This window comes from Pristis pectinata, chromosome 3 (assembly GCF_009764475.1).
Source record: "Pristis pectinata isolate sPriPec2 chromosome 3, sPriPec2.1.pri, whole genome shotgun sequence".
Lineage (NCBI taxonomy): Eukaryota > Metazoa > Chordata > Chondrichthyes > Rhinopristiformes > Pristidae > Pristis > Pristis pectinata.
In genome coordinates, this window is record NC_067407.1 from 103,740,041 (window position 1) to 103,812,129 (window position 72,089).

The 72,089-nt window shown below is 41.8% G+C and overlaps 1 long non-coding RNA gene across 1 annotated transcript; it reads right to left on the reverse strand.

Annotated features, from left to right (window-relative positions):
• Positions 1–19,631: 19,631 nt before the first annotated feature.
• On the reverse strand, positions 19,632–51,042 carry LOC127568625 (uncharacterized). The gene is made up of 3 exons (XR_007956043.1): positions 50,962–51,042; positions 47,184–47,294; positions 19,632–19,733 (listed from the first exon to the last, which is right to left on the reverse strand). It is a non-coding gene; the product is annotated as an uncharacterized LOC127568625 (long non-coding RNA).
• Between the last annotated feature and the right edge of the window lie 21,047 nt (positions 51,043–72,089).

Below are 72,089 nucleotides of genomic sequence, written 5' to 3' on the forward strand. Positions count from 1 at the left end.
GACCATTTCTGACACTTCTCTCCCTTTTCTAGATCTCTCTGTTTCCATCTCAGAAGACAAACTATCCGTGATATTTACTATAAACCCACTGACTCCCACACCCACCTAGACTACACCCCTTCCTACCCTGTCTCTTGTAAGGATGCCATCCCTTTCCCCCAGTTTTCTGTCTCCACTGCATCTGCTCTCAAGGTGAGGCTGTCCATTCCAGGACATCTGAAATGTCCTTTTTCAGGAAATGTGGCTTCCCTTCTACTGTGGTTGATGGAGCCCTCTCTTGCAATTCCTCTGTTCCTTGGACTTCTGCTCTCACCCCACTGCCCTCAAGACAAAACGGAGATAGAGCTCCCGTAGTCCTCACCTTTCACCTTACTTGCCTCTGCAACCAGTACATCAGCCTGTGTCCTTTTCGCCAGTTGTAACGAGATCCCTCCACTAGCTACATCTTTTCCTCCCCACCCCTCCCTGCATTCCACAGGGACAACTCCCTCTATGACTTCCCGGACAGCATCAGAATCAGGTTTATTATCACTGACATATGTCATGAAATTTGTTGTTTTGCAGCAGGAGTACAGTGTAAGACAAAAAGACATAAAAATTACTATAAGTTATGAAAATTAATAAATAATGGAAAAGAGGAATAATGAGGAAGTATTCATAGGTTCATGGACCATTCAGAAATCTGATGGTGGAGGGGAAGAAGCTGTTCCTGAAACATTGAGTGTAGATCTTCAGGCTCCTCTATCTCCTCCCTGATGGTAGTAACATGAGAGCATGTCCCAGGTACTGAGGGTCCTTAATGATGGATGCCTCCTTCTTGAGGCACTGCCTCTTGAAGATGTCTTCGATGGCTGGGAGGGTTGTGCCCATGATGGAGCTGAGTCTACAACCCTCTGCAGTCTCTCTTGTTCCTGCACATTGGAGTCGCCATACAAGGTGGTGGTGCAAGCAGTCAGAATGCTCTCCACCATACATCTGTAGAAATTTGCAAGAGCTTTTGGTGACATACCAAATCTCTTCATAGTCCCAATGAAGTAGAGCCGCTGGTGTGCCTTCTTCATGATTTCATTGTGTTGGGCCCAAGATAGATCTTCTGAGATGTTGACACCCAGGAACTTGAAGCTGCTCACCCTTTCCACCGCTGACCCTTCAATGAAGACTGGCGTCTGTTCTCCTGACTTCCATTTCCTGAAATCCACAATCAATTACTTGGTCTTGCTGATGTTGAGTATGAGGTTGGTGTTGCAACACCACTCAACCAACCGATCTATCTCACGCCTGTACACCTCCTCATCACTATCTGAGATTCTGCCAACAACAGTGGTGTCATTGGCGAATTTATAGATGGCATTTGAGCTGTGCCCAGCCACACAGTCATGAGTGTAGAGAGAGTGTAGAGAGCGGTGGGCTAAGCACGCATCCTTGAGGTGCACCCGTGTTGATTGTCAGCAAGGAGGAGATATTACTACCAATACGCACTGACTGTGGTCTCCTGATAAGGAAGTCGAGAATCCAGTTGCAGAGGGAGGTACAGTGACCCAGGTTTTGAAGCTTGTTGATTAGTGCTGAGGGGATGATGGTGTTGAACGCTGAGCTGTAAGCGATAAACAACAGCCGGACGTATGTTTTGTTGTTGTCTAGGTGCTCCAAAACTGAGTAGAGAGCCAGTGAGATTGGATTCACTATAGACCTGTTGTGGCTGTAGGCAAATTGCAGCAGGTCCAAGTCCTTGCTCAAGCAGGAGTTAATTCTAGCCATGACCAACCTCTCAAAGCACTTCATCACAGTAGATGTGAGTGCTACTGGGTGATAGTCGTTGATGCAGCTCACCCTGCTCTTCTTGGGCACTGGTATGATTAATGCGCTTTTGAAGCAGGTGGGAACCTCCGACTATAGCAGTGAGAGGTTGAAGATGTCTTTGAACACTCCAGCCAGTTGGTTGGCACAGATTTTCAGAACCCTGCCAGGTACATGGTTGGGGCCTGACATCTTGCGAGGGTTCACCCTCTTGAAGAATGTTCTGACGTCGGCCTCTGAGACAGAGATCACAGGGTTGCCAGATGCTGTGGGGATTTGCACAGTTGTAGTGTTATTCTCACTTTCAAAGTGTGCATAAAAGGCGTTGAGCTCATCAGGGAGTGAAGCATCACTGCCATTTATGCTGTTAGGTTTCGCCTTATGGGAAGTAATGCCATGCAAACCCTGCCACAGCTGTCGTGCATCCGACTGTGTCTCTAGCTTCAACTGGAATTGCCTTTTCACTCTCATGATGGCCTTCCGTAGGTCTTACTTGGACTTCTTGTAGGGATCTGGATCGCTGGTCTTGAATGCCACAGATCTAGCCCTCAGCAGACGGCGAATCTCCTGGTTCATCCAGGGCTTCTGGTTTGGGAAAACTCAGTACGTTCTTGGCGGCACACACTCATACACACAGGTATTGATGAAGTTGGTGATGGCCATGGCATATTCATTCAGATCCAAAGATGAATCCCTGAAGCTGTTCCAGTCCACCGATTCAAAGCAGTCCTGTGAACGCTCCTCTGTCTCTCTTTACCATATCTTCACATCCCTCCCCATAACCATACGCTCATCCCTCCCCATTCACCCTCCCTCACCCCTGGCACTTTCCCCTGCAACCACAGGAGGTACAACACTTGTTCTTACACCTCCGCTCTCATCACCATCCAGGGACTTAAACAGCCCTTCTAGGTGAGGCAAAGATTCACATGCACCTCCTCTAAACTCGTCTTCTGCATTCAGTGCTCCCGATGTGGCTTCCTCTACATCAGTGAGACGAAGTGCGGACCAGGTGACTGATTTGCAGAGCACCTGTGCTCTGTCTGCAATGGTCATCCTGAGCTCCCAGTTGCACGCCATTTTAATTCCCCTTACCATTCTCACACTGACTTGTCCAGTGCCTTCTCCACTGCCAGGGTGAGGCCCAATGCAAACTAAAGGAACAGCACCTTATATTCTGCCTGGTTTACAACCCAATGGTATGAACATTGAATTTTCCATTTTCAGGTAACCCTCACCACCAGTGTGACCCCCCCAACCCTGCCCCCTCTTTCTCTCCTTCTGATTCTCCTCTGGTCCTCCCATTTTTGTCCCCTTTCCTATACCTCCCCTCCAACTCCCTATCACCCTCCTCCCCCTCCCCCATCTAGTTCGGGTTCTATCTGTCTTTCCCCTCTCCCCTAGTGGTTCCCATTATCATCTTCCTTACTTATCAGATTCCAGCACTGGTAGCCATTGTGTTCCTGCTGATTACCCTCCTTGCTGCCTCCAACTTCACCTCCCTCCCCCTCATCTGCCTCTCTTTCTTTTCTCTGCTTCCATCTATCATCCACCTACCTCCCCCTCATCTGCCTCTCTTTCTTTTGTCTGCTTCCATCTATCATCCACCTACCCTCCTTGCTGCCTCCTAACTCCAACCCTCCACCTCTGCTGCCTGGCTCCATCCTCCCATCATCCTTTACTCCTCCTCAGTCCACCAATCACTGCTGGGCCCTGTCTCTCAACTCCCCCTCTACTCTTTATATTGGTTATCTCCCCTCTATACTCTTTTCCCTGATGCCGTGTTTTGACCCAAAATGTCGACAATCCCTTTCCCCCCGCTGAGTTCCTCTAGTTTTCATTCACAAACTAGGTGATCCTGCCACATCCCCTCCAAACTTGTACCATATCCATGGTGTTTAACAGTCCATTTCAACTCCATGCAAAGAGTGCAACAGATTCCATGGGAAGCTGATTCCAAATTCTGGCACTGAACCACAGGACAAAGTGAGGGGCACTCACACTGTTCAATTAATTTAATCAAATGCTTTAAATAACTTGCCTCTAGTTAGGCTGGAGCCATCAAAGCATTTATGTCATTTAACCTACAGACACAACCAAACTTCCTTTCTGCAATATGGAAAGTGGTTCATCTTTCCACAACTCAACCCACGATTTGAATGAACTATTGGAAGAAACTAACGTTGCATTTGTGGCCGTCTTGACTTGTACAATGCTATAACATAACTGATGCAAGTACTAACTCGATCTCAGAAAACCATGCAGCTCCACGGCTCCAGTGGAAAACAAAATCCAAATCTGAGGTGAGGCAAGATCGATCTTTTACTGCAACTATTCTGAGTAATTGACGTTCATTTTTGTTGCCAGTTGTCATAATGTCACTATTCAGTGTATGGAAACATCAAGGTAATATAACACTCTTAGTTCAGTGGTTTTCACCAGGTGCATTTCCATGTTGGAAGTCATTTGACTTTAGGTCATCCAACCACTTGAGGAAGTTAATAATAATAGAACCGCAATATGTCCTCCCAACTAAGATTATCCATGTTATACCACATCCTCCATCACAAAGACTAGTTCCACTGCCAGACATTATATTTTTATCTTGTAATAGCTCAACCACTTAGACAACCTTCATCCAATTACCTGTTAAGTTCTTGTTTAATAATTTCATTATTATAGTGGAAGCCCCTCATTCTCTAACCACAGCTCAGTCCTGCTTTTGTTGGCCTGCACTGGATGTGATAATTAGACAAAATTGTATAATTTTTTTAAATAGATCTAAAAGTAGGAAGAAAATTTACATAAATCTCTATGTGAATTATTACCACCACCAACCAGTGGAGGTGAGGCCAGTTCAGCTTGATGGTTAAAACTGAGTGATACAAACTAGCCCTGAACGGGATATAAAGGTGGTGGATGTGATTAAAATAGAGAATAGTTTTTGGAATATGCTTGTGTCTGCTTTTTACATTAGGAAGCCTGGAGTCAAAGGAAATAAATAGTCCTTGATTTGGCTCTGGGAAATGATGCAGGACAATTAACAATTGTGCAATTTAGAACATTTGGTCAGAGTGATCAAAACATAATTGGATAAGGGGACAGAACTGGTCAAATGCAAAAGTAAAATACAATTTTCAGTAGGGTAAAAGGTGATGTGGTCATAAGCAACTGCTGAGTATCCAACAAGTTAATAGATCAGCAGTGAGGATAAAATATACATCTGACTTAAAGCTCATAAGATGAGCAGCATGGAGAAAGATGCTTGTTTTTGATCAGAAAAATCAATTAAGTTAAATGTGCTTGGGGCCAGTTGAAAATTCAATATGTCTAATGTCTATGGCGAGTTAGAATTGTATGAAACTGCAAATGTAAATGATACATTTTTCCACTTCTCATCAGCACTCTGTGTGGTCAGGCTCCTGCCTTTATATTTATAAACTGTACATACTTGTACTATTCAATCAATCATTTTTATTTAATAGACTGAGCTTCAATGCAAGTGTCTATTCTTCAAGAGAATTTGGAGTAAATATGAAAAAGCACCTTTTATGCATTAGTGGTTTGGATTGCTTGCTGTCTGGCATGGTGATGAATTAAGATCAATCAAATTGTTCCTGTGTAATACTTACAAACTTATAAATTCTATTTTCATTGAAAATTCTATTTTCTTTTTGAAAAATATTTGATCCCATGTTCAAAAAAAATTGTCTAACGTGGTTAATTTTTTTATACAGTCTTTGTAGTTTATTTCCAAACATTATGTTCTGTAGTGCAGTGCGCAATATCATTGCCTGAATTTTCCAGCTGGCAGTGAAGGAGGTACTTACTGCTAACCTTGAAAAATGCCCACAAAGATTAACTGGTGTCTATGCAGATCTCCCTGTCTCTGAAATGATTTGGAGTGAGACATCTGACATAGCAGGATCTGTAGGGTCTAACAATGGTGCTGGATTCAAACAGTCTGAACAGAAAATCAGAATGAAAAAATCGTGCAGAGGGAAATACAAAATTCATTCAGTCAGTCTTGCCTCTTTTCACCTGCCATGTCTTCCATATCACGAACCTTTTCACAACTGTTGAATCCCTTAGTGGTTGGGGTCAAAGTGGGTTTGGATTATTTCGCAAATTCTTTCTGGTTTCCCACTTGATCCAACCTATTTGCTTTTAGGGGTTAAGATATTCTCTACAAAATTAAAACCAGGATGTATAGAATTATAAAAAATAAACTGTTGAGAGGAATTGAAAGATGGGAATTATAAGAAACAGAAACAAAAAGCAAGTAAGAAATCTCCAGCAATAATTAGAGCCCTGAACAATGACATTTTGCAGCTATGTAAGCTAATTTTCAGGACAGGGAAGCTGTTTGGCTCTAATTAGGATCTATCTTGCCTTTAAAAATTCAATTACATGAATAGACCAGTATTAACATTTCTGTTATGTTTAGAGGGTGTCTTCTGCTTAAATATAAATTTCACTCTTTTCACATGTTTGGTATTTCATCTATCATCAAGTTACTAGTGCAGCAAAGATTATGGAAGACTGGAACAGCTTGGACAACAACTTTCTGATTTCAATGATTGACTCTGGATGTGTTGAATCTGTGAGATACTGTCTGGTATATGGCACAATAACAATGAATGCTACAGAGCAGCAAATAGCACAGTTAGTAGAGCTGAGGCCTCACATATTCAGCCACCAGTTTGATCCTGACCTTGGGTGCTGTCTGTGTGGGGTTTGCATGTTCTCCTTGTGACCATGTGTTCCATTTTCTCAAAGATGTGATGGTTGGTAGATTAATTGACCATTGTAAGTTGCCCTAGTGTAGGTAGATGGTGGAGTCTGAGGAGAGTTAATGGGAGAGTGGAGACAATAAAATGAGATAAGTATAGGATTGGTGTCAATGGGTGTTTGATGACTGGCATAGACTTGGTGGACCAAAGGGCCTGTTTCCATGTTGTATGACTCTATGACTAATCTGCTCACCATTTTACCTACCATAAAAGCTGGGTCATTGTTTGCTTTAGTGTCTAATTTCTTTTGTGAATAAAACTTGTCAATGGAAACAGTCATACTTACTTGAAAATTCCCATCTTTAGAAGTGATGGAGTATCCAGCAAAAATTTTAAAAGGAAAGAGAGGACTTCTGGTTATATAAGTGCAGCAAGGTGGCACAGAAGTTAGTGCTACTGTTTCACTACTCTAGCGATTTGGGTTCAATTCTGATCTTGGGTACTATTTGTGTGGCATTTGCATATTATCTCTGTGACTCTATGGGTTTCCTCACCATACTTTGTTTTTCTCCTACAATCAAAAGATATGCTTGTAGATTAATTGGCTACAGCAAGTTACACCTTTGTGTAAATTAATGGAAAAAAGAATAAAAAGGGAGTTGACAAGTATGTGTGAGAATAAGTTGTATGCATGTAGTGAAATGAGGTAATGGGGAATGAGATAATTGGGATTTCTCCCCTGAGAACCATCGTGGGCCTGATGTCTGAGTGGTTTCCTTCTGTATCATTATAAGGACAAGATATCATTTATATGTGCCTTGAATTATATGGAGTTTGCATTCGTCTCAAGTCTGAACCCTGTTGAGTGAATTGTTTCTTGGAGTAAACTTTATAAAATTACATATATACCCACCATTCAAAATTTAGGTCCAGAACTAGGTAGTGCCTGAATTTGTACATAATCTAGGCACAGTGTCTGATACTTCAGGAGGCTAATTTCTTTGGACTGTCTATACAAGAACATTAGAACATGAGAAATAAGGCAGGAGTGGGTCTCATAGCTCATACCATTCAACAGATCATGGCTGATCCTGCACTTCAAGTCCACTTTCCCATGTGTTCTATGTAATTCTTGAATCCTTTTGTGCCATAAAATCTCTCAAACTCCGATTTGAATCTACTCAACACCTAAGCATCTACAATCTTTTGGTGTAAAGATTTCCAAAGATTTACAACTACTTGAGTAAACAAATTTCCTATCGACACAGTATTCACAGATAATGCTTTACCCTGAAACTATGCTCTCTTTTTCTCGATTCTCTATCCTAAGGAAAGAAATTCTTGGCATCTGCCATACCAGTCCCTCAGAATCTTATATGTCTCCATGATCCCATCTTTCATTCTGCTAAACTCCTTTAAATATAGAGCAATCTTACTCAGCATTTCATCTTGGGCTGTAATCCCAGAAAACAATCTAGAAAATCCAGGCTGCATTACCAAAAAAGGTAAATATATCTTTCTCTAACAATGAAGCCAAAAATGTTCAAGCATAGTCTGCAGAATATCCTATCGAATTGTAGCAGGATTTACTTATTTTTCATTAAAAGTCAAAAATACAGTTTGCCTTTCCAATTCAACACACACAAAGTGCTGGAGGAATTCAGCAGGTCAGGCAGCATCTATGGAGGGAAATAAACAGTCAATGTTTCACGTCAAGACCCTTCATCAGGACTGGAAAGGAAGAGGGCAAAAGCCAGGATAAGTAGGAGGAGAGGGAGGGGGAGGAGCACAAGCTGGCAGGTGATAGGTGAGTCCAGGTAAGGGGGGAAGATAGGTGGGTGGGGGAGGGGGGATGAAAGGGAGTGACGTGAGCAGCTGAGAGGTGATAGCTGGAAGAGGCAAAGAGCTAAAGAAGAAGGAATCTGGTAGGAGAGGACAGTAGACTGTGGAATAAGGGGAAGAAGGTGGGGAATAGGAGGAAGGTAATGGGCAGGTCATGAGGCCAGGGGAGGGGAAAGGGAAGGGGTGAAGGGGCCACAGGAATGAGGGAAACAAATGGAGGGCTGGTGGGAAAACAGAGGGAGGTTTTTCTGGAAGCTAGAGAAATCGATGTTGATGCCGTCAGGCTGGACACTACCAAGGCGGAATATGAGGTGTTACTCCTCCAACCTGCATCTGGCCTCAACGTGGTAGTAGAGGAGGCCGTGGATAGACATGTCAGTTTGGGAATGGGAAGTGGAACTAAAGTGGCTGGGCACTGGGAGATCCTTGCTTTTGTGGCAGATGGAGCAAAGGTGTTTGACAAAGCAGTCACCCAATCTGCGTCAGGTCTCACCAATGTAGATCTGGGAGCACCAGGAGCACCGGATGCAATAAATGACACCTTCAGATTCACAGGTGAAGCTATATCTCACCTGGAAGGACTATCTGGGGGCCTGAGTGGTGGTGAAGGAGGAGGTGTAGGGAAAGATGTAGCACTTTGTTCGGTTGCAGGGATAAGTGTCTGGAGGGTCATCGGGTGGGGAGGGATGGATGAGTGAATAATGGAGTCGCGGAGAGAGCAATCCCTGCGGAAAGCGGAGGGGGAGGGAGGGCATGATGTGCTTGGTGGTGGGATCCTCTTGGAGGTGGAAGAAGTTGTGGAGAATGATGTGTTGGATACAGAGGCTTGTGGGGTGGTAGGTGAGGACAAGGGGAACCCTGTCCCTGTTATTATCTGGGAGGGAGAATGGGGTGAGGGCAGACTTATGGGAGATGGAGGAGATGTGGGTGAGGGCTGCATTGATGGTGGTGGAAGGGAAACCATTTTACTGAAAAAATAGGACATCTCCAATGTCCTGAAATGGAAAGCTTCATCATGGGAACAGATGCAGTGGAGGTGGAGGAACTGAGAGAAGGAGATGGTGTTCTTACAAGTGACAGGGTGTGAAGAGGTGTAGTCAAGATAACTGTGGAGTCAGTTGGTTTGTAAAAGATGTCAGTGGATAATCTGTCTCTGGAGATGGAAACAAAGAGATCAAGAAAGGGGAGAGAGATGTTGGAGATGGACCAAGTAAATTTGAGGGCAGGGTGGAAGTTGGAGGCAAAGTTGATGAAATTGACGAGCTCAGCACAGGTTCAGGAAACAGCCCTAATGCAGTCGTCAATGTAGCGGAGAAAGAGTTGGGGGGCATTACCGGTGTAGGCTTGGAACATGGACTGTTCCACCTAGCCGACGAAAAGGAAGGCATAGCTGGGGCCCATGCGAGTGCCCATGGCTACACTTTTAGTTTGGAGAAAGTGGGAGGAGTTGTAGACGGTGAGTACCAGTTGCACCAGACGGAGGAGGGTGGCAGTGGAGGAGAACTGGTTGGGTCTGTTGTCAAGAAAGAAGCGGAGGGCCATTAGGCCTTCCTAATGGGGGATGGAGGTATACAGGGACTCGACGTCCATAGTGAAAATGAGGCGGTCAGATCCAGGAAACTGAAAGTTGTTGAGGGCATGCGAAGTGTCACAGATGTAGGTGGGAAGGGACTGGACCAAGGGGGACAAAATAGAGTCAAGATATGAGGAAACAAGTTCTGTAGGGCAGGAGCAGGCAGAAACAATGGGCTACCGGGGCAGAAAGGCTTGTGGATCTGAGGTAGGAGGTAGAAAAGGGCAGTACAGGTTAGGTGAACTATGAAGTTGGAGGCTGTAGAGGGGAGATCTCCAGAGGTGATGAGGTCAGTGATGGTGCGGGAGACAATGGTGGGGTCCTGGTTGTGGGGTAAGTGAGAGGAGGTGTCTGAGAGTTGACGTCTGGCCTCAGCAAGGTAAAGTTCAGTCCGCCAGACTACAACAGCACTGCTCTTGCCTGCGGGTTTGATGGTGAGGTTAGGGTTAGTATGGAGAGAGTGGAAGGTGGGGTGGAAGTGGGGGCCTTTTCAATTGTTTGCTGTACCTGCATGTTTATTTTCTGAACACCACAAAATATTACACCAGGATCCCTCTGTGCACTAATATTTACTTATTTCTTTCTGTTTGGAAAATATTCTGTTTCTGTCTTTCTTACTGATGCATGTCACATAATATTTTCCTGCAGTTTATTCAAGCTACCAATCCTTCCAACACAAAAAGTGTTAGTATTATCAGTGAGGTTTGAATGCTGATCTCAAGAGTCAACACCCTTGGTAACGGGAAGGAGCTGAATCAATGAGCTAGGAGGGAAAGGATCAAATGATAGCAGGCAAGCACAAGTTTGCAGATGACACCACCATAGTGGGCCAAATCTCAAATAACAAGAGACAGAGTACAGGAGGGAGATAGAAACCCTAGTGATGTGGTGTCATGACAACAACCTTTCTCTCAATGTCAGCAAAACAAAAGAGCTGGTCATTGAGTTCAGGAAAGGGGGTGGTGCGTACAGTCATGTTTACATCTACAATGGTCAGGTCAAGAGGGTTGAAAGCTTCAAGTTCCTCAGAGTGAACCTCACCAATATCCTGTCCCAGTATAGCCATGCAGACGCCACGGCCAAGAAAGCACACTAGCGCCTCTACTTCCTCAGGAAGCTAAAGAAATTTGGCACGCCCCCATCGACCCTCACTAATTTTTATCGATGCACCATAGAAATATCCTATCTGAATGCATCACGGCTTGGTATGGCAACTGCTCTGCCTGAGACTGCAAGAAACTTCAGAGAATTGTGGAGACAGTTCAGCACATCATGGAAACCAGCCTCCCCTCCATGGACTCTGTCTATACTTCTTGGTGCCTTGGTAAAGCAGCCAGCATAATCAAAGACCCCACCCACACTGGACATTTTCTCTTCTCCCCCCCTCCCATCAGGCAGAAGATACAAAAGCCTGAAAGCATGTACCACCAAGCTCAAGGACAGCTTTTATGCTGCTGTTATAAGACTACTGAATGGTCCCCACGTACGATAGGGTGGGATCTTGACCTCACCATCTACCTCGTTATGGCCTTGCATCTTTTTGTCTGCCTGTGCTGCACTTTCTCTGTAACTGTAACACTTTATTCTGCATTCTGTTATTGTTTTCCCTAGTACTACCTCAATGCACTGTTGTTATGAAATGATCTGTATGGATAGCATGCAAGACAAAGTTTTTCACTATACCTTGGTACATGTGACAATATGAACCAATTTACCACTTTTCAGTTTTAACATTGTCCCCAAAGGGGCAGGGGGAGAAATACTCATCTTCTTGCTTTATGTTTGGTTAGGTGAAGAATTTTGTGCTTATACCTTTGATGACCAGCCCTGAAGAAGTCTTTCAAGAAGACAATGCTCCAACTCCATTTCAGTGTGATGAGAAAGGAAGATGGTTGAGTTTTTACTTGGTGCCTTACATCTCACAAGGGAGATAGAGGGTGGAGGCAGGGAGCGCAGTGGAGAATTCATCTTGGACAGTGTAACATTCTACAAATTCTGTCTAGCTGGGTACAGCTGTTGGCACCTTAGGTGCCAATCATAAAGCAGTGAATCACTGAGCTACAGGAATCAATGTGAAATGCACTGATTGGCCTTCAAAGCAGAGATACTAAAATTGGAGAGATAATAAAGGAGTCCTCAAGCATCGGGGGTGATGGATAATATCAACGTTCACTTTAATGATGTCTTCTTCTTTACATAGAATGGCCAACATCATTGATTGTCATTGGGTACAATAAAATTAATCATGCATACGTTCATCATCATTGTGTAGCTGTTGATACCAACATAGGTTGATGTATATGTATGCCTTGCAGCATAGTTTTCTTCACTGCAATGGTAGCACTGAGGAGTAGCTGGGTAATGAAAGGCTGGTGGTGAGAAATGTTATGGAAGTGGTCATTCAGCTGAAATGCTTCCATTTCTCACCTGCAGCCCACCTGTCATTTAGAAGCCTGGAAGCTTTCTCGTCTCGTCATGAGCAAGGTCTGCCCAGATGCAATGCATCTGGAGCAACTCATGTCTGAGCACTTTTAGGCTACAAAACTTACAGAGCATCAAACAAGGTTATCTAAAGAGCAGAAAAACAATCCAAGCAGTCACCACCTCTGCTGAAATCACATGGGTTGCACCTCATAGAAGTAGTTGCAAAAAAGAGTAAAACTTTACTGTTGTGAAAGGACATGTGCCCAGGTGTCTGTGAAGATGTTGCTTTGATACATTTTTGTTCTTTGTTTAGCTTATGTAAATACTGATTTTTTCACCATTTTTCTTTCTTGTTAACTGAGCATTAACTAACGGTGAATCTGAAGATATTAGCAGATCTGGAACAATTTGGCAATGATGAAGGAATAGATGATTGTAGAGCTTCTTCTTATCAGTGGCATCAGCGTTGGAGAGAGATAGAGGAGTTGCTGCTGCATTTTCTGGTGACATGGGTTTACTGATGTGACCTAAGTAAACATAAAAACATAGACAATAGGAACAGGAGTAGACCATATGGCCCGTAAAGCTTGCTCTGTCCTTGAACAAGATAGCCTGCCTCAAAACTTTCCTGCCTGTTACCCATGACCCTTGTCACACCTTTGAACCAAAAATCTGCTTTTGCAACCTTTAAAGTACTTGATGATTCATCCCCTAATTCTAGATTCCTCACAAAGGGAAGCATACTCACAACACTACTTGACAAGCCTCCTCAGAATCTCATAAGGTATCCTGTATTAATAACTCAGGCAGTAATGTGAATAGTTGATGGTGGAATCACCATCACCTTGCTTTTTTTACTTCTTCTCCCCCTTGAATCCTTAGCTGATATGCATTGAAAGACAATTCCAATTGTGCCCAGGCACGTGATCCACATCTTTAGCCTGCCATATAGTTCAATTACACATTTGCTGGTATTCATTTTTATTGTGTCAGAATTCAGTGATCACGCTTCTGAATTAAATTGTCACTTGGTATCCCTTGCCAACCATCAGTTACTCCTTATTATTCTTTTCATGTAAACACAGTTCAGAGTTCAGGTCAGTAACATCATGACAGCTAGCTTGGAATCTAGTATACATACTTATAAATAATTTTTTTGTGGGTAGAAACCCATTGACCCAAAGTTAAACAGAAAACAGTGTCATTATCACTCTAATTGAGCAACTAGCAAATGGAAATTGACAACCTGCCTCTCTAGATGTGCAGATGTGCAAAGGTTAATGCATTGGAAACAGCTTCTTGCAGCATTATCAATTTCATTGGTTTAATCCCCTTCCCCCAGTACAGGCTACCAAATCCATGTATTTTGCACATTAAAATTCAACCTAATGATTATGGCAATCTTTGAGGACAATGGAATGGAAAAGTCATGTGCAGAGGTCTAAGGATGAGATTTTACTAAATTGATATAAAGCTATTCATAAAGCATTGTAAAGCATTCCAAACATTATACATGACTGTGCTGAATTTATTATAAACAACTCTTTATGCATCAACAAGATTTATGCTTGCTTCAAAGGATTAAGATGGATACCATTATGCCACATATCCTAGAGCTTGTAATGATCATATCAGAGACAGTTATCAATAAAAATAATTCCTGTTTACACATACTGCCTGACGCTACATTTCAAAGAGCTTCACAATTAATTACTTTTAAAGTGTCATCCAAATAAATGTGGAAGGGAGTTTCAACACAGCATAGTAGAACATCAAAAATTAGAAGTAACTCTTGCTGACCACTGGAGCTTTCAGGTAATAGCTCAGCAGTTTTAGCAAAGGTTATTTGTTTTTCCTTGGATAAATCCCAAACATCAGATTTGGTAATGTTTATAGACTATAATGATAATCATTAATATACTGTACCTCAAATGGTTACTAGCAAAGGCTTGGGATTCTGTATTTGCTGTGAGTCAGGATGAAAGGGAATTTGTCTTTTTAGTGGAGAACTAATTAAGAAACATGGTTAATGGAATGATGCTGGCCAAAATGAGAAATTGAGTGAATGCCATACTTAAACTCACAGGAAGGCCACAGCCATGCATTGGAGGCATGGCAGGGAATAAGGGAGGGATAGATCGCAGCTTGGGTGGTAATTTCATGTAGAGAAGCAGAAGAATTCATGAGAGAGAAGGCAGGTTTAGATGGGATATTAGCCCACAGTGTGAGGAGATTTGTCAATCACATGGAAGGAAGTGGGTTAGCTTGTAAAACCATTTCTGGAGCACATCTTTGTTAGGTTGAATGAAAGCACTCCTGATCCTTCTGCCCCACAGACAGTGCTGGAAGGCAATTACTTACTGGACCTTGCTATTCTCACCCTTCTGTGCCAGTATTCCACAAACCTTCATCCATTAAGTAAGTCTGTCAAACAATAACGGTTGGCAGCTCCATTTTTATCAAAATAATTGGCCTTTTCTTTCACAAGCAGGCTAATTTCTCTCTCCCATCTTGCCTCAACTAAAATTTGAAATGGATAAATAGATGGCAAGGAAGCTTCAAATTTCCAATTCATTGGCCCTGGCATATTCTTGTCTCCAATGTACTTAAATGGAAGCCTTAACCATGTTCCAAGAGAAATATAAGTGTGATTCCACTGATGGTGTAATAGGTTGACTCCACCTTGTTACAGACTCTAATGAAGCTATTTATTACACCTGAACAAATTTGCTGCTGATTAATTGATTTATAACTTCCCTTATTTCCCAAATCAACCAGATGGATTACATTTGACAATCATAGACCAGCATTATGATACTCCTCTTGACCTCAGCTGCAGTAGCAATAACAATTGGGTCAGAATCAAAGGGAGATTTCAGTATCAAGGGAGACATCCTTGGGCTAACAAACTTTGAAGTACTGGAGATCTGTGTGTGGAAAACTAAGGATCTCATTTCTGAGTGAAATAGTGTGGAAACCAAATGATTTTATGAAGTGCACTTCATACTTGTATACTTCATGGCAAATGGGGAAAAGTTTTGTAACAAATTTAAAACTCAAAATACTGTGTATGTTTCTATGTGTATCTGAGCTCCAAGTAAGAGGAGCAGTTCTCTGATTAGTTTCAGCTCCTTGACTGTGAAATCCCTCCAACTAACAGAGAGCTGAAAGTTATCAGAGATTCAGACCTCAAAGGAATTTGAGATCCAGTACTTTTAAACATGCATCATGAAGCTCTAATGTAATGCTGACAGCAATATTGAGGTGTCGACGTTTTCAAAGGGTGTGGTTCCCTTGTCCAGCTGCATAAAATTACATGATAAACATTTCAGCATGTCAGGGAAATGTGATAGGGTCTGCAATATAAGCTGCATCTGAAAAATATGAGTTAGGTTTTATAGCTGAGTCTCCAGTCTTTTGAATGTGAATGTGTGTGTGAGACAGTGAATGTGTTTGTTTTGCTGTGAGATCTACTCACACACAAAACAAGTACAGTATGTGACAGAGCAAGACAGTGCTGCTACAAAAACACCAAGCAGAAATCACATGCTCAGTTTTTTTTTAAATTACCTCTGGAAATCAGGACAAAGACACCCTGACAGCAGCTTGATGGGAATGTATGACACAAGAAAGACTGCAGATGCTGGAAATCTGCAGCAACACACAAATTGCTAGAGGAACTCATTGGGCCAGGCAGCATCAATGGAGGGAGACAGTTGATGTTTCAGGTTGAAACCCTGTGGAGAAAAAAAAATTGAGCATCAGTTCTGCTAGATGGAGGAGGGTGGTAGTGGAGGGGAACTGGTTGGGTCTGTTATCCAGAAAGAAGTGGAGAAGCTGAGGCCTTCTGGTAGGGAATAGAAATGTATAGGGACTGGATGTCCATGGTGTAAAGGAGGCAGTTGGAGCCAGGGAACTGAAAGTTGTTGAAGTGGTGGAGAGCATGCGATATGTCACAGATGTAGGTGGGAAGAGACTAAACCAAGGGGGACAAGATGGAGTTGCGATATGACGATATGAGTTTAGTAGGGCAGAAACAGTGGGCCTACTGGAGCAGTTTGGTTTGTGAATCTTGGGTAGGAGGTAGAAACGGGCAGTGCAGGGTTAGTGAACAATGAGGTTGGAGGCTATAGAGGGGAGGTCTCCGGAGGTGATAATGTCAGTGATGGTGCAGGGGACAGTGGCCCAATGCTTCTCAGTTGGGTCCTGGTTCAGGGGTAAATAAGAGGAGGTGTCTGAGAGCTGCCTTCTGGCCTCTGCAAGGTAGAGGCCACTCCACCAGGCTACAAAAGCATCGCCCTTGTCTGCTGGTTTGATGGTGAGGTTGGGATTGGTGTGGAAAGAGTAGAGAGCAGTGCGTTTGGAGGGGGTGAAGCTGGAGTAGGTGAGTGGAGTAGTGAAGTCAAGATGGTTAATGTTGCGTCAGCAGTTAGAGCTGAAAAGATCCAGAGCAGGGTGTTCAATAGGAAGAGGAGGGCTTGAGGCAGGAGGAGGCTCATCATTGGGTTTGGGGAATCCTTGCCGATGAAGTAGACGCAGAGACGGAGGCGACAGAAGAGCTCAGCATCATGGCGGGCGCGGAACTCATTGAGGTGCAGGTGCAGGGGGACGAAGGTAAGACACCTGCTGAGGACAGAACATTCTGCCTCAGAGAGGGGAAGATCAGAGGGGATAGTGAAGACATGGCAATGGTTGGAGCTGGGGTCAGGGGAGGGTAAAAGTTTGAGGGGACAGAGGAGGGTTGAGGGTTGGAGGGGTCACAGGAAGGTTGAGGGTTGGAGGGGTCAGGGAAAGTGGAGGGGGAATAAGAGGAGGGCTCAGAGGAGTGAAGGGGGGATGAGGGGTAGGGGGAGGTGTGAGAGACCAGGGGTGGGAGGGGAGTGGTGGTAGAATAACAGGAGCAGCAAGACCTAGCGGCAGCATGAGAGGTCTTGGCCTGGGGGTGGCTGGGGCCGGAGCTGATGAAGGGTCTGAACCGGAAACATTGACTGTCCATTCCCCTCCATAGATGCTGCCTGATCTACTGAGTTCCTCCAGCATCTTGTGTGTTGCTTAGGAATGTATAGTCACTCTGGCTTTCCCATAGTACACCATTTTTGCATGTTTGTGCCTGCCTCAGTGGTCGAGAGTGCTGGTGGTGCTGGTGTATTAAGATTTACTGAGGCCCTGACTAAGTACAGAATGGCAGACCTTCTGCATTCCCATGTCATGTTGGATCTATTGTTCAGGCTGAGTTCTGGTGATCTCCAAGGACATGCACATTGTGTTCACTGGGATCTGAGAGCTGGAAGACTGCCACAGGAGGCCAAGTCCAGTCTCCAGTCTATAGCTGGAACCTATACAACATTCCTGAGCACCAGGGGCTTCTAACCACATGGCGGCATCATGGCTGGTCATTTTAAGGAACTGTGGCTGTCATGGGGATTCCTTGTCACATCCAGTGGCCCCACAAGTCCATGGTTAATCTGCCTCTAGCTGGGTGGTGGTGGTAGTGGGGGTTGAGGGGTATAGTTGCTGCTTTACTAGTCCAATATCCTCCCCCTTGGCATTGTATTCAGGCTTTCTGGTTGACTTCTCAATTCATTGAATATTTCTAAGGGTCTCGGCCAAAATGTTGACTGTCTATTTCTTCCATAGATGCTGCCTGATCCGCTGGGTTCCTCCAGCGCCTTGTGTGTTGCTACATACTCAGCAGCCTTCTTTATAGCCAGCCTGTCAAGGTGCTTACCAACATCATTTGCATCAGAACTATTCTCAGGAAGTTCCTGATGCTGATTACCTGACATGCCCTACCCCCAACATCTTCATCAACTAAGCCAAATAAGTCTATTGATTTTATTTGATTGCTACCCAGTTCTTCTAAGGAATACACAAAGCTGATCCACCGCTATTTGACAGGCCCTGCTGTATAAATAATATAGATATTGGACTACATATTTCATATTAGATTGGAGATTTAAAACTTGGAGTATTTATTCCATATTAGATTTTTCTTTCTTGCTGATGGCCAATTGGATATTGTAACGGTCAGAACAGAAGCTGCATTTTCTGGTATCTCATATGAATGAAATGACTCATGGCAGAAAAGGACTATGTAAGTTACTTCAAACATTCCTCTACCCCAGAATCAGAATCAAGTTTATTATCACTGACTTACATCACATGAAATTTGTTGTTTTGTGGCAGCAGGAGAGTGCAAAGACAGTAAAAATTACTATAAATTACAAAATAAATAAATAGTGAGAAAAAAAAGGAATAGTGACATAGTGTTCATGGGTTCATGGACTGTTCAGAAATCTGATGGCAGAGGGGAAGAAGCTGTTCCTAACTCATTGAGTGTGAGTCTTCAGGCTCCTGTACCTCCTCCCTGATGGTAGTAATGAGAACTCATTCTAACTCATTCTCTTCCCCTTCCTGCACCTCTCCTGCTTCCCTACTGCTTGGAAATTAAAAAGGTGATATGGGCAGTGTCCTCATGATGGATAGATTGTGCAGTACACAGCAGACTACCCTGCACCTGAGACCTGCACTGCTGAGCAGTCCAAACAGTGGGCACTGGAAGCAGAGTGCCCATTTTCCCTTGGGTTGTGTTTCAGAGTAATGAGACACATCAGCACTTAGTGTATTACCGTGGTGACTTAGAAGTCATGCACCGAGACTCAGTTCTTTTTTAGACCCTAACTACCCATCTTGAGCTGATGGAACCCCATAAATGTGTGGGTTCGGTGAGATCAGGTATCAAAACATTATGTGTCATTGGACTCAGCTTGGATTCAAATTGCCTATCATCAAGTCAGGTTTGGATTGGGTTTTTAATTTATACTGAAGCAAATCTCTACACTAAATAGTCAGTTTAGTCGTGCCAGTGCATTGTGCTCTGCCTCTGAAATTCAACGTGATATACCTATTCCTAGGATATACCTATTCTAAATGACTTGGTAACACTTAAAGATGCATTATGTCACTGGGCCAAGAATAGACTGTGTTATTGTATCACAAAGACATTTTCTATCTACTTGTTAGTGTTATATTGCACATTATATTTTTCTTTGCAGATAATTAGTCATTACTGACTATATTTTTTCATTTGTCTGGTCAGTGCAGGTGGTGTAATGACCTAATTCTGCATTGTGCCAGGAAATAACTATGAATCCAAAATACTTTATTGAACTTGCACAATAACAGTTTGCTGACAAAGGAGATTCTGAGTGAAGAGTGGTCATTGGGAGCAAACAAAGGAAACTTAAGGGGGCAACCTACCTCGCACTGCTTTGACAAAGCAGCTGACAAGTAGTTTTGATCATTACTTGGGAGCAGGTTTCTTGCTGATTAGCTTGGCCAGGAAATTAAGTACAAATCCAGTCCTGCAAAAGAGGAATAACATTAAATAAATACTAAAGTGTGAAAACAAAATCATTTCTCATTATTATTACATTAATCATTCTTCATTTTGCTTTCTGGCAAAATAATTAGTCATGAGACATAGAAATTGTACTCAGCCAATGCACTTTTGGTATTATCTTCTTTACACCAAGAATGTTAATTACCATTTTATACTCCTGAAAATATTCTTATTTTTCAGGACATTTTCTGTGGATGAAAATGTGAAGTTATTTACTTAAGACAGAATTATCCTCCTTCACGAATAATCCATAATGATTTATTTAGTACATAAAAGTGGTTCAGTACTATTTACGCAAACAGTAAGTGAAAATATAAGTATTATTTTATTGATTTCTGCAGTTCATTACTTTTAATTTTTTTTGGAAAATAACTATCACTTCCAAAGGTAGTGAGATATGATAGCAGCAAGGCTGATTTAATTTCTTCAGCCGTTACACTACTGCTTGCAGTAGGTTGACCTTTTAAAGAGTGCCTGGATTAAACTGAGTCACCATCAGTCTGCTCAGTATCTATTTCCATTAATCTGTATAAATAGCACTTTTAATTGCAAATTAATAGGCAGTCACTTCAGAAATGTATGCATGAATCATAGATTTTTCAGAACAGGCCAAAAAATGAAGCTTAGTCATACAGTTTGCAAAAGCAAATTCAAACTTCTTTGTTTTTCTGTAACCAGCAAACAATGGGCACTCCTGTTAGTAAATTCATTGGTCCTATCACAAAATCACACTGAGAGGACAGTTTGACAGGCTTTCTTACAGAAAATCTCCATAATTAATGGTAGTAAATAATTTCCCATTTTCATGAGGATTTAAATTCACTGCTGATCATGCCATCTCAGTTGAACACACAGTGAAGCACATGATTTCAAAAGGAAAATGAGAATCAAAAAATTATCATAATAAAAACTTTCACTTTATCAGATAAAACATACGTATCTTAGTGAAGAAAACAACAGTTGAATGCAATTATGATGCATAAAATGATCATAGGTACAGAAATTGACTTAAATTACATGTAGAATATTACAATGGTAGTATTTGTCCAACGACCATCTGGAGTAAAACATCCATACATAAAAAGTTCTCCAATTTAAAGCGCAGGAAGAATGTTCCAGATATGATGCACCGCCATGGTGGAATTAATCCAATGGAAACAATGCTAAATGCCAGAAATTTTGTATACAAGCTCAAAATCATTTAAATGTAAATTGGGCTGGTTCACAGGTGTCAAAGACTTTTGCACTGCTTTGAAATGTTGTTGACAGTCAAAGAGATTTAAAAATGATTTGAATAGATGCTATTAATTGAAATATTTTTGAATAAAATGCTTTAAAATCTGTAATAGACTAAAAGCAATTTGTTATTTTGCTTTATTTTAATCCATTTTAAACAAAAAGATACCAGGGTCATGTGTAGTATCAATACATCCAATCCTTTAATGCTTTTGGTGTTGCAACGGGGTTTAGGGACAGAAGGTTCCAGAAGGAGGTGGTTGGCAAGAGAACAAACTGGCTCTGTAATCTGTCTCATGATAAGTATCTTTATTGACAATTCAAATGAGTGAATATTTCCAGTTTCTTAGAGAGTGAATATGAAGAAACTGTGACATTGTGCACTCGACAATTATCCATGGTGTAAAGCTGAGTGGCCAGGGGCAAATGAATCCAGTCACTCTCTCCAGCATGCCAATGCTCCATCAATGGATTCAATGGTGAGTCCAGTGGCAGGATGGTGAGTGAGATGCCTGGAAGTCCAAGACAAGCTGAGCTGCAAATGGTTGATGGCTCATAGATTGGCTTACAGAATCATTGGTAGTTAGCTCAGTTTCACCCTTTACATTGCATAAGACTTAATAACATACCTTTTACATCCTCTGATGAAGTAATTATGAGAATTTCATAATATAGGACTTACTACAACACTACATTGTCCAATTTCTAGACAATGTCAGATAGCAGTAAAGTTAACTTTCTGATCTATGATTATGTATGATTACCGTAGGGTGTATTATTTATTGTGGTTGCTTAGAGATGTGGGTGAAGAGATTGGTGGTTATATCTCAAAAGCACACGTCAAAACTGCAACATACCAAATTTGAAATCATACTGCAGAGTCTTCTGAGGATATGTAACAATTTATTATTGACAGTTATTGATTTTGCTTAATTTAGTAAGTTTCCTATTTGTACGGGGATTGACTTATTTCTCCAAACTAAAACCATGAGGTTGATTTTAATATATAACATAATGCATAATTTCAACAATAATAGGGAAATTCAACTCACCAAGTTGTCTGCCATTTCATTTCTCCATTGGAGATCTCCCCAAACCATACTTACAGAAAGAGCAATGCTTGTGGGTAGGAAGTGAACTAACAATATTTAAGTGAACCTCAAGAACTAACATCTACTGATTCTAAAATAGTCAGTGAATGCACTTTGCAGTTACCCATTTCTCTGCCTGATGGAACCCTATTCCAGGCTAAAATCAACCGCATGGTTTTAGTTTGGAGAAATAAGTCAATCTCCATACAAATAGGAAACTTACTAAATTAAGCAAAATTCATAACTGTCAATAATAAATAGTTACATATGCACAGAAGACACAGCAGTATGATTTCAAATATGGTATTAGCACAATATGGGAATTGTGAATTATACCCAATTTTCTGTTCCATGGATTTTTAACAATTTCTAAGGACTCTTGTGTCACTTATAAGAAGGTTCACTGAAAAAGAAGTTCGCACTACAAACAAATGCCGTGATTACATCTGCCCCAGATCAGTCAATTCCGTGGGTCTTCTTGAAATCTTGGCTTAATGCTGCTGTGGGGACCTTTAACTTCTTCCACTACAACTGCACCCCACCCCCCAACATCTCAGCATCCTTCCTCCAATTCTCCAACCATGTCGCACCCCCACCCCCTATTCCCCCAGTCCATGCTGTTGCTGTTTTATTGTGTCAAGCAGGTAAGGAAAAGAAAGACAAAGAAGCTTTCTCAATCATTGCATGAACTGGATTTTCCCAATAATCATTCACTAGCAAGATGTGATAGTCTGTGGCTTTAAACCTTGCAGTGCTTCTCATCTAAGTTTATGTACATTTTAGACATTACTGTTGATTTGGTCTATCGTTGCCTCAGGTCTTTGAATGCAATAAACTAGCTGGATCAGTTTTTATTGTTTGTGATATTCATAATTTTCTCTTACGAATGGTGGAACTATCTCCTCACTTTCTGTTGTATTATATATCTCTTAGCTGTACATTTACTTGTGATTTTGAGAGTAGTTATTGCTGTGGAACAAAAAAAACAGAATTATAACCCAAATACTAAAATATGTAAAGCAGGTGGAAAGGTCCCCAATTTTCCCTTGGCTCATTATGGCTATTCCCAAGCAAATACTTTCAACCATAGTATACATAATATATTGGATAAACAGTAGGTTTCTAGCACATCTTCATTATCTGAGGATTCAAGGAAAGCTATTGTTTGGGCCTCCTTTGGAAGTTGGAACAGGAGTGCACCATTCAGCTCCCTGTGGCATCCAAACTCCATGCTATTAAAGCCTGCCATTTAATGGAAGGATCTGCATCTTAAATCCATCTTCCTGTGACAGCTCTATACAGTATTCGTGTGCATTCTTGCCAATCAAAGGTCTGTCCAACTGAGATTTCAAGTTATTAAGCAAGTTAGCACTTACTATTTTATTTTGTAGGTAAGAGCTCTTCTCCCTGTGTGTATGATGAAATTTTACTAACTTCTCTCCTGTAAGGCATGATTCTGATCTTCCGGTAGGGTTAGTTTGGACTAAACTTCCCCACTGGTGAAAATGATTTTCTCTGTCAACCCTATCAATTCCAAAACCCCCAAATCCTAAACAAACACCCCTAATCCTTTGATATTCAAGAAAATATAAGACTAGTTTCCAGCCCTAATAATAACCTTCATAGGCTGGTATATCCTTTTTATGATGCAACACTCCAACTACCGCGAATGCAATGGGACATTGTGCAATCATCAGTAAACATCTACATTTCCAGCTACGTGATTGAAAGAAGATTACTGAGAAAGATTATGCCAAGGATGTTGCCTCAAGGAACTCCTGCACTAACGTCCTTGGGCTGTGATGATTGACCTCCAACAAGTGCAATCATCTTCTTTTATGAATAGTATGGTTGCAACATTAGTATTTTTAATCTCAATGCCAATTGACCTGTTTTGTCAGGGGATCTCACAGTACGTCAAATTCTGCCTTGATGTCAAGGGTAGGCACTCTCACCTCATCTCTGGAATTCAGCTCTTTTGTCCAAGTTGGGACCAAGGCCATGTTGAGGTCTAGAACCAAGTGGTTCTAGTGAAACCAAAATGGGGCTTCAAGTTATTGGTGAGCAAGTATCATTTGATAGCTCTGTCAACAACACCTTTCACCTAATGATTGAGAGTGGACTAACTGGGTGGTAATTAGCCAGACTAGATTTTTCCTGCTTTTTGTAGACAGGATGTATGTGAGCAATTTTCCACACTGTTGGAACAGCTTGGCCAGTTCTGGACAGAAAATCGTGTTGGCACAGGAACCACTTATCCAGAGAAATGGACATTATTTCATTCGGGTCCTGACTTGTGACTTGTAGATGATGAAAGGTCTCCAGGGTGACAACAGATGAGTCTTTTACCACAGGACTCTCAGCTTCTGTGATGCCCTCTTGTAGCTACAGTAATTCTGTGTCCAGTCCGCATAAGTTTCTGGTCACTGCTAATCCCTAGATGTTGACAGTGGATGATTTGGCAATTGTAGTGCAATTAAATGTCAAAGACAAATGCTTTACTTTTGTTGTCAATATTCATTGCTGCCCAACCTTATAGTATGAATGACTCTTGTCACTTTTCAGATCGTACTTTAATGTTGATCTAGTCATGCAGCATATAGGCACAAACTGTTTCAATATTTAACCATAGTTTTGTGAAGCTGCAGGGACAGTGGGGGAGGGAGATGTCCCTGAATGGAGGTGACCATGGATTGAAACTGTATTCCATAATCGAAATTTATTCTCATGGTTACCCCAGTTTTAATTATCAGAGACAGCCCCCTCCCCCATCCTCCCTGCAGCTTTACAAGCTTCTGATATGTCCTTTTCAGTTCTGATGAAAGGTCTCCGACCTGAAACATTGACTCTATTTCTCTACCCACAAATGAATTTTATGTTTTTGTTTTAGATTGTCAACATCTGCAGTTTATTTCAATTTTAACCATGGGTTATTTGATTAAAGCTTCTCTTCACTAAAACTGCAAGCTAATAGGGATTCCCCATAGATCATGGTGAAAAACAGCTTTGTTCCATTGTCTCCTCCATTGTTCCTCCATATGGAAAGAGCTGCCAGAGGAAGTGGTTGAGGCAGGTACATTAACAACACTTAAAATATACTTGGATAGGTACATGATTTGGAAACGTTTAAGAGGAATATGGGCCAAATGCAGGCAAATGGGACCAGCTTAGATGGGAATCTTGGTCAGTATGGACCAGTTGGGCAGAAGGGCTTGTTTCGGTGCTATATGACTCTATGACTCTAACCCTTCTCCTTTCTCCTCCTACTTCTTCAAATTACCATTGCACGAGGACTGAAAGCACCAGCAGCCTACCCTGGCATTCCTTTGCCATCCAATTTGTGGAAAAGGTCAAGTCACTCTAAAAAGGCGCACTTTCAATTTGCAAATGAAATTATAAGAAATCAACATTCATATGCTGAAAAGAAAACATTGCTACACAGCCCATTTCACAACCCATGTTAGGCATCTAAATGTACTCTGTTCCTAGGCTGACAGAGTACCTTCTAGAGGCTTAGCAAAAGGTAAATCTGCAATAGTTCATTAGATTCATCCCTGGAGAATTACCAGGTGGAATACCCACTAAGAATGGGAAGATTCCAACAATAAGGTCTCTTATAAGTGACTTGATGATGACTCTCTGGAAAATGTTTACATTGAATCAAAATATCAGTCACGTTAGTTTAAGTCTGATATGGGGGATATCATCAAAAGACCAAAGCCACTAACACCATTGAGGCTGGCCTTTATTGACAGACATTATGTTCATGTGGGAACAACACTGATCACTTAATAATATTTGTGTCACAGCTATGATAAAAAACAAAGATATGAATGGTAAAGGTATTGAATAAACATGCTCTGAAGAGTATAAGATGCTCGGAGTCCTAAAACAATGGCCAGTGTGATAATATTAACAGTATTGTAACTGGAACATTAAACACAGAAAGCAAGAATACAGAAATGTACATCCTTTTTCTTTCTGAGTACACAACATAAATACATTCACATTATAGGCATTACTGTGGGTCATGCACAGCAGGCCAGACTATATTAATAGAATAAGAAAAACTGAGCCAACATGATGACAGGCAAAAATTCTGGTACAGACAGAAAGAAAGAGTAAGCTACCTAAACTTGGAGAATTCAATATTGAGTCTGAAAGACTGTAACATACCAAGAGGAAAGATAAAGTGTTATTTCTCAAACAGCGCAGGAGGCTACAGACAGAAAGTCAGAGTGAGAGTGGGATAGTGAATTAAAGTGACAAGCAACTGGAAGCTCAAGGTCACTCCTGTAATCTGTACATAGGTGCTCCACAAAGCAATCATCTAATTTGTGTTTGGTTCCTCCAGTGTAGAGGAGACCACATTTTTAACACTGAATGCAATACGCTAACTGAAAGTAGTGCAAATGAATTGCTGCTTCACCTGGAAGGACTGTTTGGGTCTCCAAATGTTAGGAAGGGAAGAAGTAAAAGGACAAGTGTTGCATCTGTGGTTGCATGGGAAAGTGCCATCAGATGGGGACAGGCAAGTGGGGATGGAGTAGCGGACTGGCGAGTCATGAAGAGAGTGAACCCTTTGAATTACTGAAAAGGGAGTGGAAGGAAATATTTAACTGGTAGTGGAGTGGTGGAATGGTGGAAATTGTGAAAGATGATCTGTTGAATGCGGAGGCTGGTGGGGTGGAAGAGAAGGACAAGGGGGACTCTATCTTGCTCCAGGAGGAGAGAGAATGAAAGCAGAGGTGTGGGAAATAGATCACACACGTCAAGGGCTCTGTCCACTGTGGTAGTGTGAAGAGATGATTCAGGAAGAAGGAAGATATTTCAAAGGAAGACATTTCCAACTTTAGATAACTCTCTTTTTCTTTCTATCTGCAATGGAACTGGTTATTTCTGCCTCTCATCATTTTGGCTCAGTTTTTCTTTTTCCACTAGTACAGACTAGCCTGCTGGACATGTTCCACAGCCTTGCTATTAGCAACACATCACACAGAGAAAAAAGCATAAACTGGTCCTAACTGTACTCTAACTGTGATGTGAACTCATTTGGTCTCACCCACAATTCTCCCCTGAATCATTAACAGTTTCTCTTTCCACGGTTGCTCCCAGACCCACTGACTTTTCCAACATTTTCTGGTGTTATTTCAGATTTCCAGCATCTACAGTTTTTTGATTTACTTTCACAGTATATGCTTGAAGAAAATGAAATTAGGCCATCAAATATTTATTTTAAATTTCAAGAGCTACTTTGTTAGATTTTATGACTGAAAAGAAAACTGTACAGGCTGGAAAACTGAAATTGAAAATAGAAAATGTTAGTAATACACAGTATGCTGATTATTATTCGCAAAGAGAAGAGATGGCAAACACTCTAGGTGTAGAGCAATTCAGCAGAATTATTCTGGTGAAGAATAAGAGCTTGGAAACTCAAGTGCAATCCATATACTCAATTCTAGTGCTGTACCAATAATCATTCCAATCATGGCCCAGCTCCTACAATCTTCAGTCATGCTTGAAGCCCATGATCTTGCACAGTACCAACTGGGCACTGCACTTTCTCAGAAACAATATGCTGCCTGGGGTTGAGGCTGCATCTGGAGGAATCAAAGGGGAGAAAGTGGGTATTAGGATTTCGACTAATAAAGGGGGAGGTGGGGTTAGCTGGAGATTGATAGATGGAATATCTGGACAGTCAAGCGGCCTGTTGGGCTAGATTGGTGGGTGGTGGGGGTAGGGGTCTGAACTGACTGGAGCGTTGAGAAAGGAAGTAAGAGGGTAGGAATAGGTTTGTTCTGTGGAGAGGGGTGAGGCAAAGGATATATGGTTAATACAGAACTTTGGTGTGTTTCTGGCCTGGAACTGTGCTACAAAGACCTAATTGATCAAGAATGACTCCTGCTGGGAAGTGCCCAGTCAGACTTGCAGAATATTGCAAAATGACTTGGAAATGGTTATTAGCATCTCACATTTTGTGGTAAATACATTTTCAACCCTGAAGCACTGTAACAAACATCATCACACAATCAAATTTCTAAGGCAATTCCTCCTTTGTCTTTGTACAATCTGACTGACCTGCAGCATAGTTCTAGTTTTATGCTGAATCAACGGATACTGTTCAAAGGCAGAAATAAATTCCTTTTTGGGGTCTCCCTTTGACAAACAGGAGGAAAAAAACACATTATGGAAATATACATTAAGTATGAGGAATGAGAGAAAATTGATTAACTTCAGCTAAAAAAGCAGCTTTCACCTTCAAAGAAGAGAAATATCTCTTGGATGATTTATTCCCGAGGATGAGAAAGATCAGATACAGGGGAAATTTACATTGAAAGACTTGTTCAGCTGCAAAGCAATTTCATTTTTGCACAGGCTATAAACTGATAATATAAATCCAGAGTCAGGCCCCAATTTAACTCCAGAGCAAAGCACAGTGAGACATTGCAAAAAGGTTAGCCTCACACTACATGACTGTAAATCTAGTGGACTGTCAAACCTGATTTACCCACTAAACAATTCGTAAACCTACCGGTTTGAAGTTAAAGATCTTGACCATGAAATTGAGCTCAATACCACCCATTGTTTGAGCACTGTGGGTGTTAATTCAACTGCAAATTTTTTATCATGTCCCAGAATGATGTTTCCATATTTCCTCACAACATAAAAGGAGGATATTTTAGACCATTTTATGCCAGCTCACAGACCAATCCCATTCTCCTACTAATCTTGCCTGCAACCCATTATACTTACATTACCATCAGCTACCCTGTTGGAAAAGATTGGGAGGAGGGGAGAGGATCCCTCAGAAGCAGACCTTATCTCACAAGATGCTGTGACTTATGGTCCTTTGTGCACCTCAGCAAGAAGGAATGAGCTGAGAGCCCTCAGAGCAGGACTGCCTGTTGGAAGATGCCAGTAGGAGAGGGAGAGGATTCCCAGAAGAGGACCCTGTCCACCAGAAGGGTTTAGGATGCAGAGCCAGAATTCTATTGCCAGTGACAGCGAAGGTAGTAGAAGCAATAATTGTTTCCCCCATAGATGATAATGGTGGCTTTAGCAATATCTCACAATCTGCAGCACCATCACAGGGTTGGGAAGGTTATGGACTTCAGCAGAGCAGAATTAATTTTCTCCTTGAGAAGCAAAAAGATGCAGATGCTGGAAATCTGAACTAAAAGCAGAAAAAGCGGGAAATACTCATTAGGTCAGGGAGCATCTGTGGAAAGAGGAACAGAGTTAATGTTTCAAGTTGATGACTTTTCATCTGAACAGAGAAAAGTTAGAAATCAAACATATTTTAAGTTGCAGAGTAAGGGGAGGGCTGGAGAGGACAAGAGAAATGTCAGTGATCGGGTGGTGACCAAAAGAGACTGAACAACACAAGTGGTGTGGAGTCAGCTAAGAGAAAGGGAGAAGGCTTGTTAATCACAAATGATATCCTCCGGAGAAGATTTTTCTTAATATTCATTTCCTTGCATCTGAATGTTGCTGATAAGATCAGCATTTATTGCTCTTCTCTAGTTGCCCTTAAGAAGGTGGTGGTGAGCTGTGTTTTTCAACTGATGTAGTCCTTCTGGGAAAAATACTCCAACAACGCTGCCAGGTAAGGAGTTCCAGGATTTAGCCTCAGCGATGACAAAGGACTGACGATATCAGGACGGTGTGGGGCTTGGAGGAGAACCTACAGCTGTGGCAATGTTTTCCTTTTGATGTCCATTGTCTTCAGTTTTATTTGATCAAATTTTGCTTTGATATCAAAGTCAGTTATTTTCACTCACCATTGTTGGACCAATGCTGTAAAGACATCTCTTGCTGAGTAGTTCTGGTGAAAGCCAAACTGTGATGATGTGTCGGCTATTGGTGCGTAAGTGCTTCTTGATTGAGAGTAGACTGATTGAGCTGTAATTAGCTAGATTGGATTTGTCTTGCTTTTTGTGAGCAGTACATACCTGGGCATTTTTCCACATTGTTGGGTAGATGCCAGTGTTATAACAGCACTGGAACAGCTTGGCTAGATATCCAGCTAGTTCAAGAGCACAGATGGAAATATATGGATATGAATGAAAGCAGAGGAGGATAAAGAAAGACAAAGAAAAAAAACATAATCCTGGAACAGTGAGGTATGAAACACTGGAGAAACAAAACAATGCAGTTTCTTAAATAAAAAGAGAATTTTCGAAATATTTAGCGGGTCAGGCCATACCTGTGGAGAGAGAAAAACAGTTAATGTTTCAGGTTGATGATCTTTTAATAGAACTAGCTATCTCTAATGCAAACTTGAAAAGCTGGTTATCTGAAATTGCCGAATTTATTCTTAAATCCTGAAGGCTCTAATGTGCACAGTTGGAAAATACTGCTACTCAAGTTTATTTTTCAGCTTTATTGCAATAGTATTGGAGGCCAAAGACAGAGAGGTTAGAGTGGGAGTGGGATGAAGAGGTAAAATGATAGGCAACTGAATGGAAGTGTTTGCTAAAGTGATCATCCAGTCTGTGTTTGGTTTCTCTGATATAGAGGAGACAATGTTGGCAGCACCTCATCCAATACATTGAACTAGAGGATGTATAAATTAATCACTGCTTCACCTGGATGGAGTCCCTGGATAGTACAAAGGAGAAAGGTAAGAGGGCATGGAGACACAAGAGACTGCAGATGCTGGAATCTGGAGCAACATACAAAACGCTGGAGGAACTCAGCAGGTCAGGCAGCATCTATAGAGGGAAATAGAAGGTTGACGTTTTGGGTCGAGACCCTCCATCCGTCCAGATGAAGGGTCTTGACCTGAAATGTCGACTGTCTACTTCCCTCCCTAGATGCTGTCTCACCTGCCAAGTTCTTCTGGTGTTTTGTGTGTTGCTGCAGATAAAAGGGCATGTCTTGATTCTCCTGTGGTTTCATGGGAAGGTGCCTTAAGAAGGTGCCTTAAGGTGCCTTAAGGGGCAGGCACGGTAGTCTAGCGGTTAGCGTAACGCTTTACAGCGCTAGCGACCCGGGTTCAATTCTGGCCACTGTCTGTAAGGAGTTTGTACGTTCTCCCCGTGTCTGCGTGGGTTTCCTCCAGGTGCTCCGCAAAAAGACGTACAGGTTAGGAAGTTGTGGGCATGCTATGTTGGCGCCAGAAACACGGCGACACTTGCGGGCTGCCCCCAGAACACTCTACGCAAAAGATGCATTTCACTGTGTGTTTCGATATACATGTGACTAATAAAGATATGTTATCTTATCTTATCTAAGAAGGGTGAGGGAAAGGGATGTGGCTTACTTTAAAAAAATCACAATATTTAGTGTATGAAAACACCATGCAGTACTTTGGATTTTGTACAACTGCATGGACAGTATTTAACAGTAGGATGGAGACGAACCTGTGGCATTTAAAGGAATCATCAATTACTTTCAGATTTGTTAGTGATTGACTCATATCATAAAGACACTATTCTCCTTTGACAGAGAGTGCAGTTAAGATGTGCATGTGGATTTGCCTGACAAAAAAATGGACAATTGAGCAGATCAGTGGCTCAGTATTCTGTGTCAACCTGAACTCACAGCCTACAAGATACACATCAGGAATGTGATGAATACCCAATCTGTATTTGGTTTCTCCAATACAGAAGAGATCAATTAATCCAGTACACTAACTTGGAAGATGTACAATTCACTGCTTCACCTGGAAGGAGCATTTGGGTCTCTAGATGGTACGAAGGGTAAAGGTTGACAGAATAGCCGCAAAGACAAATTTACTCAAGAAATTTAAAATCATTGGGTCAAAGTAATCCACTTGTTTGGCACTTCATCTACTCTTTTAAGAATCCACCCCTCCATCCTTAGCATATCCTCTACACAATGCAGTGCGGGATATTGCTGAGCTTTCCTTTAAAGCAGTATTCTATGTCCCAACTTTCAACATTATAACCATCGAGGTTATCCTTTGAGTCACATGCCATTCTTGTTTGGACATTCATCACTGCTTCTTCTTTGTCACTGGATCAAAATTCTGAAAATCCCTACTGTACAGCTATCTGGGAGAACATTCAAAACAGAAACCGCAGTGGTGCAAGAAGGTCTACCACCATTTTCTCAAGATCAATGAGGGATTGGGAATAGTACTGACCTTAGAAGTGAGATCTGCATTCTGGGAGCACACTTGCCCATTCATTTGCTTTAGTCACTATCAAGACAAATCACTGGCGAATTCTGAAAGCTAAGCTTCAAAGCTTTTTCTATTACCCAAATGAAGCAGCCACATTTTTTTAGACTGATAAGCCTTTTGATTGGTAAATTAGGATGCTACAATATGTATAAATTTGCCATTTTAAGATAGAATAGCATGCACTTAATTGTTTTTTAATATTATATAATAATAATTATGTTTTTAGTACTATATTTCCTTATGACAGAGAAAAAGTGTATTCACCCATCGAGTCTATGGCAACTTTCAGAGCAATCCCAATACTCTCAATTTCTCAATTATTCCCTGTAACCTATTCACTTACATATACACATTAATTCCCCCTATTTCTCTCACCTGTGATTAATAGTAGCCAATTAACCAACAAATCTCTGGGATGTGGAAAGAAACTGGAGCACCTGAGGGAAACCCACATGGTTACAGGGAGAACACACAAACTCCACACTGACAGCACTTGAGATCGAAACCAAGCTAGAGCTGTGACATGGTTGCACTGATTGCAATGCCACTGTGCCAACCTAAAATGCAATGGTACAACCAAGGGTGTCCCCAAAATGTTTACATTTTTATATTTGAGCCCAGGAGGAGCATAAGTACTCCATTCCCAAAATAGTATGGGGAACTAGCATCCTACATTCTTCCTTCAGAGAATGCACCCCACTGTCATTAAGAGATCTATACCATTAGCCAAAAATAATAAATATTCCTCTCATAAAAAAATACATTTTCATTTTAAGAGTAATATTATAGACTGCAGGACACTGAAACTGTGATGGTTTAGTAAAGGTTAATAGGTTGAGAGGAGAAGTTATTTTACAATTCTTATAATTTAATTGGATAATAGCACGAGAATCAATGCTCAAAAATAACTCTAAATGAATTTTTAAAGCATAGATGATTAATAGATGATATAATACAATAGACCCTGAAGATTAATTTATCATCTCCAAAGGAAAAGGGGAAAATTGACAAGGTTACTCCAAGCACATTGACAAGCAATGTGATCAAACAGACCATTGGAGTGCTCAAGATATGCTTTGACTGCACTATAAGGAGCCTTACAGTACCCAACAGACCAGGGTTTAGGAATCTTTTGGTCATTATGCAATGGCAGTTAGTCCAAAACTCAATTGCTAAGTGGTATTGGGTCCTTTACGTGTAGATTGCTCAATGTGAAAAGTTTTTTCTGGAGACTTTCATTTGATGGTCAAAGGTGGCTATCAGATATGTGAATCAAACAGCATATATTGCATGTAATGTCATCACTTGCATGAAGTTCACTGGCTCATTATTTGCTCATGAACTGTGTGACCAGTCCACACAGAAGCAGACCTTAACAAAGCAGTTGAAGTCGGCCTCTGTGTTACTTAAAGAGGATCAACCTTATCTAATCCATGGAGCCTGAGCTCAATTAACTGAACTTCTGTCAGATAGACCCCCTTCTGCACTTTCTCTCACTGGTCACAACCGCCTACCCATCCTCCATGTTGTTCAGCAACCCCCATCAATCATTTCAATGACACAACCACCAACAAGATTATAATCACCTCCTGATTCTCCATGTTCTGACCTGATCCTCTATATCCTGACCCCTAACCCTTCTCACCTGATACCTCTCCCCTGGTGTGTCAGATATCTCATAACACTGATTATTTGAGAAATGCTTAATTGTTCCTTTCCCTTTTCTTCGCGAACTCTATCTGCAATCTGACGATAACCTTGTCCTCTGAATCATTTGTTTTTTCAATAGTACAGTTCAATATGATGATCCATAATTATTAAAAACTTAGTAATTACTAAGATGCTTTAAAGGCCATGTTACTAGTATTCCTTCAAATGTGCAAACATCAAAATAATAAGGATGCATAGCACTAACCATATTCCACAATTTAATAAATAGCTTTTTTGTATTTTCCAACTCCTTTAGCCATACGATTTAGTGGTGGATTTCTAAATTTTCACCGATCCATTTGATCACAATTATTTAACCTGTTTGTGATAAACCTCATTTTGGTATAATCTCTGTTCTGAAATTTGCTGTACAATTACTTTTTTGACCATTTTATCCCCTGTGGTTTTCTGTAATTGGTGAGTCAAAGCTACATTTTTCAAAGTTCAATGGTTCCAGTAGGTTAACCATCATACTGAGAAATGTACAATCTCTTCAGTGTCTAAAAAGGCATGTTACACCATGCCAAGGGCCCTGTGCTGGTATTTTTTTTTGCGAAGGCCTCTCAACTGCAATGTTTTATTGTACATGAGGTGAAAGGTATTATATGTGATAGAAAGGGTCTTGCTTGCACAAACATCATTCAAGGTATTACCTCTGTTGAGCATTTCTGACCATGAATCGCAGCGGGGCAGATTGCAATGGAAGATGAAATGGGCAGTCATTGTTGAGAGTGCCTAAGGGGTGGGAGGTAGGGAGAATTGGACCTGGGGATAGAGATAATGGATTTTTAGTTGGCAGCATCAAGAAAGGGAGCAAAGTTGGGGAAATAACATTGGGGGCAGAGTCATCAAGTGAAAGTAATTCGGGGAAAGATTAAATAAAAGAACTTTGGAATTTGGCTTGCAATTGGGCTAGTGTTATGGATGGAACAAATAAACAGTGGGCAACGGGTTGGGCAGATAATCAATGGGTTGGTTTTGTGGGACAAACTTCTGTAATGTGGCCCCAGCCTTTAGCGGACTTCGTGTGCAGATGAAATTTCCACAAATATTGATAAACATACTTTGATAAACATACTTTGCCCATGAGTTGACATCACTTAAAATGCCAGGTGGTCTCCATGTATATGCAAGTTATATATTGGACAATCCTGAATAAATTTTCAAATATGTTTAGACCAAGTTTTAGACTAATTTACAATGCGTAGTGAATGATATTGCACTATACAAAAGAATTTCAAGCCCAAAATATTTGGAGTTCATAATATTGTTTTACAACGTTCCTTTATCCTTTTATCCTCCTTTTGTCCACCTTTTATCTTACTGTCTGTTCAAAATTCTTTCTTAATTGATTGTCACAGTGTTATTGTGCCCTTTAAAGTGACAGAACTAGGTAACCATCTGGCTCCAACACAATCTAATTATTCAGGTGGTCAGTGATCTACCATTGTGATAAAATATATCAGCGTCCTTCCAGGTAAAAGAGCTTTTCAAATTTGTTTGCTATCTCCAAAAGCCAATTGTAGTGAGGTTTATTTAAGACTAGGAACATTATTTTTCATTCAAAATAAGATTTAAAAGTAAGTATAGTTTAAGAAGAATGAAGAGAATAGATTTGATGGATGGATTGATACATTTTCAGCAAATAGCAGAATAAAGCAGCTATAAACTAACAAACAGGAGGTGATGAGCTAATTTTGTCCAAAGAAAGCAGTAATAGACCAGCCATCGCATGTACCCTTCCTTTGATATGAAAAAGGCCCTTTTGGTTCTCTGCCAATTCAAGGCTCCAAAAGTAAAGCAGTAGCCAGAGACAGTTTATTGATTCATAAAGTAATACTTACACAGCATGTATGAGTTCAGTCTGCAGAGCAAGCAAGCTATAATGAGAAGCTCTAGTTCCTTATCGAAACATTAACTTTTAGACCTTCTCCAATCACTGTCACATAACAATGTTCTAACAGCAAATTCCCTGTTTCTCAGGCTTCACAAGTTTATCACTTGAGCTATCTCCAGAATAAACCACCACCAAGACTATTTTCTGAACATGGACAGACATATAATCCCGTTTGGAGACACAAGAAACTACAGATGCTGGAATCTGGACTAAAAAAAACAAACTGCTGGAGGAAATCTGTGGATTGAGGAGCATCTGCGGAGGCAAATGGATAGATGATGTTTCGAGTTGAGACCCTGCATCAGGGCTGAGGGTGTAGAGAGGAGAAAGCCAGAAGGAAGAGGCGAGAGGGAGGGTTGATGCTGGATCTGACAGGTGATAGGTGGAACTGGGTGAGGAGGGTAATGATGGGCAAATGGAGCCAGGTGGAAGGAAGGGATGTAGAGACAGAGGTTGGAAGGTGATGTGGAGACAATAAAGGGCTGCAGATTTTGGAATCTGATAAGTAAGGAAGATGATGTGGAACTGGATAAGGGAAGAATAATGGGCAGATGGAACCAGTAGGGGAGGTATAGGAGGCCCATCGGGTTAGATGTGATGGGTAAAAGGTAAGGACAAAGGGAACCCTATCCGTGTTCTGTATGGGGAGAGGTAGGGCGAGAGCAATGGAGGAGATGCAGGTGAGGGCTCCATCAACTATGGTAGAGGGGAAGACATGTTTCCTAAAAAAAGGAGGAAAATTCAGATGTTCTGGAAGGGAAAGCCTCGTCTTGAGAACAGATGTGGCAGAGATGGAAGAAGCAGAAAGAAAGGGATGGCATCCTTACAAGAGACAGGCTTACTACACGTGACATTAGAGTGCAATTTTTATTACTGCTGACTGTAAAAATTGTGGGTTAACAAAATAATTCTACCCATACACAAGGTAAAATTGTTAAAGAAGTCAAATTGGGTCAGATATCTGAAAATACACACAGACATTTATGGTTATCCTAAATGCGCTGATTGCAGCATCCTTTCTATATTTGTATTTAGAAAGAGCAGATTGACTCATTTACTTAGTACTTTGATGTAATAATAAAAGTTGCACTCTGATATCATGTCTGCTATTCATGGGGTCACTTAAGCACCAGTGCACATTGTTGTTGATTTGTTCAAGTAATGATGGTATTGGCCAAAGAGGTGAGATGCATTGTTTCATTTTAGAATGTTTTTTTATCTGAAAATGGAGAAAAGGATGGGCACAGTTATACAGAAGAGAAAAATTAGCAATGATGCAGAACTTTTAACTTCAGCTGAAGCATTAAATGACTATAAGAGATCAGTTGCCCATTCTGCAAATCATTGACTTTTGCAAACTAAATTGTTCAAGATATGCTTGGGTAGCCACTTTGCTTGTTTTACACCACCATTAAAATTGAAAGTTCAGCCAGCATTCACTGAGAATGCAGGGTACTCAGATACTATCAGATACTCAGACCAGCCGGGGCCCGACACTAGGGCCCCTCCGGATCGGAAACCCAACCCTACGGAGCACCCGGGGCTGAGTCCCGATGCCGAGGCCCCCCTAGACGACTTCACTTACCTGTTGAGGCAGCTCACTCCTCTTCAAGACACTTAAACCTGTGTGGAAGCAATAACATACCTCACAAGACAGCAGAATCCTCTCCAGCTCTTCCAAGTCTGTTCACTGGCAGTCACTTACCTTCCAGTCCAGGTGTATCCGCTCCAGGTCTTCAAAGTCTAGCAAGGAGAAGATAATTACCATCCAGTCCAGGGAAATCCACTCCAGGTCTTACAGGTCTGACCCTAAACAATAACTTACCTGGTAGCTCCACTTCAAGAACGAAGAGTCGCCGCCACATATCTCAGAAATGTGGCAAGAGGGCTGGGCTGCAGGCGAGGCTGAAACAACGTGGTTACAAGACCCCACCTCCCCAGCATACTACTAGCTAACATCCAGTCCATTGAGAACAAAGTTGATGAACTCAGGGCAAGACTGACCTACCAAAGAGAACTGAGGGACTGTTGTGTACTATGTCTCACTGAAATGTGGCTCACACCTGCCTCACCTGACTGTGCTATTCAACCTGAGGGCTTCTCAATTCATCCAATGGATCGTACAGCGTCCTCAGGCAAAGTTAAAGGCGGAGGGGTCTGCTTCTTAATCAATAGCTTATGGTGCTCGGACGTGACAGTCCTGGCGAGCTCCTGCTTACCCAGCCTGGAATATCTAACGGTGAAGTGTCGACCATTCTATCTGCCAAGGGAGTTCACTTCAGCTATCCTGATGGTAGTCTACATCCCACCACAGACGGACATGAAGCCTGCACTCAATGAGCTATAATCCGTGGTCAACAACCTTGAGACAGGATACCCTGAGGCCCTCTTCGTCATCGCAGGGACTTCAATCAGGCCAACCTCAAGAGTGTGTTACCAAAATACTATCAACACGCTTCCTGCTCCACCGGGGGCGCCAACACCCTTGACCACTGCTATACAACCATCAAAGATGCCTTGTGAGCCACCCCTCGTCCTCACTTTGGGAAATCAGACCACCAGGCTGAGCTCCTCCTCCCTGCATACAAACAGAAACTGAAATGCGAGGATCCAGTACAGAGAGTCGAGCAGTGCTGGTCTGAGGAAGCAGATGAGCTCCTATGTGACTGCTTTGAGACAGTGGACTGATCCATGTTCAAAGACTCAGCTGCCAGCCTTGATGAGTATGCCACCACTGTCACAGACTTTATCAGCAAGTGTGTGGAGGACTGTGTACCAAAGAAGACAATATGGGTGTTCCCAAACAGGAAACCATGGATGAACCGGGAGATCCACTACCTACTGAAGGAGAGGACTGCTGCACACAAATCTGGTGATCCTAATCTGTATAAGAAATCAAGGTATGACCTTCGGAAAGCTATCAGGGCTGCCAAGAGGCAATACTGACTCAAAATAGAGTCCCTGACCAGCTATCAGTTATGGCAGGGCTTACATGCTATAACAGGCTACAAGACGAAGTCAGGCTGCATAGCTAACAACAGCGCATCCCTTCCTGATGAACTTAACACATTCTATGCACGTTTTGAACAGAAGGGAGGTGGATTGTCACCATCCACCCTGACAGCCTCCAAGGTAGCTGAACCTGTGATCACAGTGGAGGACGTAAGATCAGTCTTCCGGAGGGTGAACACGAGGAAAGCACCTGGCCCAGATGGTGTTCCTGGCCGTGTGCTCAGATCTTGTGCTGATCAGCATATTTGAAGTACTTGCGGACATATTTAACCTCTCCCTGCTTCAATCCCAGGTTCCCACCTGTTTTAAGAAGACCACTATCATCCCAATACTGAAGAAAAGCAAGGTAACATGCCTCAATGACTACCAACCAGTGGCTCTGACATCCACCATCATGAAGTGCTTTGAGAGGTTGGTCATGGCATGCATCAACTCCAGCCTACCAGACAACCTGGACCCATTGCAATTCGCCTATTGCCGAAACAGGTCTACAGCAGATGCCATCTCCCTGGCCCTACACTCAGCTCTGGAGCATCTGGACAGTAAAGACACCTACGTTAGACTATTGTTTATTGACTACAGCTCTGCCTTCAATACAAAAACCCCAAGCAAGCAAGTCACCAAACTCCGAGACCTAGGACTCAACACCCCCCTCTGTAACTGGATCCTTGATTTTCTAACAAACAGACTGCAATCAGTGAGGATAGGCAGCAATACCTCTGGCACAATTATTCTCAACTCTGGTGCACCACAAGGCTGTGTCCTCAGCTCTCTACTCTACTCCCTACACACTCGTGACTGTGTGACCAGATTCTGCGCTAACTCCATCTACAAGTTCGCAGATGATACCACCGTTGTAGGCCATATCTCAAACAGCGATGAGTCGGAGTACAGGAAGGAGATAGAGAGCTTAGTGGAATGGTGTCATGACAACAACCTTTCCCTCAATGTCAACAAAACTAAAGAGCTGGTCATTGACTTCAGGAAAGGGTGCGGTGTACATGCACCTGTCTAATCAATGGTGCTGAGGTAGAGAGAGTTGAGGGCTTCAAGTTCCTGGGAGTGAACATCACCAACAGCCTGTCCTGGTCAAATCATGTAGATGCCATGGCCAAGAAAGCTCACCAGTGCCTCTACTTCATCAGGAGGCTAAAGAAATTTGGTTTGTCCCCTTTGACTCTCATCAACTTCTACCAATGCACCATAGAAAGCATCCTATCTGGATGTATCACGGCTTGGTATGGCAACTGCTCTGCCCAGGACCGCAAGAAACTGCAGAGAGTTGTGGACACAGCCCAGTGCATTATGGACACCAGCCTCCCCTCCTTGGACTCTGTCTTTACCTCTCGTTGTCTTGGTGAAGCAGCCAGCATAATCAAAGACCCCACCCACCCAGGACATTCTCTCTTCTCTCCTCTTCCATCGGGTAGAAGATACAGGAGCCTGAGGGCACGTACCACCAGACTTAAGGACAGCTTCTATCCCACTGTGATAAGACTATTGAACAGTTCCCTTATACAATGAGATGGACTACGACCTCACGATCTACCTTGTTGTGACCTTGCACCTATTGCCCTGCACTTTCTCTGTAGCTGTAACACTTTACTCTGTACTGTAACTGCACTGTGTAATGGATTGACCTGTATGATCGGTTTGCCAGACAAGTTTTTCACTGTACCTCGGTACAAGTGACAATAATAAACCAATACCAATACTCTCCTCCATGTAGTTCCTCTTCCTGGTCAATTTTTGTTTGTCTTCAAAACATTCTCATTTTGCTAAATTTAAGGACCTCATAGAGAACAAAATGGTTGTATCAATTCCCTTTTCTTAATTCATTTCATGTGCAACTCTGTCTATCCCTTGATTTCTGGCAACCATAACTTTATTTGTGGGGCGGGGGGTATGACTCCAGCCACTAGAATGTCTTCCTCCCAATGCCCATTGCCCATTAGCTTCAGTATTATCAGGCCACCTTATGCCACAATCAGTCAGATGTGCCCATGATTTCAAGGGCAGCAACTCTCACCTCACGTTTACATTCTTTTTGATGAGGTCTGGTGCTGAATGGTCCTGGCAAACCAAAAGAGAGCATCAGGGACCAAATTGTTGATGAGTAAAGGCTGCCTGATCGCACCTTTGGTGACACGCTCTGTCACTTTGCTGATGACAGAGAGTAGACTGATTGGGAACAGATTAACTGACTGAATTTGTCCTACATTTTGTAAACAGAGCACACCTAGTCAATTTTCCACATTTTCAGGTCAGTGGTGTGGCTGTACTGGGGCAGCATGGCAAGAGATGTGGCTAGTTCTACAATGTAGGTTTTTAGTAAGTACAGCCACGATGTTATCTGATCCAATAGTCTTTGCTGTATCCAGTGCTTTCAACTGTTTTGGATATTATGCAATGTGAATTCCAGGAGGAAGTTGAGGTGGATCATCCCCTTGTCACTAATATTGTCAAAGCAATGAAAGCAACACAAAGTGCTGGAGGAACTCAGCAGGTCAGGCAGCATCCAGTCCTTCATCTGGACAAGGGTCTTAACCTGAAACGTCGACTGTCCATTTCCCTCCATGGATGCTGCCTGGCCTGAGTTCCTCCAGTGCTTTGTGCGTTGCTCCAGATTCCAGCATCTGCAGTCTCTTTTGTCTCCCAGGCAATGAAGGATCCTTTTATTACCCTCTCAATGCATGTGTTGTAGTGTGCACCTAATTGTAGTGCTTTAATGATTGTCTTCATGCTAGACTCAGTGAAATCATTACTATTGGCATCAAGTCCCATATGCTTTCTCAGTCACAACCATCAGTGACATGAATTTATCCCTCAGAGAGGTAAGGGATGTCTGAATTTCAATGGATGAATATTCTGTGACAACAGTCAGTTTATCTCACATTTTCAGTTAAGATCCTTTGAATGTTATCACAGATATTTGGCACAATGAGGGTTTGCAGCCATGTTTGTTGAAGTGGTTTTCTGTGACTCTTACAAAACTACATAGATGATGTGGATTATACATTGGACTTTGGTAAAGCCAAAGATCCCAAACAATTGGATTATCCTGTTTTGTTAGTATATTGTTGTGATGCCAAACTAATGAATTACCCAGGTTCCTATAAATTATGTCAATCATCTGATAAAATACAGGAGCATATTCCAGTTTGAAGTAATCCTGTGTGAGAAAATTTCAGTTCAGTGGCACCTTCATAGCCATAGAGAAAACAGATGATCAAGGCTCCAGATCTTTGATGTGGAAGGTTTCAGAGATTATTGAGCTCTATTGTTGAGGAGTGAGAAGTAATTAGCAAAACAAAATATTGTAGAAGCTTCTTCTTAGTGGTAGAATTGATTAATTAAATATTCAAAGGCTTGGAAAACCATTTCTTCCACCTGCCTCGTGTAATTCTAGCAATAGCTGGTCTTCAGAGTTCTCAGTCTAACTTATCTCTCATACAAGTGCTAAATCATGTGACCAAGTGTTTCTGGATCTCTAGCCCCATCTAAGATCACTTAAGATTTGAAAGGCAGATTGTGAGTAGAGCCTATAAGCACTTGGACTTTGATAGGACTGATTTTGAGGCAGAAAACCAGGAGAAACAGCACAAGCCCCAATGTCTTCCAAAATTTCTTGCCCAAATTATATGTGAAACCTATGCTGAGCATTGCATAAATACCAAAGTCTCTGTTTTTTTTAATTGGTACTGAAAGCAATTTTCCACGTGCTGCTCAAAATTACTTATGTGTTTCCTAGAGCAACCATTTATTTGTTAACTTTTGGAAAAGGAATGAACAGCCATAGAGCAGTTGTTGCCCCCAGCAAAACAGATAAAATATAATTGTTGAAGATGAGAAACAAAGAATGATTTATTAATAGATCCTGATAATGAAACAAACACTCATTTATCAGTTGGGACATAACCTGGGTCATTTCCAGCTGCTTGCTATCTGCAGCCATCAGAAGGTATTTACAGCACTTCGTCTGGCTGTCGTAGATGATATGCATGCCTCTGTACAGAAAGTGGTGCAAGGAAAACCTTTGCTTTTTACATTCCGATCCAGCAGTGGTGCTGATGTGATACATTGTCTAGTGAATTACTCACTGTTAGCAGTTTTGTGGCTGCTGATGACAGAATGACCTGGGGGATGGCATACAGCTCACTTCTATCCTTCAACATCAGGACAGGGTTATTTGGAATTTTGTTTTCATCTGTATTGCTAAGGGAGATGGTCTATTGCTGAATTACTTTAATCTCTTTCTTGCATTTCCATGACTTACAAGTTATGACATTCATAATGAAACTATCAACACCATGGTTACAGTACTTAAAACTTGATAGGTCTGTTCCAAATATAATCTATGTACATTCATAAGTAATGTTAAATATTTTAAATGCATATTTATCAATATGTGTCTCTAAACAACCTTTGGAAACTGATATTTCCATTATTAGTTACTCTTCAAATTCTTTTTTTGGTGATTCCAACTTTATTTATAAGTCTACAACAGATTTTACCATTCATCTTCATTTTGGAAGAACTACAAACCACTGAGCGATTTAAACCAAATGACAGAAAATGCTTCAGTTGTTTCTCTTAATCTGAATAATTATTGTTTCTTTATTAAGAATCATCCAAATTGTTCAGGGGAGTCCTAATTTCTCAAAGCTGAAGGAGAGGAAAGATGGGTTGAGCAATTTTTCTGAATCATTGACCTTGTTTAAAATACCTCTAGATTTACAGACCTTCCCAAGGTCTTTCTGAAAAACTTTTAAATGCTTGTCATTATAACTATATAAAGCCACAAGTTACAGGCAACTATTCATGGATGTGCCATGAATGTCTCAATAATTCTTTTGTGTCCTTTGCTGTTGGGTGTCTTTTGTTGTCCGATGGAATATGTGTTGCCAAAAATCCTTGGGCCAAATCTTGCTAGACTGGGCCTGTTGCCCAGAATTTATGTTCATGATCCCCAAATACCCACATTTATATGGCCCAAATGCAGAGATCTTAACTCACCAGCTCTCTGTTCTTTCTAGACAAGCAATGAGGGTCCATACAATGACAAGACCTCAGAGGGGTAAGGTTGAGATCTTGTACCAGCAAGTCCCTCATGGGCTTTGACAAATGCCAAACTGGAAGCAAAACTTTGTCTTCTGCCAAACATGTCATGGTTTCTAACAGTTTTTAAATGTCTCTGATATTCAATGACATTGAAAATAACTATAATTTATGTAAGTAATTAAAAAATAAAATAATTAAAACATATAAAAATAAATGGAAATAACTGAAGACATTGAGCTAAAATAAAATGATTAAACCTACCCTTGCCTCATATTCTGCAGGCCTTGAATCCTTGTGGAAATCAATAGGGACTCAGATGCTGCACCAGATTAGACTGACACAGGATGAGTGGCAATATGAGTAGAGATTCTCAACAAAACTGAGTCCCTCCGCTGTAGCCCAGCCACAGAGCACAGTGATAGATTCGATCCACCAAATCCATCAGTAAATCCCAGACACATACTATTTATACATAGGCCCCAGGATTTATTTCACTTTGAATATCTGAATGCTGGCAGTTCTCTATGGAACCAGCTACCATAGTTAGCAAGATACAGCCAATTATCAGTTCCAAGTAGGAGACTTGCTCTTATGATTATCAGGTGTGTCATTCACACATTAACATACAGTTCTTGAAATAATTTATTTTATGTCTTGGGTTAATTATATTTTTTATATTAAAAATTACATTTGTTAGTTAGCTAACCATTCATTTGCTTTGAACTCATTATCCTTTCCATGCATGACTCCGGTCAAGTGGAATTACTAATATCTAATTCATGCACTATAAAATTGTTGTACTGTTAATGTAATGGCATGTGTTAATGAAATTTCTTTCAGGTCAAGAATCACTGGTAGAAACAGTCTACTGAATAATAAAATATGTCATTAAAGTAAATTGTACAAAGTGCTTACTGTTATTGTGTATAAGAATGCAGATTAGCCCAGGCCAATGTATGGAAGGGTGCTTTTAAAACACTTCTCATATAATTAACAGTTTTAAAGTTGGATTGAAAACTGTTCATTTTTCACGCAGGTGCAATATGTTGGTTGTGATATATGTGCTTAGTCTGTGCCAGGAATTGTCCAAGGCCCCTGCCTGTCATAAGTATTAGGCTCATTGCTTATACAAATGGAGTGTTAATATAGCTTTCAGCTTCTTTTAGAAATTTGATGGTGATTAAATAAAGCAACCAAACGAATGGTCATTAAAGAAGGCCAGTACTAAAATGGTAAGTGGAAATCCAAATTAAAGCTACAGGCATATGCTGGTGACTCCTCATTCTTGTGATGATCTCCTCTGTGGCAGACAGCATGGAGACCTCTCTAATTACTGTTGTTAGATGTCTCCTTTCTTGAAGAGGGTTACAAATACAACACCTCTGAAATCTGCTGCAATGCTCTACTCTTGTCAGATGAGTGAGGGAAGATCATGAATTAGTGCCAAAGGTACTTCTCTGTCATGTTTTAGCTCTTCAGAAGGATTTCATCTGCTCTGTTGCTGTTGTTCAGTTATTGAATCGCCTTTTCAACCTTTTGGCAGCTGGGTTGATGCCAAGATTATAGCGAATAGTGTACTGTGGGTTGGAGTCATGGACACTCAAGTCAAAGACAGAATCTTGAATGAAGACATCTTCCAAGAACTTCTTCCAGTGTACACTGATGGCCTCTCTATCCTTGAAAACCTCTCCTCCATTCTTGGCTCTCAGCAGAGTGTCCCTGAGAATTGAGCCACAGATGGTCTTCGCAGTTGATATCCTTGATATTCACACAAACATTCAGATGCAAATCCATTTCTAAGCCATGTATATGTTACTGAATTTTCAGTATAATATTGTACAAACATAGACTGAAAGCACATACCACCAGGCTCAAGGACAGCTTCTATCCTGCTGTTATAAGACAATTGAACGGTCCCCTAGTACGATAAAATGGACTCTTGACCTTGTAATCTACCTTGTTATGGCTCTGCACCTTATTGCCTCCCTGCACTGCACTTTCTCTGTAACTGTAACACTTTATTCTGCATTCTGTTATTGTTTTTCTTTATACTACCTCAATGTACTATTGTAATGAAATGATCTGTATGGATTGCATGCAAAACAAAGTTTTGCACGTACCTTGGTACATGTGACAATAATAAACCAATTTAAATTTAAATTTAAAGTTGAACAAAAACCAAATGTTTTTCAAATCATCACATTCCATGAGCACCTTCACAATGCTTCCGATAATTCAATGATAGACTGCATCCATAACACTCACCTATCTTTCATCTTTCTATGCAGGATAGTTACTATTTTCCAGCATTTTAGTTTTATTTTCACTCCACATATGTTTAATGTAGAAAATTGTAATTAGTCTGGCTGTTTTGCTTTATTTACTTGATGTAGCTGTAATCATTTTTACTGTCCAGTGTTTTCATAATTCACTGGAATAAAATTGTAGCTGCCTGATTATCACCTAGACTTCTAAATAGCATTTAAGACAGAATGTTTTGATATAATTGGTCTGAATATTTCTTAGACCACTCAATGCTCACATTCACTAAATATACTTTGACAGGATCTCAGCTCAAATTTCCTCAGGTAAGCCAGCTTCAAACTGATCAACAATGTTGTGTATAGTGCAGAGGTTTTCTGATTGCAATAGCTATCTCAACCCAGAGGAACTGCTTCGACAACCACTTAAGATATGGCTCCAAGTTTACAGGCTATCAAGGCAGTCAAAGAGATTGAGAATATAATTCAAAAACTCTTAAGAAGTAAATATTCTTAATAAGTGGAAGAAATAATAAATCACTAGAAATAACTGAAAAACAATTGAATACATTTTAAGAAGACAAAAGAGACTGCAGATGCTGGAACCTGGAACAAAAAACAGAACACTGGAAGAACTCAGTGGTTCAAGCAGCATTTGTGAAGGCAAAAGGTTGTAAGTTGATATTTCGGGTTGCATTAGGGTCTCAATCTGAAATGTCAACCTATACCTTTTATCCTCATGGATGCTGCTTGACCCACTGAGTTCGTCCAGTGTTCTGTTTATTAAAGATATTTTAAAGTCTTTGCTAATTTTATTTCTTTTATAGCTCAAGGGAGAAGAGCAAATTACAAGTATTTTAATTATTTTTATTTAATTGACTTAATTGCAATCAATTGTTTTTAAATCAATTCAAAAATTATTTCTTTTTATTTGATTGAATTAATATACAACAATTAATTGTATTTAAATAAAAATAAAGAATTTGTAACTTACCCTTCTCTCTTGCAGTGCTCTTTGCCAGTCAAATTAATGGTCTCATTCTTCCTTTTAGACTCCAAGTTGGTGTAGGAACTGGGTGCTAATTTCTCAGTAGAGGTATCCATTCTGAAGCAAAATCATGAAATTGCCAGTGATCAGCTGTAAAAAGTTTGGGACTTTCCCATTTGCACAGGAGTCCCAAATTTATGCACAATCACAGAAAATTCAGGCCAATAGTCATAAGATAAAACAAATCTTTATTGATAGAGATGAATTTGTTTTTTTGAATAATGAGATAGAGTTGCACAACTATCCTTTGAAACCTGTGTATTATAGGCCTTCCATCCTTGTTAAATTACAGTAAGGCCAAAATGTGACTCCGCAATACAGAGAAAAATTGTCAATAATTTAAAAATATGTTTTTCTAATATGCAAGGCAATCTACTGAGTGCACTTAGGGCACATTGATCCTTCATGAGGTTGAAAGTCATGCAATTGTTTTTGTAAGGGTAAGGTAGCATTGTATAGTGAAGATATATCATAGTACTAACTGGATGCTAAATGGAGGAAGCACATAGTACAGACAGAGCTAAGTGATTTCATAAATTACAGATCAGATTAAAACTCAATGGTTCTGACAACACCTGGTTGTAATGCTGAATGTTTGTGTTCCAAAACTGGCCATGCTTCAAGATATACTGTCTTATTGCAGCCACATTACAGGCATCAGTAAGACAAATGGAACATTCACCAATATTTTCCTGTATGCACAAAGGATAAATCACATTGTGTATTAAAGCCTTCACAGTCTATCCTTAGTCATTAGAAGGGTAAATGGAGGTCTTATCACAGTCCGATTAAGCAATGTATGTTCATAATAACCTGCTCATGAATGATCAGTTTAGGTCCCACCAAGACCATTTAGCTCATTATACATCCTGTCCAAAGATGGACAATGGAGCTGAATTCCAAAGTTGAGGTGAAGAGTGACATCTAAGGGAACATTTTTTTGATTGATTCTGGCATCAATGAGCCCTGATAATACTGAAGTCAATGGGAATTGGAAGGAAAACTCAGTTTGGTTGGTGTGACGCCAATGGAGTAACTCTTTTCTACCTCCATGGAAAACAGTTCTGGTTGTTGGAGGCAAATCAATTTTCTCTCATCTCTCCTCAAATCTTTCTATTTGAAATCTATCTGAAGTCTATGATCTCTCTCCTGAGGAAAGTAGGATTTTTCTGTTCATCTGTGTCTCCCATAATTCTAATTTAAAACAGAAAACGTTACATACACTCAGGTCAACGACTTTTCATCCGAACTGGAAAAAGAGAGATAAGAAAATTTTTAAGATGCAGGGGATAAAGGAAAGGAGAGAATAGTAGGATTGTGGCGAGGTCTAAAACAATAAAGATTAAATGACAAACAGGGATTGCAATACAAGGTGAAAGGCAACATTATTAGGGCATGCATCATTGTTCTGTCTGCAATGGGTACATGTTATTTTAACTCTCCTTCCCACTTCCACACTGACCTGTCTGTCCTTGGCCTTCTCCACTGCTATGGAGGGGCCAAATGCAAAATGAAAGAACATAGTTTCATATTCTGTTTGGGCACCCATTGGTATGAATATTGCATTTTCCAATTTCAGGTAACCCACATCCCCAGTGCTCTCCTCCCGCACACACTCAATTGTCTAACTAGTTTTCTTCCCCCTTTGTTCATCCCTCTCATCCTCTCCCCCCACCTAGTTCCAACTACCCATCATCCCCTCCCCCAGCCTGTTCTACCTATCAATTACTAGCCTCTGAACCACAATCCTTCCCCACCTAGTTCCATCTGCCCATCAAATCTTCCCCATCTGGTTCCACCTATCACCTATTAGTCTCTTTTTCCACACACACCCTTTCCCTCCCCACCCCCCACCCAGGTATTGCTATGTGCTGGCAATCTTTCCTGTTTACTTTGATGCAGGGTCTTGACTGGAAATGTTGACTTACACCTTTTCTCCCCCTGCTCAGCCCACTGAGATTTTTCAGACTTCTGATTTTGTTCTAGATTCCAGCATCTGCATTCTCTTTTGTCTTTAAAGAAAGAAAAGGTTGGTCTTGAGAAGGTGTAAGTGGGAATATAGACCAGTTGGAAATGTGGGCAGGGAAATACCAGATACAGTTTAATCTGGACAAGTGTGAGGTTTTGCACTTTGGGAGGTCAAATGCCAGAGGAAAGTATACAGTAAATGGCAGGACCCTTAGGAGGCATTTAGACAGGCACAAGAACAGGCAGGGAATGGAGGGATAGAGACCATGTACAGGCAGATGGGGTTATTTTGGATTGGCATCATGATCGGCACAGGCATTGTGGGCCATAGGGCCTGTTTCTGTGCTGTTCTAGTTCTACGTTAATTATCTGATATTACCAAAGGAAAATACAGCTGGAAAACTAAGATTAAAAGATGGAAAATGTAGGAATTGCTCGTTTTCTTAAATGCTGAGTCCAGAAGACTGCAATGTGTCTGTTTGGAACATTTGGTACTGTTTCATGAGTTTATGCTGAACTTCATCAGAACAGTGTAGGAGGCCAAGGACAGAGCAGTTGAATTTTTTTGTTTAATTAAGTGTTGAGCTTCTGCAAATATCAGGCTCTCAAGAAACACAATTAATGGAAGAATCAATGGATTAGCTGAGACTTTGAACAGTCACCTCCGGGACAAAGTGAAGTACTTTGCTGTTATTTCAATTGCAATTGATGAAAATGCTGATGCAACTGCAGTCTAGCAGTTAACTGTATTTGGTTGTGGAGTTGATAATAATATATGCATGACAGTGGAGTTTATAGTATTAGTGCCAATGAGAGACATCACCACAAATAAGCTCTTCAACAATGTGGTAGGAGCTCTGGGTAAATTGGACATGGATAGAACAAGAACTATAAGCTATAAGGTCTCTTTCACTGGTTGCATGAAAACTAGAACTATTGCAGAAGTGAAGTCCAAATTACTAAACCAAACCAGCAATTTGGAATCCATTGCATCTTAAGTAAAGAATATTTGCATGAAGAACATTTGAAAATGAATCATGCAGTGATTAAAACTTTTTCTTTTTCAAGATGCCATTGTTAACAAGCCAATTAACTAGCTGTTGAAAAAATGTGAAATTCACAATGAAGAAAATGTACAGCGCATTACAGTTACTATGGTTAATTCAGGGAGTTGTATCAAAGTGGCTTTTGAATTGTGCTGTGATAGCCAGCTGATGAATTAATAGCAAATAAATGACTTCAAGATCTTGTTTTCATGGTGCATATTAGAGAGCACCTAATCTTGCTCAGCAGAAGGAAAGTGTTCAGCCATGTTGTGAGGGAATACCAGGACAACATCATATCATTGATTAAAGCTGTACAATGAAAAAATTCCTTTAATTTCAATGCAGATTTAATGATTTTGATATCACCATATGACTGTGTTATGACTCAATGTCAAAGTGCCACAGAATAGTGTAAGGATAAACTGCTGAACTGATAGGCGAATTGACAGAGTACAACTTCACTTCAGGAAGCTGAGTTTTCGATTTTCAGTGAACCATTTTCTGTCAGGATGTATGAAAACTACAGAGAACCACTTCCAAACCTAGAGTCATAGAGCAAGAAAATGAACCCTTTGGTCCATTGAGTCCACACTGACCATTAGGCACCTGTTTACATTAATTCCATTTTATTTTCCCCACATTCTCCCCAGATTCCACCACTCATTTACACATACTAAAGAGCAATATATAGTGGCCAATTAACTACCAACCTGCACATCTTTGAGGTACTAAGCAGTCACAGGGAAACTGTGCAAACTCCACACAGACGGCACCAAAGGTAAGCATTGAACCCAGGTTGTTGGGGCTGCAAAGCAGCAGCTCTACTAACTGCATCACTGTGCCAGCTCGGTCTCTGAAGTTCCATGTTTCTGCAAAGGAAAAGTTCAATAAGTGTTGTTAATTAATCACCACTGGGAGACCAGAGGTACAGATATAACAAGTCTTTATTTGATTGATACAAGCATACAAGGGAAAATCTCTGACGAGAGGCTCTCTCAGATTGTCTGAATACACTGACTTTTCTGCTCCATTGAGAAAAAGAGAATGAATGACAGTTGGTAGTTAATGATGTGACATGGGTATTACCAGTGGGCCTCTTTAGCCCACCGCATTTGTCCTCCATGTTGTTCTCAATATTCTGCACATAGACAAGGACAGGAGATCTTTGTTTTTCAACCAGACACAATCCCAAAGACATCTGTGATGGTCCTCCCTTTACCCTTACTTCCCAATTCTTGAGGCATCAAAACAATTAGCATTCTTGTGTCAAATGTTCTTGTTGAAACATCCTTGAATTAACTGGTACAGTTTGAACAGCCAGCACTGAACTAATGATTGCTCCTGGCCTTCTGAAACTCCTACTTCAGTCAAGTATCCCAGCTGGCTTTCCTAAGTTAGTTCAAGGTGTTTGCACAGCGTGGAATGTATTTCTAAAACTCTAAGTTGTACAATTAAAAGGTTTACATAACTGCAACTCATACAATTAGTTGTTGTACATACTCAAGCATGAAAATGTTACTGGATGCTGCTTATGGTTAGCATGCTTCTAAAATCTACCTCCTCATTAACTTATACCTAAGGACAATAAGTAACAATTTAGAGGCAAAGATTCATTGAGTCATACAGCACAGAAACAGGCTATTCAGATCACCACGTCCATGCCGACTATTGTGCCTATCTACACTAATCTCATTTGCCCACATCAGGTCCACATCCTTCTATGCCTTGCCTATTCAAGTGTCTGTCTAAATGCTTCTTAAATGTAGTGACAGGTACACAAATTGTTGGTGAGGCTGTACTTGGAGTATTGTGTGCAGTTCTGGTCACCACGTTATAGGAAGGATGTGATTAAGCTAGAGAGGGCACAGATAAGATTCATAGGAATGTTGCCTTATCTGGAAGGTTTGAGTTATGAAGAGGGATTGGATAGGCTGGGACTGATCTCCCTAGAGCAAAGGAGGCTGAGGGGTGACCTTATAGAGGTTTATAAAATTATGAGGGGTATAGATTGTGTAAATAGTCACGGCCTTTTTCCCAGGATAGAGAAGTCTAAAACTAGAGGGCATACGTATAAGTTGAGAGGGGAAAGATTTACGGGGGATCTGAGGGGCAAGTTTTTCACACAGAAGACGATGGGTATATGGAATGAGCTGCCAGAGGAAGTGGCAGAGGCAGCTACAATTACAATATTTAAAATATATTTGGACAGGTACATGGATAGGAAGGGTTTCGAGGGATATGCGCCAAATTCAGGCAAATGGGATGAGCTATAGATAAGCATCTTGGTTGGCATGGATGAGTTAGGCTGAACCATCTCTTCTGGCAATGCATTCCAGATATCAACCACTGTCTGTGTAAGATATATTCCACTCCGATCCCTTTTAAAACTCCCTCTTCTCTACTTAAACCTATGCTCTCTTGTTTTTAATGCCATTGCCATGGGAAACGGATTCTGACTGTCTGATTTTCTCTTGTGGAGATCTAGAACTGGGGATATGCTGCCATCCATTTAGACAAGAGATGAGGAGACATTTTTTTTAGAAACTCTTTGAAATTCTTTTCCTGAAAAGATTGTGGATGCGCAGTTGTTGAGTACATTCAAGGAATCAGAAAATGGGCTGGAAAGTGAGTGAGGCACAGGCTCAAGTAGCTGCAGAATAGATTATTCTTGCTTTTTGCCTCTTGAGTTAACCTCCTCTCCTTTTCTTAAACTCCTATTTACATCCCATTTTTCACAAGAAAATGTTGGCATTTCACTGAATGACTGGAAACAATTTTTGGGTCTTCAGCACTGTTACGAGCCAGGTTGCTACTTGGTGAATGTCCTTTTAAGTCACCTGGACAGTAGTGTAGTTGTGTGTGTGGTGTTATCTAAGGACTGCAAGACTATAACTGGAGCATACTGACTATACGAGAGAGAGAGAGAGAGAGAGAGAGAGAGAGAGAGAGAGAGAGAGAGAGAGAGAGAGAGAGAGAGAGAGAGAGAGAGAGAGAGAGAGAGAGAGAGAGAGAGAGAGAGAGAGAGCGAGAGAGAGAGAGAGAGAGAGAGAGAGAGCGAGAGAGAGAGAGAGAGAGAGAGAGAGAGAGAACCACTGACTGCCAGTCTCTGTATCCACGAGTGAAGCACAATAGCTGTGACTGTCACTATATAATCCACGTATGAATGTTTGGAGAAATCGGTGGAGTCCACTTTGTCATTAACCTGTACTGGAAAGCAGGTATTTCTGTGGGCGGCCATGTATCGAATGCCCTTGGTGTGGCAGATACTTCAGAACAAAGCAATGGAGATCTTCAGTGATTGAAGTGTTGTATGGGTTCCATCGTGGAACATGTGAATTTCGTAAATTCTCCCTACATTTTCTCTACAATCTACTGTGGTTTTGCAAAAGCCTTTGCTCATCGTCCTACCTTATGACTTGCTGAACTGAACTTTGAGAGCTATTCCTAGACTTGGGGTTTGGGAATTTGCCACACACACACTTCGGGTTTATTTTTGGGGTCAATGTTTAATATCTAACATTTTTACTTCTCTTATTATTACAAGTAGTTATTAATAAATAGATTCTAACACTTATACATGGCTCTTTGTGTTTCTATTGTTGCTGGTATGTAACAGCACTAATGTGTAAGTTTTGAAGTTGAGACCAGAAGATGTAATACGCAGTGGGGAAGACCAAGTGCAGGTAGAACTTCCCCATTCATTTCAAAGAAGGTGAACAGCTTGAAGGACTGATGCAGATATTACTAAATTAAATTTGTTTTAATTGTTTGAGTATGTTTAATCATATTAAGTGTTTTCTTTAATTTTATTTAATTTTGTAAAAGCATCTGAAATACCGGTTGTTTTTCACTGTTTTTGAATTATTTTGAATGTTTTAAATGTCTGAGACAGTCAAAGATATTTAGTGCTTTGTGCTTTATTTAGTGTTTTGACAGGTTTGACAGCTTCAGCTAAACCAGGGGGCATGGCTTAGCCAACTGCCAGAGTTTCTTTCACTTGTTCTGACAATCCCCACTCACCACCTCTATGTTGCGAAAAGCCCTGCTGATGCACAGGGTTTTGTCATGAGGGATCCAGCAGTTTTCCCTGTAACTGTGGAAATCTGGACCAATTCAAGCAAGTATGGACTTCATTTAGAAATCAGTGATTACCACAGGCAGTTTACCGCTGACCATGGATTCAGGCCCTGTGCATTTGACAGAAAATGCTTTATCACAATGGTACATATTCATAAATTCATCTTAGATCCTGTGTATTGACCCTGAAATTCCTCAAGGCATGATCCCAGTGATTCATATGATTGCCTTTGCATTGCTTTGCTGATTTTCAAAGCTCTATGATCTGATCTTCCCTTTATTTGTGTAAAGCTGTCCTTTATCTTGATACTGTGTGTTACCTCGATTGCTCACCATGTGTTCTCTATTGCAAAAGTTTGTCTTTTGGAACTACATACTGGTTTTATATTGTCCCAAATTTTTCACTCTGTCTAATAGTTAATATATTAAAATTTCAAGCTCAGTTTATCATGGTCAATTCATTTCTTATCCCTTCAAGATTTGCCTAACTCATGTTTAAAGTTTTTGCTTGTGACTCCTTCCCTACCTTAATATCAAATCTAATCTAAAAAAAGTATATTTTTGTTGTCATATTATTAACTAATTCTGATTAGTTACTCCACCAAATATGGGATCATCTGGTGCTTAATTAGTCAGTTCTCCAAAAAAATGTCTAAAATATATTTTTGTCCTCAACATTGAATGAATTGCATTTAAAGGTCATTTTTATTTTCAAAAGTCACTCCTGCATGCTGTGGCACATAACATTTCATATTCTCATTATGCAACCAGGAGGTTTGCTCTGAATTTTAAAATTAGCAGAAGCTGGTAACTTGGGTGACACAGTTTCCTTAAATTTCCACAGATTTTCCTTAACGATTGCAGGCCATGGATCTGCTGGAAAGGTATTTATCATGGTGCACAGCACTGAGCTTTCTAGCTGGAGATGCATTTTCATTACACATGTTTATTTAATCATCTACTGCAGAAGTGTGTATTGGGATTGATCATGTTGGACCTGACCAGCTGCCTGGATCACTGCCTGTGGTCCCTGCACATCTGCACTTACCAGAGCCAATGTGAAGAGCCAAACTTGCTGACCTTTTGCAGCACAGGTAGCATAGTCTAAATGAAATCTAAGCAGTGGGTGGTGAAGTGCTGAGCTTCTGACCCTGAAATGTTTCTTATGTGGCAACTCACCGTCTAGTCGGACGAACCGGCTCGGCAGTCGGGTCGCGCGGCGTCGGAGCGACGAGGCCCAAGATGGCGGCGGGCCTCGTCTTTCCGAGCAACGGGGAGAACCCGCGCGCGGGAAAGTCCTGATGACGTAGGACTTACGTCATTGCCGGCTGTTTTGGGCGGGAACATTCTCCCTTAAAGGGCCCGCACAAGGCGGGAAAATAAACCAGTTCTGTTTGGCAATCCTCCGAGTAGAGTCTTGTTTTATTCCGCGGTAGCAACCGCTACATTGGTGACCCCGACGGTCCAAATGGCTTTTGGACCCGCGAAATGGATGACAGCGCAGCAGCCAACGCAGTGGCCCTCAAGCTGCCCACCTTTTGGACACTTCGGCCCAGCGTCTGGTTCGACCAGGCCGAAGCGCAATTCCACCTTCGGCAGATCACCTCCGACTCCACGAAGTACTACCATGTGGTTAGCTCTCTGGACCAGGAGATAGCCGCCCAGGTTGGAGACTTCATCCAGTCGCCTCCGGAGGAAGATAAGTACCCGGCTTTCAAAGACCTTTTGATCCGGACCTTCGGCCTCTCCTGTCGTGAGCGCGCCACCTGCCTGCTTCATCTGGATGGCCTGGGGGACAGATCCCCATCCGCCCTAATGAATGAGATGCTGGCATTGGCCGAGGGACACAAGCCATGCCTGATGTTCGAACAGGCCTTCCTCGAACAGCTCCCCGATGACATCCACTTGTTGTTAGCCGACGCCGACTTCAGCAACCCCCGTGGGGTGGCCGCCCGGGCAGATGTCCTGTGGAGGGCCAAGCGCGAGAGCGGTTCGTCCGTCAGTCAAATCACCAGGCCGCGAGCCCAACGCCCGCCTCGCCCGGCCCCAGCAACCGAGCAGCCACGCCCCAGGAACGCAGACGACGACACGGGTGACCAGCTGTGCTTCTACCATCAGAGGTGGGGTGCGGAGGCCCGTCGATGCCACCCACCCTGCAAGTTTCAGGGAAACGCCAGGGCCAGCCGCCGCTGATGGCTACGGCAGCTGGCCGCCGACAGAGCCTCCTATTCGTTCAGGACAAGAAATCTGGACGGCGTTTCCTCGTTGATACTGGAGCGGAGGTCAGTATTTTGCCCCCGACAGGCTGCGACACTCGTGACAGGCCACCAGGTCCTCTATTCAATGCCGCCAACGGTACAACGATACGGTCTTTCGGCACCCGTACGCTTCAATTACACTTTGGCGGCAGCCGTTTTACCTGGACCTTTACCCTTGCCACCGTCGCCCGACCACTCCTAGGAGCCGATTTCCTTCGGGCCCACAACCTGTTAGTCGACCTGCGAAGGAAGCGGTTAGTCCATTCTAGCACTCTCCGGACCTATCCCCTGGGAGAAATCAGCCCACCAGCCCCGCGCCTGGACTCCATTTCCCTTTCTGGCGACGATTTCGCCAAGCTCCTAGCCGAATTCCCATCGATTTTGGCACCTTCGTTTACACATTCTAGGCCCACACACGGGGTACGACACCACATCATTACCACAGGGCCACCCCTTCATGCCCGAGCACGACGATTACCTCCAGACAAGCTCCGCCTGGCAAAGGAAGAGTTCCGTCACATGGAGGAGCTGGGGATTGTTCGCAGGTCAGACAGCCCCTGGGCCTCCCCCCTGCACATGGTCCCCAAAGCCACCGGAGGGTGGAGGCCCTGCGGCGACTACCGCAGGCTGAATGACGCCACCACCCCGGACCGCTATCCCATCCCTCACATCTAGGATTTCGCAGCGAACTTACACGGGGCCCGCATCTTTTCCAAAGTGGACCTCGTTAGGGGATACCACCAAATCCCGGTCCATCCGGATGACGTCCCCAAAACTGCGATTATCACCCCATTCGGCCTGTTCGAATTCCTTCGGATGCCGTTCGGCCTTAAGAACGCCGCGCAGACCTTCCAGCGGCTGATGGATGCGGTAGGCCGAGACCTGGACTTTGTGTTCATTTACTTGGACGACATACTGATCGCCAGCCGTAACCGCCAGGAACACCTTTCCCACCTCCGCCAGCTGTATTCCCGCCTCCGCGATTTCGGCCTCACGATCAACCCGTCCAAGTGCCAATTCGGACTTGACTCTATCGATTTCCTCGGCCACAAAATCACCAGCGACGGGGCAACACCCCTACCCGCCAAGGTGGATGCTATCCGCCATTTTGCCCGCCCCGACACAGTCAAAGGCCTACAGGAATTCCTTGGGATGGTCAACTTTTACCATCGTTTCATCCCTGCAGCAGCCTGTATCATGCGCCCTCTGTTCTCGCTGCTGGCTGGTAAGGGCAAGGACATCACCTGGACTGACGAGGCTGCGGCTGCTTTCGTTAAGGCCAAAGACGCCCTGGCAGACGCCACGATGCTGGTACACCCCAGGACTGACGTCCCGACTGCCCTCATGGTAGACGCGTCCAACACCGCAGTGGGTGGGGTACTGGAACAGCTACTCGAAGGCTGCTGGCAACCCTTGGCATTTTTCAGCAAGCACCTTAGACCGCCTGAACTGAAGTACAGCGCTTTTGATCGGGAACTTCTAGCGCTGTATCTGGCGGTCCGGCATTTCCGATACTTTCTAGAAGGCAGGCCTTTCACCGCTTTCACCGATCATAAGCCTCTGTCCTCTGCCTTCTCCAAAGTCTCCGATCCCTGGTCAGCTCGTCAGCAGAGACATTTATCCTACATTTTCGAGTTCACAACTGACATCCAACATGTCTCCGGAAAGGATAATGTCGTTGCTGATGCACTTTCCAGACCAGCCATCCACAACCTATCCTTGGGTGTCGACTACACGGCCCTGGCTGACGCACAGCAAGCCGACGACGAACTGCCCAGCTATAGAACCGCAGTCTCGGGTCTGCAGCTCTGAGATTTCTTGGTTCGTCCAGGTCAGCCGACCTTACTTTGCGACGTTGCGACTGGTCAGCCCCGCCCTATAGTCCCTGCAGCCTGGCGGAGACGCGTTTTTGACTCGGTACATGGGTCGGCGCACCCGTCCATCAGATCTACTGTCCGACTGGTCGCCAGCAAGTTTGTCTGGCATGGCCTGCGCAAACAGGTCAGTGAGTGGGCCAGGACTTGTCCGCACTGCCAGACGTCAAAAATCCAGCGACACACCAAGGTCCCACCACAGCAGTTCGAGCCTACCCGTAGGAGGTTCGACCACATACACGTCGACCACATGGGCCCTCTGCCGGTTTCAAGAGGAGCCCGGTACCTCCTTACCATCGTGGACCGGTTCACGAGGTGGCCTGAGGCAACCCCCCTGACTGACATCACAACTGATTCCTGTGCCCGGGCGCTGCTCACAACTTGGGTCTCACGTTTTGGCGTTCCGGCCCACATCACTTCAGACAGAGGCACCCAATTCACTTTCAGTCTCTGGGCTGCATTAGCGAACCTGCTAGGGGCGCAGCTGCACACCACCACGGCCTACCATCCTCAATCAAACGGGTTGGTGGAACGTTTTCACCGCCATCTGAAATCGGCCTTGATGGCCCGCCTGAAGGGTCCTAACTGGGTTGACGAGCTGCCTTGGGTCCTGCTCGGCATACGCACTGCCCCCAAAGAAGACCTCCGCACTTCGTCAGCTGAGCTTGTATACGGGGCGCCACTAGTTGTCCCCGGGGATTTCATACCTGCCCTTCGGGACCAAGGGGAACAACCCCCAGCAGTCCTACAAAGACTGCGCGAGAAGCTTGGCGCCTTGGCCCCGATTCCCACCTCACGGCACGGTCAAGCCCCATCCTGCCAGCCCAAGGAACTACGGGACTGTAAGTTTGTTTTCGTTTGCAGGGGCACACCTCGGGCGCCATTGCAACGACCATATGAGGGACCGTTCCAAGTCATACGGAATAACGGATCCACTTTTATTTTGGACATTGGAGGCAGGGAACAGGTTTTCACGGCGGATCGCCTCAAACCGGCCCATTTGGATCTGCAACAGCCTGTCGAGGTTGCCACGCCGTGACGCAGAGGCCGCCCCCCTAAGCGGCAGCTGGCACAGCCCACGGACCTTGGGGACTGTATCGCCGGTTCTGGGGGGGGTTGTGTGGCGACTCACCGTCTAGTCGGGCGAACCGGCTCGGCAGTCGGGTTGCGTGGCGTTGGAGCGACGAGGCCCAAGATGGCAGCGGGCCTCGTCTTTCCGAGCGACGGGGAGAACCCGCGCGCGGGAAAGTCCTGATGACGTAGGACTTACGTCATTGCCGGTTGTTTTGGGCGGGAACATTCTCCCTTAAAGGGCCCGCGCAAGGCGGGAAAATAAACCAGTTCTGTTTGGCAATCCTCCGAGTAGAGTCTTGTTTTATTCCGCGGTAGCAACCGCTACACTTACAGTCTTTCATAGAAGGCAGACTGGAGGATGAGCTTTGACAGCTGTCAAAGTTGTCAAGAATTTCAACACTTTTTAAATATCCTTGAAATTCAGAAACAATTAAAATTATTAAAATTTAAGTAAATAATGTAAAAGGATTAAACAATACCTTTGAAATATTTTTTTAAATGAGGTTAATTCAAAACATAACAATCTTAGAAATAACTAAAAACATTATAAACTGGAGCAAAATAATGGTTAAATAAACACACTTTTTTTCTTGACCCCTTATCTGCAGGCCAGGAATCCCCAGTGGGGAGAGAGAGAGTTGTCTTAGGTCCTAATCCAGGTCTAATGTTGCGGGAATTGAGAAGCAACACTGTAGTGTAGCACTGGGGAATGCAAGCAAGGATGTGCCGCACCATTGGACTCCATGTGACATATTTAACCTCCCAGACCTGCCAGCAGTTCCCAGATTCACACAACATGCATGTGAGTCTGGAACTTATTTAAATTCTGATGGCTGGAATTATTTTGACTCTGGCTTAACATAATATTGTTGTCCATATGTGCTGTTACTACTTTCTTAGTGACGAATTCCAACATTTTGCAGATGGCCTATAATTCTCTCAGTTTGTCTCTCTTGCCCTTTCTTAAACGGCTATAATTACTACCTTCCAATCAGTTGAGCTTGTTCTAGAATCAAGCTAAATTCAGAAGACCAATTGCATCTGCTACCTCTACAACCTCCTCTGTTGAGAACCTTGGGATACAATTTTTCAGATCAAACTTTCAGTTTAGTGATATTGGAGTCATAAATTAATATGGCACAGAAACAGGCCCTTCTGCTCAACTTGTCCATGCCAACCAAAGTGCCCACCTAAGCTGGTACCATTTGTCAGCATTTAGTCCATATCTCTCTAAACCTTTCCTATCCATATACTTATCCAAATGTCTTTTAAATTTTGTTATTGAACATGCCTGAACTACTTTCCCTGGCAGCTCGTTCCATAAACACACCATTCTTTGTGTGAAGAAATTGCCCTGTATGTCCCTTCTGAATCTTTCCTCTCTTACCTTAAACCTATTCCATTTATTTTTGGTTTCCTTTCACTGGGAAAAAGACCATGGGCATTCACCCTATCTATGCCTCTCATGATTTCATACACCTCTAAAATGTCACCCCTCAGTCTCCTACATCCCAAGGAATAAAGTCTTAGCCTGCCCAACCTCTGCCTATAACTCTGGCCCTTGAGTCCTGGCAATGTTCTTGTAAATCTTTGCACTCTTTCCAGCTTGAATGACACCTTTCTTATAACAGTATGACCAAAACTGTACACAATACTCCAACTGCGGCCTCACCAATGTCTTGTACAACTGTAATATAACATCCCAGCTCTTATACTCAGTGCCCTGACTGATGAAGGCCAGCATGCCAAATGCTTTCTTCACTACCCTGTCTAGCTGTAACACAACTTTCAGTGAACTATGTACCTGTACTCCTAGGTCCCTCTATTCCACAACACTTCCTCGAGCGCTACCGTTCACTGTATAAGTCCTACCCTGGTTTAACTTCCCAAAATGCAAACACCTCACACTTATCTGAACTGAATACCATTTGCCAATCCTTGACCCACTTACCTAGCTGATCAAGATTCCCCTGTAATTTTTGATAACTTTCTTCTGGTCAATTTCTCTTCTCCTCCTTTCTGTCGGGCAGAAGATACGAAAGCTTGAAAACACACACCACCAGGCTATAGCACAGCTTCTATTCTGCTATTGTAACACTCTTGAATGGACTTCTTGTATGATAAAGATGAACTCTTGATCTGTCAGTCTACCTCGTCATGGCCCTTGCACCTTATTTGTCTACCTGCATCGCACTTTCTCTGTACTGTAACACCATATTCTGCATTCTGTTGTTGTTTTTCCCCATTGTACTACCTCAACGTACTTATGTTTGGAATGAGCTGTCTGGATGGCATGCAAAACAAAATTTTTCGCTGCATCTAGGGACATGTGACAATAATAGACCAATATCCAATTACCAATCATTGTCTATGTTACTACCTATTTTAGTATCATCCACAAACTTACTAACCATGCCTTGTACATTTTCATCCAAATCATTCATATAAATAATGAATAACAAAGGTCCCAGTACTGATCCCTGTGGCACAACATGTCACAGACCTCCAGTCCAAGAAACAAACTTCCAGCATTACCCCTTGCTTTCTACCATCAAGCCAATTATAAATCCAGTTAGCTTGCTCTCCCTGGATCCCTTGCAATCTAAACTTCCAGACTAGTCTACCAAGCAGGACCTTGTCAAAGGCCTTGCTAAAGTCCATATAGATAACATCCACCATCCTGCCCTCATCCATCCTCTTGGTTACCTCTTCGAAAAACTATGACAGATTTGTCAAACACAGTTTCCAAAACACAAAAGCACGTTGACTATTCCTAATCAGACCTTGTCTATCCAAATGCTGGTAGATCCTGTCCCTCAGAATCCCCTCCAGTAACTTACCCACCACTGATGTCAGACTCACCGGCCTGTAGTTCCCTGGCTTTATTTTTGCTGCTCTTCTTAAATAATGGTACAACATTAGCCACCCTCCAGTCTTCCGAAACTCCACCTGTGGCTTAAAATGAAACAAATATTTCTGCAATTGCCTCTGCAATTCCTTTCCTAGCTTCCTACAAGGTCTGAGGATGCACTTGATCAGGTCCTGGTGATTTATCCACCTTTATGTGTTTTCCGGCCACCAATACCTCCTCCTTGGTAATTCATATAGGTGATATTTTGCATACTTTAAGATCCTTGCTGTCATTAGAACCTTATTTCCCCTTTCATTTCTCCTAAAAAAGATAGATTCAAAATATCTGCTCAATGCCTCAGCCACCAAAATTTCCATTGTAATTTTGCCCGTCATTGTCTCCTTTCTTAACTCTGAGGCATGACTCAAGCTTTCTTGATCTGTATTCCTGGTAGATATGGTTAGTTCAGTTGTACACATTAGAATACTATCCTCCACACCTCACCTGCAGAGCTGCATATCATTTACAATTTATCAAACAGAGAAGATAAATTTTGTTGATAATACAGAAAAGAATCCTCTCTTTGGCCATGGTAGCCATAAGCAATCCAAAACAACAGCTATCATTTGAACTTAACTTTAAATGGCCATAATCATATTTACATAATTATAATAGTCTGTCAAGAGTTATTGAAGCCAAAACATACTTTTTTTTCACTACATAACTGAAAATAGACATATAATAATACATCTAATTGCCCTCATTAAAATATATTTTTAGTTTGAACAGTCTATTAAAAGAAATGTAGAAACCAATTCTGTAAGAGAGAAGGGGTTTTTGACTTAAGACAATAACTCTTTTTCCACAGATGCTGCTTCTCTGAGTGTTTCCAATATTTCTGTTATTTTATCTCCAATTTTCAGCACCTGCTGTATTTTTGTTTCCTACTCTGTCATTGGACTCCATGTAGAATCAAGTAGTAGAATGCAATCATGAAGTAACCTGGGGAGCTCAGGCAAGAAGTCTGTGTCCCCTTTGGAGTCCTGAAATTTGACAACCCTTGTGTTGAGCAATGTTAGTAGTTCTGTGCAAATCCCAGCAAACTTTGTAGCAAATGTTTTTGCCTTTGTATTGTTTCAGTCTCTTCTGCTAAAAGGACAAAAGTTTTCTAGCTAAGTATACATTAGTTAAGTACCTTGATCTATAGGTGGAAACAACTTGTTTATCATTTGCCTGGGCTACAAAATAATGTTAAATGATGTTACAATTATTTTTTAAATATCATTTTTAACAAATTTACTCTTTATTATGTTTATCAGAGAAAACTTAATTATTGAGTCATTTAATGGTGTACCTTAATTAATGAGGAAATTGGAATTTACACACACACTTTGTGGCAGTTCAAATAGTTTACTGCCTACTCATTTTCAATTCATTTCTCAAGCCCACTGTATCACACCTAAATGTTTTCTTTCTGCAACAAATACATTTGTTCATTGAAAAATGACAAACACTTGACCCTTTTGCTTTTTACCATTATCCCTCCTGTCATTTAATGTCTCCTGCCTTCCACCTTAGCACAAATCTTCATTATTATTCTTTCTTTCCATCCCACTCGTCCTATATCTTAAAACTTCTGATGGAATGTCGTGAGACTGAAACATTAACTTTGTTCTCTCCACACTCATGCTACCTTTCAACATCTTTTTCTATTCTAGGTGTGTTTTTGTATCATAGTTTAATTATTGTTCCTTCTCTTCTGGAAATTCCCATCTTGAAGAAGATCTGTTTTTCTTCTCCAATGGGATTTCCATTTATGTCTTTCAGCTTGTTCAGATTCTTTGTTTTCTGTTTGTCCCCTCACCTGTGATCAGGTGTTTTCCACACCTTGTTTTCGCAGCCATATCCCTTTCCTCAGTAACTGTCTTCAGCTCAGATTTATTCCAAACCCATTGCAATGAAAATATGATGCTATATGTATCAGGTCTACCCATAATCACAGATGTCTCCAAGATTTTCAACAATGAAGTTGCCACACTGTGAGATCATTGTATGAGACTACATTAAAGTTGCCATGCTTGAATAGCAGGAAACAGATGAAATACATAAGATATGGTGTGGGTTCTAGTGCCGTGATGAGTTTGTATGAGGGTGGTGAGACATATTAATGTTATGAGGGGGTTGATAGATATTGCTGTTAGCTGATTGATGGGGTTGTATTGCATGGAGCGGTATGTGAAGCTAAGTGGAGTTATTCGGAGATGGCATCTTCACTTATCTTGACCACACACATAACCTCATTAAGCTTTTTGCATTACTGCATTCATGCCTTTCTGTCTTCTCCCTTGATGTTCACCTGGAATGTGATCTCTTCCTGCTGATACTTCAACATGGACTTGGAAGGCTTTCTGTGCCCTATGAGTAGAGGGCATTTCTCCTCTTCACCTCACTAACCAAGACATGCAGAGCTAAGTCAAAGAAATCAGGGTTCCTGCTCTCACATGTACTCTGTCATAGCTTCCAAACGTCTTCCAACATCTTGTGGAATGACTCCCACCTGTAACTGCAGTGAATGAGAACCACACCTTCCAGAGTTACAGACATGACATCAGTCAGTGCTGGCTAGCTTACAATATAGACAGCTAGTTCTCAACTTTGGATCATGTGGATATACATTAAGCCAATAAACAGTGCAGTTCATGCTGGCTGGCTGCTACAATAATGATAATGAGTGGGAGCACAAATTTAATGAACATCTGGGCAAATGGGCTTGGGTTAATAGCATATCATGATGTGGATGCACAGTATCCAGCACTGTACAATTTAGCTTGATATCTATTCTGCACACATCACAGAAATTCCTGCTCCTTATTGAATTGTAACTATCTGAAGTCCCTTCAACACTTAAACTATGCTGTGGCATGTTATTTTCATCAAGTGTTATATCACAGCCTGAAACTCTGGTGAATAATCCTATCAGTCACATAACTCTGGAAATTAAGATTATTGAAAAGAGAAAGCTTCCTGGATGGAGGGAGGAAAGGACGATGTAACAAAAAAAACAAAGTCAAACAAAAAAAACAAATACTCTAACAGAGCTCTCTGAAGATTCTGACAGCAGAAACGCTGCTTTGTCACATGCAAATAATAAATACAAAGGAATGTAATCTTTCAGCGAATCCAAAGATACAATTAGCACTGAGCAACACAATGAACAGAATGACAATGTATTAAATGTGATGCATTAGATGAAATATATCTGATGGTGAGGTGATTTAATGGGAAAATAAGCTATTGAATGCTGTTTGGCCTAATTAAGCATGAACATTGCATGACTGAGTTATCAACCTGACTCATTAGCCGGTTTAAGTTCCATAAATTCTGTTGGAGTTTCTGTATCTAATCTATGTCATAAGGTATCATATTATAAGGTTAAAAATAGATATTTTATCTTTGTATGTAAATTAGCAGTCTGAGCAACAAAAAAAACCTCAGGCCACCATTCTGACAATTATACTGGGATCGTGCCTTTCAGTGCCTGTCAGCATTGCCAATGCTGGATTAGGTTATGAAGGGTTAAGAGCATCTAATTTGCACAAGGTGGTTGGGCTTTCTTGAGATTTTGAGCACAGCCTTGGCACCTGTCTGTGAAAACTGCTGGAAACTTCAGTGCCCAGCCATCATTCAGGGATTCCCAAAACTGAAACTAAAAGTATATGGCTACAGAATTGGGCCACATAGCATCATTTTCTTTGGAACTACATGTGGTTATTTGCTTGGTATTTCATTCATAAGTTGAAAATATGCATTTATAGTGTGACATGCACAATTGAGGAAACTGGGTGGTATGATCATAGAACATGCACTGCACATGCATGCAGGAAGTAAGCACATGTGTTTATATCAGTATTTGTGTAGCCCTGATGTGGAGTTTAATCTATAAAATTAGATCAGCTAACACATTGCACAAACAATTCCAAGGTGAACCATTGCTTTGTCGTTCATTAGGCCACTGGCAAAGTGATAGTGGTGGGATAAAGAAGAGAGGGCAGATGATTCATGAAATCTCAGCCTCTCTTCTGGGAACATGCCTCAGGAATCCTACTAAACCAACAAAGAATGGATTGCTGGAATGCTTCAAGCTGTTTGAACATTGATGTCCAGAGCCATGATGGCAGCAATCTGGGCTTGCATACGTTACTAAGCTTTCACTGCTATTACCTGTGCTGCAATGAGAGCTGACATCTCTGCCATCAAATACTACTGATGTTTGGCCACACAAATGTGGATATAGAATTGGCTGCTACTTCCATTCTGGAAAGACTCTCCACAAGTCCTTGTTTAGACTAAGAGTTAGACTCTCTGATATTTTATTTCAGGCAGGCCTGGCAATACAAACTTCTAGGTATGTATTTCAATCAGCCTTCATTTGTGGATGCCCATCAAAGTCCACTCAACTACACTCTACATTACAGCAAGTGACAATATCTAAGCTGATGAACCAGACTGTCAAATTTTTAAGGATTGTCTTTTACTTGACTCAGCGACTGGGATTTGGTCATGTGGGAGTTCTTGACTATCTGAATGAGGAAAAATACAAAGATTGGATTATGTTGAGGGAAGTCTTGATGTGAAAGCTCAACAACATTATAAAGTAGAAACATCTATGGAATGAGGGTGAATGGATAAGATGGACTGGATATGACCATACCATCATCTCCAATGCCACCATAGACACAGTGACAGCTACTCCAATACTTTCTCCTTTCCCATTTTCCTCCAGTCTGCTGGGCTAATTGACATGGTGCTGTTTGGCATGTTATCCAAATATACAACAGTAACCCACAGAACATAACAGCTGAACTTTAGTTCAACCTTGACTGAGACTGAGGAAGCAGGAACCTTTATTACTTTTTCTGGGCCTGTTCGGCATAGAACTCTGCTCTAATAAAACAGGGGAGTCCTCAGCCTAGACTGAGATGAAGGATATCCGGGCCTCACTAGAATGACTGACGAAATATGCCCCTTTAACTTTCATTAGAGTTTACATTGGAAAATTAGCCTCTTATATTTCTATTTTCACAATTAAAAGTTTAATTTCAGATATTTCAACATTACAGTATCAGTGCTGTCAAATCAAAGTAGTGTGTGAACACAAGATACATCTCTTTTGGGAATGAAAGTAAATGAGCCAATTATTGAGGTAATGCAGGACCCATGTACACATGAACTTAAGTATGTAGATTGTTTTCATCACAATACTTATATAGTGAGATGATAATAAAAAAGAATCAGGCTCATGCAAATTGCCTTGCACATGTGAGGCTGCAGAATAAATTTTCAGCTGGAAGAAACTGACATCAGTTGAATCAACCTGCCTGAATTCACATTGTGCTTAAGTTTAAATGTCAAACCTGCAAATGACAGGAGAGCAAAGAGTGGAACTACATCTTGTAACTACATCTCATCGAGAGGCTGGTTTAGCACATGGACACCTGGCATGTAATATATGAATCACACACTCCATGATTTGCACCATATGCTACATCAACTTGTTTGTATACTATGCAAGTGCTCCATAGCTCACAAGATGAAAACACAATATATAAGTGATTAAGTCTGCTTATACTAATCCATCTGGCTTCAGAGCATGTTGAGTAGTCATGTTTGTACATAATACTCACATTGACCACAGAGCAATAACTCAATACTTCCAAATTGAGATGGCTGTACATCTAAGAAAGAAATGGATTATCATGTTTGTATGAATTGTCTTTGCTATCTTACTGTGAATAAAAAACATGTTTTAAATTGCTTGATATGTTTTTAACATAATAATCATGGATATTTCATAGAAATGGTCATGTATTACCTGTCTCACACAGCACAAAGACAATTTCTACCATAAACTGTTGAGAATCGGGCATTGAAGGTTAATTTTGAAGACGGTGATGCCCAAATTCCAGTAGGCATATGGTAGAGATGTGGTACAAGCAGACGCCTGAATCTCAGCACAGTTTGGATGTATTAGTGAAATGTTGATCAATCAGTACCATCCTCTGTTAATGGCTGCAGATAGCTTTTTCTTTAATTCCCCATGATGAATCATGCTATAAATTGATGACTTTGGAAGGTTTAGCAGATCCATATTGCAAAATTTCCCTTGATCTGTATGTACAGATCATACTTGATCTACATGTAGGTATGTGCCTTCATGAAGACAAATGATGGTTGTATAATGCCATCAATGGATATTTTGTCGTTTTGCTTTCTTTTTTATTGTCTATTTTATGGTTTGTGCAATAATGCCATGAGCAGAGAGATCTTTTGATCTGCTAAGCACCAGCCTTTCAATATGGAGCCCATGAGTAGAATATTACCTTCAGAAAAAGAATTGTCACTGTTAAAGCACCACTATTAGCATGCTTAGATGTTACTGGTCATTGATCTGAAGGACAATGCTTCAGCTGATTGCCCAGTGGGAGAAACGTTCCATCCAAATTTCATTTCATATCCAAGATTTGAAAAGAGGTGAGTCTGTGTGCTTGTGCTTGTGAGTTTCACCTCGCAGGAGTCAGGACTTGCAGCGAGATTTGGAGCAGGAGATTTGAAGAGAGGTGAGTCTCTGTGCTTGGCCTTGGGAGTTTCACCTTGTAGGAGTCTAAAAGATGCACATTTGCAAGTTGTTAATAGTTGATTGGCATATTGACTAGTTAACAGCAGCCAATAAAAAGAAGTAAGGGTTAAGTAGAGTGGCTGTTTTGAAGTAGCCATTTTGAGAAGTGCTGCTGGCTGTCTAAATGTGGGGTTTGGTGAAGACCAGGCTTCAGTGAGGAGGGTGAGCAACACTAAGGTTAAGGTGAGGGTAGGTTGTTATTTTTTTTCTGTCTCTTTATTTTCCTTCAAAGCTTTTAAGTCATGGTAGGTGAGCTCAGAGCTGTGTCATGCTCTCTTGTGCAATGTGGGAACCTCAGGGAGGCTGCCAGTATCCCTGATAATGATGTGTGCAGGAAGTGTGTCCAGTAGCCAGGATCATGGCATTGTGAGTGACTCTGCTGCACAGGAGGGCAGGAAGAAGGTGGCAGAGCTTTAGTGGTAGGGGATTCCATGGAAAGGGGAATAGACAGGAGCCTGCGTAGCTTCAAATGGGACTCCTGGTTGGTGTGTTGCCTCCCAGGTGCAAGGGTCAGGATGTCTCAGAGTAGTTGCAGGGCATTCTGGAAGGGGAGGGTGAACAGCCAGATGTTGTGGTGCATATAGGAAAAAAAAATGGGATGAGGTTCTACAAGCTGAATTTAGGGAGCTAGGAGATGGATTAAAAAAAGTAGGACCTCAAATGTAAGAATCTCAGCATTACTACCTGTGCCATGTGCTAGTCAGAGTAGGAATAGCAGTAAAGTTAAAATGAATATGTGGCTTAAGCGATGGTGCAGGAGAGAGGGTTTCAGGTTCCTGGGACATTGGAATTGGTTCTGGGGGAGGTGGGACCAGTACAAATCAGACAGTCTACACCTGGGCAGGACTGGGATCACTGTCCTAGGGGGATTGTTTGCTAGTGCTGTTGGGAGGGTTTAAACTAATATGGCAGGGGATGGGAATCCATGCAGAAAGACGGAAGCAAAGCAGAAACCAGAGCAAAAGTTAGAAAAGAGAAAAGTAAGAGTGGAGTATGGGAAAGTCAAATGCAAAGGACACAAAGGTTACAAGATTCTAAAAGGATAATGAGTGTAAGTGCACTTTATCTGAATGCCTGGAAGCAGTAAAAACAAGGTCAGTGAACTTGTGGCACAAATCAGTACAAAGGAGAATGATTTTAGTGGCCATTACAGAAATGTGGTTGCAGGGTGGAGATGAGTGGGAATTAAATATCCAAGGGTATCAGTTAATATGGAAGGATAAGCAGGAAGGTAAGGGAGGTGGGGTAGTGCTCTTCATTAAGAATGAAGTCAGGGCAATAGTGAGAGATGATATAAGATTTAAGGAGCAGAATGTTGAGTCCATCTGGGTAGAATTTGGGTATAGTGAAGGGAAAAAATCTGAGTTGTCTGTAGGCCACAGAATAATATTACAGTGGCACAGGCAATAAACTGAAATATTTGATGCATGTAAGAATGGAAAGGCAGTTGTCATGGAGGTCTTTAACTTCCACATGGATTTGGTGAATCAAGTTCCTCAAGACAGTCTTGAGGAGGACCTCATAGGATGCATTCATGATAGCTTTCTTGAACAGCATGTCAGTGAACCTACAAGGGAAAATGTTATCTTAGATCTGGTCCTGTGTAATGAGACAGGTATAATTAACAATCTTGTAGTGAGGGATCCTCTTGGAAAGTGATCATAATATGATTGAATTTCTCATGCAAATGGAGGGTGCAATAGTTTGATCTAAAACCAGTGTATTATGCCTAAACAAGGGAGACTACAATGGGATGAAGGAGTTGACTAGCATAGACTAGAAATACTGGCTTTATGGTGGGACAGTTGAGGAACAGTGGAAGACTTTCAAAGAGATTTTTCAGTGCTCAACAAAAGTATATTCCAGTTAAAAGCAAGGGCAGTAAGGGAGGGAGAGCCAGCCTTGGATAACTAAGGAAATAAAAAGACATCAAGCTAAAAGCTCATGCATACAAAGTCACTGAGTAGTGGGAAACTAGAAGATTAGGAAAACTTTAAAAAGCAACAAAACCACTAAACAAGCAATAAGGAAAGGGAAGATACTTTATGAAAGTAAACTAGCACAGAATATAAAAACAGAAAGTAAAAGATTTTATAATTATTTAAAGCCGAAAAGGGTGGCTGAAGTGAATGTAGGTCCCTTGGAAGATGAGATAGGGGAATTAATATTGGTTAATGTGGAAATGGCTGAGGCCTTGAATGACTATCTTGTCAGTCTTCACAGTGGAAGATACAGTATGTCTAATAATCGAAAGAGATGTTATGGATGTGTTGGGAGGTGAGGACCTCAATACAATTGCTATCACTAAAGAGGTAGTGATGAGCAAACTAGTGAGCCTAAAGGTAGACAAGTTTCCTGGTCCTGATGGGATGCATCCCAGGGTACTGAAAGAAATGGTGGAAGTTATAGTGGATGCATTTGTGATAATTTACCAAAATTCTCTGGGCAGGTCCCAGCAGATTGGAAGACAGTGAGTGTCACACCACTGTTCTTTATTTTAAAAAAAATGACCTCATTTACCAACATTGTACTCCATCTGCTAGACCCTTGCCCACTCACTTAACCTATCTATATCGCTCCAGACTCTGTATCCTCTGCACAATTTGCTTTTTCACTCAATTTAGTGTCATCAGCAAACTTAGATACGTTGCACTCAGTCCCCTCTTCCAAATCATTAATGTATATCATAAGCAGTGGTGGGCCCAGCACCTATCCCTGCAGGTTCCTGCTCACCACTGATTGCCAACCAGAGAAACACCCATTTTATCCTAATTTTCTGCCTTCTATTAGTTAACCAATCTTCTATCCATGCTGGTACATTACCCCAACTCCATGCATCCTTATCTTGTGGATAAGTCTTTTATGCAGCACCTTATTGAATACCTTCTGGAAATCCAAGTAAAACATCCACCTGCTCCCCTCTATCCATCATGCTCATTATATATTCAAAGAACTCTATTAAGTTTGTCAAACAGGACCTGCCCTTCCTGAATCCATGCTGTGTCTGCCTGACAGAAATACTTCTTTC